The 72,089-nt window shown below is 36.0% G+C and overlaps 1 protein-coding gene and 3 long non-coding RNA genes across 6 annotated transcripts; 2 read left to right on the forward strand and 2 right to left on the reverse strand.

Annotated features, from left to right (window-relative positions):
- Positions 1-6,632: 6,632 nt before the first annotated feature.
- Positions 6,633-7,091, reverse strand: LOC145052050 (uncharacterized). Its single transcript, XR_013683951.1, has 3 exons — positions 7,009-7,091; positions 6,867-6,917; positions 6,633-6,707 (listed from the first exon to the last, which is right to left on the reverse strand). It is a non-coding gene; the product is annotated as an uncharacterized LOC145052050 (long non-coding RNA).
- Positions 7,092-28,828: 21,737 nt separating this feature from the next.
- On the forward strand, positions 28,829-30,193 carry LOC145052996 (uncharacterized). The gene is made up of 4 exons (XR_013684305.1): positions 28,829-29,126; positions 29,359-29,420; positions 29,509-29,580; positions 29,715-30,193. It is a non-coding gene; the product is annotated as an uncharacterized LOC145052996 (long non-coding RNA).
- A 21-nt stretch (positions 30,194-30,214) lies between these two features.
- LOC145052997 (uncharacterized) lies at positions 30,215-32,347 on the forward strand. Its single transcript, XR_013684306.1, has 3 exons — positions 30,215-30,484; positions 30,818-30,910; positions 31,910-32,347. It is a non-coding gene; the product is annotated as an uncharacterized LOC145052997 (long non-coding RNA).
- A 1,720-nt stretch (positions 32,348-34,067) lies between these two features.
- LOC145052998 (nucleoside hydrolase 3-like) lies at positions 34,068-49,010 on the reverse strand. 3 transcript variants are annotated; one of them, XM_079000952.1, is made up of 12 exons: positions 48,691-49,010; positions 48,403-48,582; positions 48,207-48,311; positions 47,794-48,081; positions 46,988-47,164; positions 46,627-46,911; positions 37,510-37,632; positions 37,031-37,228; positions 36,694-36,947; positions 35,268-35,472; positions 34,668-34,973; positions 34,068-34,513 (listed from the first exon to the last, which is right to left on the reverse strand). In XM_079000952.1, exons 1-12 carry the CDS (start codon positions 48,904-48,906, stop codon positions 34,226-34,228), a joined length of 2,625 nt encoding a protein of 874 aa, XP_078857078.1. In that variant the 5' UTR covers positions 48,907-49,010; the 3' UTR covers positions 34,068-34,225. The 3 variants fall into 3 exon arrangements, with proteins under 3 accessions (XP_078857078.1, XP_078857079.1, XP_078857080.1); XM_079000953.1 differs by having other exon boundaries at positions 48,403-48,602; XM_079000954.1 differs by lacking the exon at positions 48,691-49,010 and having other exon boundaries at positions 48,207-48,324; positions 48,403-48,536.
- Between the last annotated feature and the right edge of the window lie 23,079 nt (positions 49,011-72,089).

Consider the following 72,089-nt stretch of genomic DNA (forward strand, 5'->3'; position numbering starts at 1 on the left):
AAGCGGCAATGCTTAGTCTAAACACTGTTGAAATCAAAAGGCAATAAAATATAATATTTGTTCCTTTTGGTTAATACCATGATTTGTTTAAAAGAAAATATTTACGACTACAAGACGACTAGGAGAATTAAGATCAACTGATATTTCTTTTCTACTTCACATCGAAAAACTTGGTTGTTTCTTTATTCTAATAACAACTTTGAAGTTTCAAGAAATCTCATGGCCTTACAGGTATGTTTAGTTCAAAGATTAACCAAACCCAAACCAAAATAAAATTTCCAATAATAGATTCGAGAAGGCTCTGATACCAATTGTTGGTAATTTTCATAACCAGAACGTAAAATGCGGAAGCATAATATGAAGATCTTTAATCTCGAATCTGATTAAAAGAAAACTTAGACATGAAAGAAGGATTACATACCTGATTTCATTATGATCTTCGGATTTGAAGAACTACGGTTGGGTTTCCAGTTGATCTCAAGAGCTCTCTCTAAAGTCCCTTAGCAAACCGTAAACGAATTACATGTGTATTTTCATGCGTATTGATTTGCTCCTCATCACATATATTTATAGATGGAGATAAACCCTAATGTGAGAGATGGAAGGGATCTTGAGGATCTTGAGTCAAACCGGGAACTCAACCCACAAGGTAAGTAAATATTCTATAAATCGGTCCATCAACAATTTATACTCTTACCATAATAACTGGATTTAATAATATATCGTATATATTTATGAAGTGGTCCCATAATTATCCAACACAATATCCATCAATAATAATGTTAGATAAATATTTTTGAGGCTGTCAGAGTTTAATTTCACTTGATTGTTCATTTTCAAAATGTACAATTTTTATTTTTCATCCTCTCTAAAACATATATAGGTCCGCCCCATTTCAAGAAGGTGTCAGCCATATGTGTGGCGAAAACTGTTATATCTATCATTTGGAAGTCAAAAAAACAAAAGTTTCATAGTACGAAAAAGCATATTGGTATGTTCTTCCACTTCATTCATGGTCTGGACGCAAACAAAAAAGTAAGCCTAATATATTGCAACAAAAACCAACAAGAGTAGCTGACTTGTTTCTAATTCGGCAAGCAAGACATCAATTCTATAGGTTGCAACTAAGAAACAATATTTTTAATTTCGGGGAGTTTGAGCATCGATTTAAAATTGAATTGGTAGTATGGAAAATCACGGGTTATGCCTCTTATTAGGAGTGCATTAAAATTAACAAGCAGGTGTTGGTTATCTCGCCTATATTTCTGCCCTGTTTTGGCTCTCGTATGAAAACACAAGGACAAACATGCACTCTTTGATGATACTTTATATGTTACTTATCCCTAGCTATTTTGGTGGTCTACCTTGTTTATTTTTCTGGTTCAAGTAAGTAATAGATCACATGAAAGTATGCAATTCTTTATGTGATTTATTGGATGTGCCTTATATATATATATATATATATATATATATATATATATATATATATATATATATATATATAGGTAGCACATATAGCATACTCTTTACATTGATTCTTGTACAGCTTAGGTTGATCTACATGAGAAAAACATTATTATGTGTCAATTATATACACATATGAAGATCACAAATTAATATAAGCATGGAAATGAGGAGCGTAACCAGCATATATAAGAATCGTAAAGATTTCCAGTTTTATTAATGATTTCACATGTTGGCTACTATCTGATTTATATAAGTCATATAATCTGATAAAACTTAAGAACCCTGAACCCTGCTTGAGGCTAACAAGTGCATTGTTTGCTCTGTTAGGGCATCTTTTTGGTTCAAGTATGAACTGCTCCCTCATTCTTCATCAATATTTTTCTCCAATTTCTTCTTTCTAGCATCAACCTTCATTTTATTATGACTGTGTGCTTTCTTGAACATCTCAATAAAATACACCAGAGATTTTATAACTACAAAAACAAGCCAAATAAAACATAACATATCCTCATACAAGATAAGAAAGAACCAATTGATCACAAATTATCTAACTAAATAAAAACAAGACAAACTCAACTATTGTAAGTTAGAGACAAGATATTATGTTATATTTTCTCTTTGTGAATTTAGATTCCCACTACGCACTATCATTTTAGTTTCTTTCTTTGATGATCTTGGAAAACAGAAATTATGGATAGGTGATGACGAAACATGCAAGAGATAGCAATTTTATATATATATATATATATATATATATATATATATATATATATATATATATATATTCAGGTTTATTTAAAACCATTATAATTTTGTGAAACCGTGAGACCAAATCTAAAAATAATTTTAAAATGCAAAAGTAAAAGGAAAAATCCAAAATTTCTTTTTTTTTTAATTATTATTTTCGGAACTTTAATTACCTAAAAAAAATAAAAAAGTTACCGTTTTTTTTTAAATACATGAAATATTCTAAAAATGTTACACTATAAATATTGTAATGTGATTTTTTGACTGTTATAATATTATACTAAATTTCTCAGATATGTAGAATATTCTATTTATTCTACTAGAATATGTAAAAAAAATCTTTTTTTTTAATTTTTTTTTATATTCTTTTTGGTATTTTTTTATTTTCTTTTTGGAAAATATAAATTCTGAAAAAAATATTTGAATTCTTTTTTTTTGAAAATTTTCAATTATTTTGTATTTTAAAAATGTTTTTTACTTATCTACCAAATGAATGGCTAAGATTGCGTCTCACGGCCTCAAAAAATTAGGTCGTCTCACATGAACCTAACTATATATATATATATATATATATATATATATATATATATATATATATATATATATGTGTGTGTGTGTGTGTGTGTGTGTGTGTGTGTGTGAAGGGATATTTAGAAAACAAAACAGAAAGCCTATAAATCATAAAAATGCATAAAAAAAATAGTTCGAGATCGCAAAACTTTTTTTAAAATGTTTTTTTATAGAAAAATCGTAGCTTTTTTAATAAAATCGCTGAAAAAAATATAAAATCAATTATTTTTTTAAGAAATTTTTTTTTTCAAAAAACTTTTCAGAAAATTTGTTATAAAGCTGCGATTTTTTCATAAAAACATTCAAATTTTTTTTTTGTAATCTATAAGCATTTTTTTTTGTGTATTTTTATGATTTTGAGGGGTTTCTTAGGGTTTTCTGTTTTCTATAGAACTAAACCTATATATATATATATATATATATATATATATATATATATATATATATATATATATATATATATGGAAAAACGAATATATTGTTGTTAAGTATGTAATCTTAGGTATTAAACCCATTCATATACGATGTTATGTATGATAATCGACTTCCCTCATCAACATCATGTATCTTAAAACATCACATATGCTATAAATTCTCTAATATCTACATTCCTCTCTAAAATTTCTTCCTTTGTTTTTGAATCAGTTTATTCATTGTCTCTTCCAAGTGTTATCATTGTAAAAGTGACATTTGGTAAATTGAATGAAATGTGACATGTGACAAAAAAAACTTTCATTTATTAAAGTAGATTACGCTGATTTTAATACCTAAATATATATATATTTATCAACAAGATATTCACTTTTCCTTATTAATGGTATACGTGTAGCATGTTCTAATATTTATTCCACATAGTAAGATATCAACACAAAGTTACTGTTGGATAGACTTTTGTTGACATGATTAGTTTTAGTAAATACATAAATGCGAAAGGAATTCATCTCCAACAAAATCCCACTACACTTGAATCATTAGTCTTATAAGCCATTTTTCTAAATAAAACAGTCCATAAAAGTCTATCCGACATCCCTTACATATACCTATCCTTTTATTTTTGTGTTGATAGCAGTGTCACGTGACTATTCTTATTATGTTGTGATACAAATTAGATCTTGCTATCTATGTTTACACATATACCATTAAGAGCATCCATAATGGTGGGACAATGTGAGATTTGAATGAGGTGGCAAGTCTATGTGTCATTCAATGGATGAAACTCTACATTATGAGATGTCACCTTTGCATTCAATGGATTTGGAGTTTACTGGCCATCAAACTCTTCATTGGGAAAAAATAAAGTTTTTAATTCTTAAATATGTACTATAAATTATATTTTGTAACATTCTGTTGGACTTCATAGAGTTTAATTCATTGTAGGAAAAAATAATATAGTTGTATGGATTGTAAAAATATGATGTGATAATCTATTGAACTCTCGAGTTCAATGCATATATTGTGTTGCCTTAATAGATAATAAAAAATCTCTTTCTATTATGAGAATCACAATATTGTGATTAAAAACTACAACAAACCTTGTGTCCATGAATAATGATTGGGATCCCCTCCAAAGTATATGATAAGTGACTCTATGCATTGATCCTGCAAGACATGTAGGCTTGTTACAAAGTAAACTAATATTTTTCTTGTTCTAAATGTTGTTAGGCTATACATATATAATAATTAAAGGACTTTACCAAAAGACTCACCACTTCGTCAAACAGGGAGATTAGAGATGGGAGTTCCGCATCAGCACTATAAAGAAATGTCCTCAAGGCCTGGAGGGTCGATGTAAAGTTAATTTACCTTTTCGTAAGAAAAGATAGCCAATAATAATATTGACAACTACACATTACTAATTGTATGAATTATGTTCTTTCATGTGTTTTTGTATCACTAATATAATTTATAATATAGTATAAGATATGACTAATATATTTGATAATAGAGTATAATGTATATAAAGAACCTAATTCATACAATTACCTTCCGAAAGTTAGCAGACACACTCCCATCACTGACTGAAGCATTGAATTCCAGCTTAACCTTCTCAAAACTATGGATTATTGTAGACTTTTCCTCATACAAATCTTTAATTTGTATCTAATGTTTTTATGTGATTACCCATATGAAGGAAAAAAAAAGATTACAAGTTAGTCTTAGGCATCCTCATTGCCAGGAAGAAACTCAACTAATTTTAAGGTATTTAACTTACCCAATAGGCATCTTGCAAGTGAATCAGATCATTGTAAAACTACAATAACTCAGGCGTTTGCTCAGCAACCACCTGTTAATATGCAATAGTAGTATGCATGCACCCAAAGTCAAAACATGACAAAAATGACACGAAGTTTCATAAAAACATGTAGGGAATTCATTTTTGGGCAGTTCATTCCATGAGACTGAAAACATTATTTATTTTGTTGGTAAATGGTCTTTTTTCGCATGTTTTGTGTTGTAAAGTATTTTTATTTTGTGAATATGTGTCTCCAAACCCACTCCTATTATTAAATCAATACAACATTAAGGGACAAAAATGCACATTGTTTTCTGTTTGAGATGCCAGATATGGGATTTAATTGGGTAAATCGATAATGCTTGCTAGCTATTTATTGTTCAAAACTATTGAGTTGTATCTACCTTGACCTTATTGCTTCTATTGAGAATTAGCAATGGGAGCCCACTTCTAAAAGAGAATATGGGGAAAAGGGGAAGCCTCCCCATGCGGTGCACTTATGGTGCTCGACCCGATGTTTATGGTACTCGATTCTAATGTCTATGGTGCACGTGGTGGGACCACATGGAGAGAGTGTTGGAATATAATATCTAGAACAATAATTCAATCTCACACTCATGATAATATAAGTGAACATAAAGGATTGGGAAGCTTTTGTGTATTACTTTCTGTAAGTTCAAAGGGACTACATTTCTTAGAACTCTTGAAAAACATATCCTGCAAATCAAAATGCACCGAACTACTTTCTACCTAAAATGAAGGACACATGTATAGATTCAATCAACTATAACTCCATGAAACATAAATTACTATATGCAAGACACATGCTTAATTGACTAATTCTCAACTAAACTACCAAACAAATACATAATAAAACAAAGCAGATCAAAACAACCCGTGACCCAATTCTTGACTCATCAAGATTACCCAACACAGAGAAAATGGTGATGTTTTAGGCTTGTAGGCACTATCCCACAAGCAGTCCTTGGCTAGAGCAGATCTTATTGCACGTTACAAACGGTAAGTAGAAAGCATGTGTGACAACTACGATTCTAATAAAATATCTCTAGTTTGCATGTGGATATAAAATGATTACTTTGATAATCTAAATTCTGAACGGTGTTAAATCCTTGTGTTCTTAATTTTTCTTCGCATCTTTATTATGTGTTTTTATGTTTATCTCATTCATATCCTCAGCAAAACTAGGATAGACTTGTTAATTGGTTTATCTCTATGTGTATCTCTCCTAGGAAATATATGAACATGATTTCCGAACAAATGAAAGATTGTTTGGGTAACCAGAAGTTACTTTGTTTCAAAGGATTCATGTGTTGATGCTTGGTTAAGTGGATATCATAATCATATCTTTCTTTTTAGTATTTAACTGATATACGTCAAAAATCAAGTCAAGGATATACCTTGCATAGGAAATGCAACAGTGTGATGTTCTTGTCTGTTGCCCATGTATAACTCAATCTCTCAAGGCTACATAATTTGAATCCTTTGGCGGATCCTGCAAAATGGATGATATATGCCATTGCATGAAACACATAAAGGAAATATAACGTCCCAGATATGAATATATTTATGCAACGCTTCCTGTTATACCTTGAGTTATGCCTACATTTAATTTGTTCCCCAACGTGAGAATTATCCGCATTATCTTAGCCAGCTTTCTTGATTCCTTGATCTAAATTTTACAGAAAAAATCAATATTTTGCAAACTATATGTTAATAATCTGAGGGGTGCATTAGGGTAGCCTAAAATCCAACATGATATTTCCTCATCTAAAAAGGTATGAGCTTTACTTGCAAGTTAAATATTAAATTGGATCTAGATGAAATTTACCTCTTTAGTAGCATCTTTGATAATATTTAGGGTGTCTCTGAAATTGTTAACCTGCAATTTTTTTTAACTCAAGTAAACAAGCTAAGTCGGACATAAACCTTTAGTAAAACAAAAAATTGACAAATTATGTAAAAATATTCACCCGACGGCTAAAAGTAATTGCAAATGCAAATACTTGTAGTTTTGAGTCCATCCTTGGGATCTTCGCACACTCCAAGAAAAACTAAAAGGCCAAGTACCATAATGTTTTATGTAAGGTGCGATTATATCTTTCTGCAATGAAACTACCAATCTATGATTAAGAAATAAAAATACCTGTTCACATTCTCCAAGTGTTTCCTTGTCTTGAGTATGGTTCTGAGATATAGAAATACGATTTCGTATCAAGTATAAGTACTCGAGGTATTATTGTTTGGAGTAAGGGTTAATAAATAAAAAATCATGCATGATGAAGATGAAAAGAAAACAAAAACAAAAGGAATTAACGAGTTTCATCTTTCATGCAATCAGAGTTACCGTTAATTCACGAATGGAGTAGAAAGATATATTATTAATCGAATCGTCAAACATGCGCTTTCTAATTAAGGTAACACTCGTACAGGGAAATCTACTTCTAATGAAGAGTTACCTAAAAACGACTAGTGGGTCAAGTCCAAAACATCATCAACTTGAGCGGGACCCATGCATGCTTTACCCACGTAGGGGCACTTGGGTCAAACAGATGATTTGTCCCCACAACTCAGTTCATGTTGATTCTAAAATTTTGTTTTTGTGGGGCATGCATGCCATGTCAAGGGACAATTAAAAATGGAAAGAATGTGAGAAGGACGCTTGATCAATATTTTGCAACTCAAACAAGATTTTAAATTTTTAATCCCAAATGATTAATCAAAAAAGAAACAAGAAAAATGGCTTGAGTACTTTGATCTCGTTGAAGGTTTAGCAACCATCTAGATTGACTTATATGGATAAACCATAGATACAATCAAATTTGCTTGTGGTCTCCTATACACTTCAATGGTATGATCTCTAAACATTATATGGTTAGATATTAGTTGTTAACTTTGTCTAATTTGATCTAATTTGATCTACAAAATCAATCTTCTTTAATTGATCCAGATTACTCAAGTTGCCAACATTATGGCCAAGAGGTCCCAAGTTCAATTTCCTTATCACTATTCTTTCCATTGCCTTTTAAAAGACCCACATTAAGAAAAAGTGCTCAGTCGCCTTTAACCCAAGAAAAAAGATAAAAAAAAATTAACTAGTTTCATACAAATTAAAAAGTAAAAGTTAAAAGAAGCATACATACATAAATCATTAATATTTTCCAAACTTAACGGTTTTCTTGCGAGTTTAACTTTAAGGAAACGACAAAACTAGTGAAAAAATATTAAAAAAAGTCAAACTAGAAAGTTGAATGAAAAATATGGAATAAAATCGCCCCAAGGGGATAAAGGGTAAATCTAGAAATCCGCATAAACTAATGGTTTTTGTTGAGTGTTGACCATATGCAACAAACTAAATTGGGAATATGCATTGATCAAGATTGTACGAAATCTATCCAATAAGATACACAATAGTAAGGAAGGAATATGGGGAATAAAAGCTATAAAGTGGAGCTGCTAAGGTATTATATAATAAGGGATGAGAGTAAATGTAGGGTGTAAAAGGTACACAATTGAGTTTCTAAGATGTTATATACATATGGACCGGCATAATTTTCCATCTTCGTTATGTAGGGATATAATGGAAAGAATACAACTAACACAGGAAAGAAGTGAGCAGACTGTACCGTTATCATCTCCATTTCTTTATTTGTAGGACAAAGTTCATTGAGATCGTAAACTTGATCAACACTCAGAGCAAAAGGATCTAATGTAAGGATCGCATTCTGCAAATCAAACACAACTTCTTATATAATGTAGCAATGTTATATCTGAAAATAAAGTGTTCATTAACTTAATAAACCAATAGGACTTTTGATATTTCATGATTTATTTTCTAAATTTAGGTAATACATCTAACTGTTGCATGAATCGTGAATGATTAGTTTCGCATAGTGTTGCAATAAGACTTTGTGACATATACTTTAACACATACTATTTTTATTGAGGATAAGGGGGTGCAATGAACAATAAAGCAAAGAGGGACAATGTATGATGTAAAAACAGATTGGTCATATATAAAACCTTCATATGCAGGGTTGTTCCCATCTAACGATGATGCCGCTATTCTACAGAAGTTACAATATAAACATCATATAGTTGCAAAAAAAGTCACTTTGTTAAGTTGCTAACAAGTTCAAACTTTTATACCTATCATCCCAGAAAATCTTATTGTCGCTAACTAATGAGTAACTTGTTCTAATAGCATTTGATACAATTTTTTTCCAACAACACTTGATTTGCTATTGATTTTTCTCTTATATCATTTCAACAATGAAAGTCCGGCCAGAAGAGGGGGAGTTGGGCCACCTTCATAGGCTCTTCCATTGCTTGGTGCTTTAGTTGTGATTTATTTTCATTAATATATATTAGAAGTATGCTAGCACTCGGGTTGGTAACTGCATGAATATTATAAATATTTTATTTTCAATGTCGTTCATTTACTAATGAAAACTGAAGTTCACATGTTTCGCTCCAAGTAATTATATCTACTTCTTTTTTATTAAGCTCGTGTTTTTTAAATAGGGTTATTTAATTTATTTTTAAAAAGTTACCTATAGTTTTAAATTTACTAAAGTTAACTTTTAATATGTTTCAATCTAGCTTGAGAAGATCTTTTCATATCTGGGACTAAAATTGGAAATTTAGTGTAGGAATTTAAAGGTTTTATGTTAAAGAGTTATTAATGTTGAGTTGCAGATGGTTTGAGAGACGATATCATAGAATGTTAAGTTAAAGATATAGGTTACGGAAGTTGAACTCGGACCCTCAAGGGTGCAAAGTGGAAGTTATTCAAGTATATTCGATTGTTCTTCATGGTGCACACTTGGCAACATTATCTATCAGACAAGAGAAAACCGTATTTTCTCATGTTCAACCTTTGTTCATACTGATCCACTTGAAATACTTTCTCCATTATAATTTTTTATAACAATAGCTTTGTTGTTGTTGATTACATATTCTTAATTCTAGTATAGCTATAATCTTGAGTGTGAATAAAAATATTATGGTTAGATTAATGCATATGTTAGTGTAAAGTTTCATGTTGTAAAAGTATACAAAAGAACTCCTTGAAATAAAGATTTTGTCAATATATTTGTGCCTGTTTCATATATTTGTTCATCAAACATTGTTTGTTTCAACACCTCAACAAAAGGAGGTTGTTGAAAGCAAACACCAACATTAAATGAATGTTTCGCGTTCGTAACTTCTTCAATGGAACTTACTCTCATTTTATGATGAGAAACTATCTCGACTGCCACTTATCGAATAGAAAACATATGTTTTGGTTGGGAATTCTAATGTTAAAAAGGTTATAAGTTGTTTAGCCTTGACAATGAAAGCATCGTTTAACAAAGACGTAAGCTTCTACGTATTTGTGTTTGCTTTCGAGATAGGGTCGTTTGATCATGCTACTGGTTTTAAAGTTTAACTTTTAAACGATACAGATTTCTTTGATGAGATTCTTTATGTTAGCTTGTGTAAGGCAAGTCCCATTGATGACAATAATGTCGCTAATGACAAATTGTTAGCCCCTCTCCAAAATTGGTCAACGATTCTTGGCCAATCTAGTTACCAATATCAGTATGATGGAAGGAAATCGTTTTGTATAGTTGTCTCTAACATATGAGGGAAACTTTGTTGTTGAAAATGTCGATCTGTCTTTTACTAATTCTCTTGTTGAGTCCTCTAATGGTGAACTTAGAAGGTGTTCTAGAGATAGAAGATCTATAATGGCATGGTGACTTTGTTGAAGAAGGTAGACACAATTTTCGAATTGAAAAAGTTCTTTGATACTCTTCTCAACTCTAATGCTTTTCACTTTGCCTCGACTCTTAACAAATCTATTGAATTCGGTTGTTTTATAAGTAAAGAAATGGAAGCTTTAAATAGAAATGGAACATGAGTTGTAACCAATTTACTTAGTGAGTGAAAGCATGTTAGTTCTAAATGGATGTACAAAGTTAAGTATAAAGCAACGGTGAATTTGAAAGAAACAAGACTCATTTAGTTACAAAGGGTTACTATCATATGGAATGTGTTGATTTTGATGTAAGCCTTCTCTCTGTTCGTTGAACTTGTAATAGTAAGATCCTTAATTTGTTTTTCTCTTAACCTTGATGAGAATATGTATCAAGTAGATAATAATAATTTTTTTTTGTAGTGTTCTACTGAGGAGGATGTGTATATGACTTTACCTTGGGGTTATTTTCAAATAGTGACAATAAACTAGTTAAGTCATTATATGGATTAAAACATGCCTCTGGAAAATTAAATGTGAAATTAACTACATCCTTAATTGAGTTTGGGTTTTTTAGTGAAAAATGATTACTAATTGTTTTATAAGTATGGTTGTAATTTTAATTCTTTGTTGGTGTATTATGACGACATGATTTTAACAAAAAATTACAGAAATTTTACCAGTTGGCTTTTTTTTTTTTAAATTGAAATTTTTTATTAAGGATTTAGGCTTTTTGTGATATTTTCTAGAAATTGAAATCATAGATACACCAAAATGATGTCTTTTTTATCTTAAAAGGAAATACTTCTTTGAACTACTTTATGAGTTTTCGCTTTTATCAGGTAAACCCTATTAGGATGAAAACAAGATCCCATATCGATAAAAAGAGAAACCATAGGTTAGCACATAAGGAAATGGGTAATCATTTCTATCACCAATTGAAAATGGAACTTTATTCTTCTTTTATGTTGAATATGGTTGAGCTTGTAGCGATCCTAACAAGACCATTAATCAGACCCGAGTTCTGAGATGTTCTTCTAGTTGCCCTTCTACCTAAATCTATCACCATCCATTCTTTTAGAGTATAGAAGATGCTCGATTCCCGTTTTTCCTTCAATAAGTTTGGGCATTTTCTTTAATAATTGATAATTTTCTTTTCTAATTATGAATTCTCGTTTCCTTCTTTATTCCGTTTTATTATGGGATTATTCATACATTGATGATAACCTTGATTTTTTAAGTAACATAAATTATCTTTTTTGAATTTTAGATTTACGAGAAAATGGTGGTTGAATCGCTGAAGAACATTACCTGACTTGTGCCGCCATAGAATGTAGTAAGAGACGCACTCAGAGAGATTTGGTAAATTAGTGAATGACAGGGTATAATAATTGAGGTATTTAGGTGTAGATGAATAAGATTTTTGGAATTAATCGGTGGATTAAAGTTCTATAGCTTTTAATCATTTATATGCTTGTTCTTGTGTATGAACGTTGTTGCTAGACTAGTCTCCCTGTTCAGTTCTCCTTATGAAATAGTGATTGGAAAATTCAACGCAGCTTACTTTTACGTTTGTTGCAAAGTAACCATTGTGGCTGCTGGAGATGATGATAAGATGGAAAGTGGGAAGATGAGATGACAGTAGCAAATAGGGGTTGATGGCAGGACGAATTAAATAACGGTGCCTATGGTTTAGGGTAATTTGCATGTTTGGTTCCTAACCTATTTTTGTAACTCGGCGGGTTCCTATTGTTTGTTTTTGTTGCGTTTGGTCCATGTCTTACATAAAAGATTATTTTGCCTTTGTTTTTTTAATTTATTTAAATATACACATCCTCAACCCCACTTCCATCTAATTTTACTCTACCTACTCTATCTTATTTAAATAAATTAAAAAATCAAGAGCAAAGTAGTCTTTTTAGGTAAGACAGGGACCAAACGCGCAATAAAAACAAATTGTAGAGACTTTCGAATTAAAAAAATAAGTTAGGTACAAAATATGCAAATTAACCCACACCATAAAAATCATTCGGTTAATTTACTCTAAGATAATAAATAAAAAGATTAAAAGAAATGAGAAAAAAAATAAAAAATGTCATTATAGTCATTTTTGGTTGACTAAATTCAAAAGAAAACCAAATTTTGGGATGGTCCAATTTAAAAAAGATATTAAGGAGGAACCATAAATATTATTCTAAATCTTAGGGACCATTTGTGTAATTTACTCATAAATGAATAATGATAAAAAATAGGTTGTGTTTTGAATTAATTTAAGTTTGGATAGTTATATGAATTGCACTCTTGTTGAGGTTAAAAGTTAAAGGTATATATATAAAATGAATTAATGGAATGCTAGTGTAGCAAGCTATTAAACTTTGGAAAATTGAATGGATTAAAATAAATTTGCAAGCATAATAATCGAAGCTAGTATAGGGAAATGAACCAAGTTTGAAATGGGCATCACGTTGAGGACATATTTCTTATTTAAACGAGGTTGTTTTTTGGAAGAAAAGTTCATGCATGTTTTGGTTCGGACCATGTTGAGACCATATATTTTTTTTTCTATAACTAAATCTGAGCATACTAATTTTGACTTGGCTCGGTTTATCAGTTTTATGGTTTCATATAAGTTTTTCAAACTCCTAAAATGAACTTACAATAATATCAGCGACAGGAAGCTTTATGTCTTGAAGCATAATTTTACAATTACTTGCTCTGTCCGGATGAACCTATAAAGGAAATTTAAGAACATTGTCAAAATCACTTAAGAATGCTTATAAGTATCCGAAAGATTATATCACAAAGAATGAAGCAATGAGATGTTTCTTTTATTTTAGTATTTCGGAGGTAGTTAAAGTACATGCTGAATGAACTAACCGAACAAAGGTTTTCTGGTTTGGGCTTTAAGAAGTTGGGAGGGCTCTATCCTTGTATTTGCAAAACAAACTCTCGAGTTCAGTAGCATCGATTTTAGGATCCCTACAAAGTAAGAATTTTCACCAGTTTTAGTAATGAAGCTAAAGCGTAATATGATATCTTTTACTTATGCCTTGGATGCCATCCATGTTATAAGTAGTACTTGCAAGTTATATCCAACAAACCCACTTACCTTTATTGGTTTCCATGTTCATGAGACACATCCCATAAAGTTCCAAAAGTGGCACGGGTTGCCTCCCAAAGCAGGGGCTTTAAAGATCTTTGATACTCATTCCTTCTCTTTAAACTTGGAGTTGGTGATGGCGTAAGATATAGAGGTAAAACCTTAATAGAGGTGTAGATTTGGTTATATAATGCTCTATATGTGACACTAGGACATATAGTAAACATAGTCTAATGAAAGATCCAACCACCCATCATTTGGATCACATTCGTTGTTAGTGTAACAATATATATTAGTTCTAGTAAAATTAAAATGAAAAAAGACAAATTTAGATGACTATATATAAAGAAATGAGTATAGAAAGTAAAAGAGTGACATACTTGACGTTCGAGTGCAGTTTCAAGTGTTTTCAGGATCTCTTTCATTGTTGGACGTTCTTCACGATCTCTCCTCAGACATCGATAAGAAATTGTCACAAACGCTCTCAACGAACTAGGACTTATTTCATCTTTTATATTACCAAAGATAATTCCACTTAGTTCGTTCTTTTAGTAACATAGTCTTGTCAGTTCTGCTAAAGACCGATGCTCATATTTATTGGGAGTACTCAACCTCCCACACAAAAGTTCGAACAACACCACGCCAAAGGAATAAACGTCTGACTCCTTTGTTGGTGAGCCTGTCTCTCTATATATACCGAATCACAATACCCACGAGTCCCAACAACAACAGATATAGGAGATGTGCTTTCCTGGTTAGCAACAATAAACTTGGATAAACCAAAATTTGTGACCTCGGCATTCCAGTTTTCATCTAAAAGTATGTTGCCACTTTTAATATCAAGGTGCCATACACTTTCATGGTAAGCTTCAGGATTATGAAGGTACACTAGTCCGCTAGCTACCCCAATACATATCTTAAGGCGTTGAACCCATCTTAGATCGTTGTTGTTTATATAAAAGTCGAGACTTCTCTTTGCTACGTACTCGTACACAAGTATCTCCTCGTTGTCATCATTACAATATCCTAAGAGGTTGACAATATTACCATTCCTATATCAGGAAAGGTTACGCTCATTCTTAAACCCACGGTTTCCTACCTCATTTGTGAGATTTAAACGTTTTACAGCAACGGTCATGATATATCACTCCGAATGTACTAGTTCTCCTATGTAAACCTTTGCAAATCCTCCTTCCCCAATGCATCTTTCTTTAGAAAAGTTGTTGGTAGCTAATTTTATATCATGTAGTGATATTTTAGTCCCCTCGGTATATATCTAAAGCACAAGCCAAGAGATGAGCTACAATCAGTTCATGTCCATTTGTCTAATTTTCTTATAAAGTTATAAAATTAAACGAATAAACTTGCTTCAAAATGTAGAAGCTAAACAAATGAACTTGTGTCATATGGAAAGCTATTGATATATGTTGATTTTGATTAAATTTCATGTAAAATTATATTTTGACAAAATTGCAAAATTCATCCCACTAGATTGTCATTTACTTTGGGCATATATAGTCCAAACCTGTTCAAAAATTGTGATGATCCTTTTCTGCTAGTTTGGTGTGAATTTGGTACCTGTTAAACTTGGAATGATTACATTGCCCTTTTAATTTTAATTTTTTTTTATACTTATTTTAACATTCTTTTAGTATTTATTAATGTTTATTTAGTGTCATATCAATCTTGTTGCTGCCATACTCTCTTATCAAAGGAGAAAAAAGCTACACTTTTCTTTCAAAACTTAAAATGTGTAAAATCGGGAATCTTTTATAAGTAGGAAAGGTCTGGTAATCGAATGTAGACATAGACATTGTGGAAGGGGGTGGTGTAGGATGGGTAGGGCAGATGGGTGGGGATGTTCGGGTTGGGTGTGTGTATAAATATATTAGAAAGGTTTTGGAATGGAAAACCATGAAAAACAATAATTATCAGTTTTTCATTTTTTTGTAATTTTATAAAACATTAAATTTCCGTTTTCCGAAATATTTTTGAAAAAGTTATCAAACCAAAATCGTTTTCAAAATTTTGCTTTACTTAAGAAACGTTTCCGAAAAAGTAAAGAACTTACACAACCAACCGCAATGTCTTTTTCCAATTTAAAATGTGTCCACCCAAAAGTAAGGGCAAGAAAGCAACACAAATGATGATGATCTCCTAAACATAAAAAATCAAAAGAAAGAGATATCGCTTGCCCAAAGAAAATGAGAAAAAAGTCTAAACTCAAGCTTTCACATCTTTCTTTTTTATGTGAACTCACAACTAACTAATTAATCATTATGTTTTAATTGAATTTTATAACATTGAACTGAAACTCCAAAAAGAATATATATATATATATATATATATATATATATATATATATATATATATATATATATATATTTGAAAAGACAATCTCCAACTCTATACAATTTTTTTCACCAAAAAAATATTCTCTAGAATATTATTTTTGAAGTTATATAGATTTATCAAAAACACCCTTCAAATAATTAGTTCTTATTATATTTATTCAAATATTATTTTGTAATAACTCTATAAAATATATTTATTACAAAATTACAACCAAATTAATTAATTTATATTATTAATTTGAACTACATGTTATTTTATTAAAATGTCATTTGTTAATTCTAAAGTTACATAAAATCAAAACATTATGATGAAAATTTATATTTATGACTAATTAATATCACTTTAATATATAATATAACTTCAGATTAACTTTTATAATTATAATTAATTAGTATCAAGTAAATATATAATTAACACTTAATAAAGGGGAACTAAAAGTAACGCATAAAAGTTTAGAAATTGTTTTGGTATAAAAAATAGTATAACACCAAATTTAGTGTTATACTATTCCGTTCTACCAAAATAAGGTGGGAAATGGATTGAGGTTAGTGCCTAAAGGCTTAAATTTAAGCATAGAATGTATTAGTTGGTCATATGGTCGTGTTCTTACAAGTGACAACATTCTTCAATGGGTTTGTTAATTGACATGAAAGCTTTGATGTTCCAAGAAGGTGATAGAAAATATAAGAAGTTCTTAAATTCAAGTCCAGCTCATGGGTCTGGGTAAGCTGGACTACCTATACCTTTTATATTAGCGACATCCATTAAATTTAAGCCTAATGGAATAGTTGTGGCCCAATCTACCCTGATAAATAAAAATGACTTTGCCACATGTCATTTTGTCATAATTTGAGATATATTTATTTTCCACTTGTCATTACTTTAATTTTCATTTTCAGTATATCATTAATTTAGTTTCCATAAATTAAACCTACCATAATGACTATTAATTTCAAATTTTAAATTTCAAATTCAATTTCAAATAAATTTACAGTTTAAACCTTTATGTTTAACATTTTGTTATAATTAACCCGTTTAGTACACACTAAACACATAATTTTAATTTATTTATTTTTTGCATGTTTTTTTTCTGATAATTTTCACTTATTTCAATTTCAAATTCAAATAAAATTTCTATTTAATCATTCGTACTTAACATTTTGTTTTAATCAACCCGTATGATATACGGGTCTCACAACTAGCATTATAATACGTAATCAGGTGCCAAGGCATATAATCTCTTCAATAGAAAATCCAAAAGACACTTCTGTCCTTCTATTTCTAGTTCAAGTTAATTGATTCTTCTTCTCTTCTTTTATTTTTGGAATTTACCCAACACAAATGACAACAAAATACTTGGTTCTTCTCTTTCTCTTCTTATTTCTGATTGAGAAATTAAATTATCTCCTATCTTTTATTCCTACAATCATTCCTACCTACTAAAATTATAACAAATTACCATTCAATTTAATTTTATTTGATATATTCCTAATGTAGCCTTATTGGGTAGGAACATTTGTAAGTAAAAAATGTAGGAATTAATTAAATTTCTCCTTTTGATTTCATTTTTTTGAAATAGCAGCAATCGAAAGTTAGATTATTTTCTTTCTGAATCAAACTTTTCAGAGTTAGACTCGAGACACTACTAGAAACCAAACATTCTGCGAAGGAATTAGCGACGGAAGCCTTCTGTAGCTAATTAGCGTATGTTTTCCGAGCGATCAGCTACGGATTTCACAAAATCCTTCAACTCAATTAATTTTAGAAATTTAGTGATGGGTCATCGAGGGCTTAGAGACGGATTGATCTAACTTTTTCGACAAAAAGAAATCCCTTTGCTAATCTGTTGCAAGTTAAAGATTTTTAGCTAGGGAACTGTGAGGGATTTTAAAAAAACATGGGATTTTTTTCTTGGTCCTCGTCAATCGATCGCTGCAAGCCCCATGCCTTTTTTTTCTCATTTCGCACTCTTTTCTCTTTACGTTCATTCGTTTTAATTTCATTCCGTCTGAAAGCCCTAAGCACGATTTCCTCCCAAAGCCCTAAGTCGCACTTCATAGACTCAATTGCATCCTCCACCATGGAAAACACCTCCACCACTGTCCACTTACATCGCCTCACTTACCTGTATTGCCTCTCATTGAAGTTTACTTGAAGCGATGCCAAAGAACATCCGCGTGGCTTTCCTCTCGGTCTGTCTCCCTTCCTTGTTGACTCGTGATTTCGTGCCAACGCCGTTTGATCTGTTGATTGCTAGAAAACTGTGGTGGTCATCCCATTCAAGCTCTTATTCTTACAAATTTGAATGACTTTGAGGTAATTTTGAACTTTTGTGGATGAATTGCATAATTTTAGGCCATTGTTATGTGTTATATGTGTTAGATGATAGTACTTGATGTGAATTGATGTTACAATTGATGGAATTTGATTAAATTTGAGGTAATTTTGGTTGAAATTGCTATGAGTATAATTTGGGTGCCGCAGAAGAAGGTGCCACTTCCTGAAAGGCAGCACAAAACCTATTTTAGTGACTTTCTTTTGATTTTCCGTTTAATTTTTTGGTGAATCAAAAAAAGCCATAGCTGATTACTTATTTTTCAACCATCACACATAAAGAGTTCTTTACGGATGATTTTGGTTTAGTTGATTGATGATATTCACCAAAGTACTAATGGGGGGTGATTCTTCCACAGACAAATTTTTATTCATCCACTTATAATTATACGTATTGACAATTATACCCTCGTTAAATAATTCCTTCATTATAATTGTACCTTTTTTTGTTACCAAACCTGCATCCACTCACCTCTCTCTGTGTCTCTTCCCTGACTGTATTGAGGCTCTAAACTCATGGCTTGGTCAGACCCTGTTGCAGTGTTGCTCAGTGTTGTTGGGTAATTTAGGTGGTTGTTAGGGCGAATTTGGGTTAGTTGGACAATATTACCCTCAAGAAATAAATCTATGATTTGCAAAGGTTGATATAGCACTAGTGCTGTTTGGATCTTAGAAGCTTGGTTTTACTTGAAGGTATTTCACAGAAATCAATTATCTTTACAAAACAAATATCTTTCTTTCATTCCAATGGAATGGAGTCAATGAACCATTCCATTCCTTCTCCAATTCCATCCTATAAAACAGTAAAAAGGACAAATTTTCACCTACCTTCTTATCAACACATTACACAAGAGTACAACTCTTTGATCCGAAAAAAGAGACGAAAGTACCCCTGCAACAGCTCCAGAAATGTTTTTCTTTCTTTGCTCAAGGGTTACTACTTTCTCATTTACCACACATCCAGTCATGATTGGTTTGTATTCCTTGCATTCAAGAACAATTTTTGCCATTGACATGCAATGAATAAGAAACTGATCAAATGACATTATCTCTGGTTCAGGATCTGTTATTTTATTTAAGCAGAAATCCATGACTAGTGGGAGGACATTTTAGTCACCAAAAGAATACGGATGCCTTGTCTGAATTGCAGTTAAAATCTTCATCACTTTCATGCAAGCCCTTTTTATAAATTCAAAAAGTTTCAAATGGTTTTCCCCAAAAGATGAATCTGTGAAATAAGATTATAGGATCAAAAGTTATGGAATTTCGTTTCCTAAATGGAACTAGTGGGAGGGCATTTTGGTCAATAATGATAGTGATTGATACTCATAGTACGGAAGGAGAGATTGGATTGGTTTTTTCTCTGTGTGATCTTGTGGCTTAGAATTTTTTAAAGTTGCAACTTTTGAAAAGCTTTTGCTGTTCTTTATGAGTTTTGGACATTTACTGTAACACCACAAAGTTTGGAAAGTAAAGAAAGGAAAGGACACCTTAATTTTAAGGGGAGACTCGGTGAGTCCATGGAAGGACTCAGCGAGTCCGAGCGGCATCCGGGTCGAGGTGTAAGCGACCGACTCGGCGAGTCGGCCAAGGAGACTCGACGAGTTGGGTCTGAACGAGGAAAACCCTAAATCCGGGACTTGGAGCCTATTTAAGCGTCTCATTCTCCTTCCTAGGGTTCCTTTACTGCCTCTCTACCCCAGAACACCAAACCCTAGCCGCCATATCCATTTTAGAGCTAGATCCTGCCTTGAAGAGTGCATTATAGCTTGGAAGAGGAAGAAAGGCTTTGGAGGTGCAAGAAGCGACTTTAGATCCGGGATTGAGAAGACATTTCAGACCAATTAGAGGTAATAAGCTATTGCTTGGAATCCCTTTGCACCTAGATCTATTCTCATGTGTGAGTTTTGGGACATTTTGGCATGATAAGTAACCATTTCGAGTTAGAGATCCAGATCTGAGGTTGCTACCTCAGATCCATGTTTGTTTTGGTCTAGAATCCCCTAAAGTATCAGCCCTTGGTATGTTGAAGAAGTATGTTGCCATAAACCCTAGTTTGAATGTGTTTTAAGCCTAGATCTCTTGATCTACACGTAAAGTTTGCCACTTTACGTGGGGGATAGGCCTTAGAAGTACGGATCTATGAGTTGGAAGCCCTGCTTGGCTCGAAAAGCCACTGCATGGATTAAGGACTGAATAGACTCGGCGAGTCCTTCGAGTGGACTCGACGAGTATCTTGAAGATGAGGAGGAACTCGACGAGTGGGATGAACAGCTCGTCAAGTCGGATGAAGTTAGGCATCAACTCGGCGAGTTGGAAGAACAACTCGACGAGTTGGTTAAAGATTGCCTTGGACTCGGCGATTCTATTAGTGGACTCGGCGAGTCAGGTCGCGAAACCTCAAACCCTTCGAGTTGAGACTCGAATCAGTGAGTCGGGTGGTGACTCAGCGAGTTGGACAGGACAGGACTTGGAACTAGTTGGACTCGGCGAGTCATAGAATGACTCGGCGAGTCGAGTCGCGAATAGAAAGACCCTGAGCTTATGAACTAGGCGAGTCATTAGGAGGACTCGGCGAGTAGGGTTGACCTGGAAGGTTGACTTTGACCAGAGTTGACATAGTTGACTGTCAGACTAAGTGTTATATGTATATTGATAGCTCGGAGAGCTAGAGGAGCAGCGGTTCAGGGGATTGTCGAGTAGCAGCCAAAGGTTTATCAGCAGAGCTCAGCAGTTCAAGTGAGTTTCCCTTCAGTAGGAACGGGTCTAAGGCCACAATGCCGGCCCGTTTAGCTAGCAGTCAGCTTCGGATTTCGATCCGATGTAGTAGTTAGCATGTTTGATGCCTTCGTGGCTCAGACCTGATTTATGTGTTATGTGTTCCGGGCTACGGCCCGATATAGTATGCAGTATATGTGTGTTCATGCTAGTTGATATGTTTATGCTATGTTCTATTCAGTTAGTCCGAACTTCGGTCCGATGCAGGGGACAAGGTCCCAGTCAGCTTCCGGACTTCGGTCCGATGTAGGGGGCAAGGCCCCAGTTAGTCCGGACTTCGGTCCGATGCAGGGGACAAGGTCCCAGTCAGCTTCCGGACTTCGGTCCGATGTAGGGGGCAAGGCCCCAGTTAGTCGGGACTTCGGTCCGATGCAGGGGACAAGGTCCCAGTCAGCTTCCGGACTTCGGTCCGATGTAGGGGGCAAGGCCTCAGATAGTCCGGACTTCGGTCCGATGCAGTGGGCAAGGCCCAGTATGTGCTTTATATGTTATTGCATGGTATGTGGTAGATTGGGGGAGCTCACTAAGCTTCGTGCTTATGGTTTTCAGTTTTGGTTTCAGGTACTCGGTTTTCAAAAGAGGAGCTCGGGAAGATTGCGGAGCACACACCATAGTCAGTTAGCCTGGGAATGTTTGACTCTGATAATGATATTATGTTTTGAATTTAATACTCGAAAGTTATGTTTAACTTATGATACGTTTTTATAAATCTAGTTTTAGTAATGTTTTAAAAGAAATTTTTAGTCGTGATTTTTGGGTCGTTACAAGTTGGTATCAAAGCCTTGGTTTGAGGGATTCGGGCGCACTTCCGAGTGTGCCTGAATTCAAACTAAGGAAGTGGTATAGAGTTTTCAAAAGAAAAATCGTAGTTACAAAAGAATTTTGAGAAAAGAAAACAATTTTAGAAAAAGTGTAAAGAAAAGAGTTTTAGAAAAAGCAAAAAGAGTTTTAGAAAAAGCAAAAAGAGTTTTGAAAAGAGAAAAGGGTGTGGTGCATGCAATCAGCCGAGCTCAAGTAAGTACTCCCAATTTACCCATACAAGTTATGTTATGATTATCAGTATTAGTTTCAGTATCAGTTTCAGTTTCAGCTTCAGTAGAACAGCATGCTAGAATAGGACGAAGGATCTAGGATGATGCCTTATGTGCCTGCTTTATGTGTTCCAGCTTGATGAGAATCGCATGCTAGTATTGAGTAGACAGTAGTAGGATCGCCTGTGTAGGTGATGCCTGATAGTGTGAGCTTAGCATTGTGTGCTAGTGCAGTTTCTTGTTATGAGAATAGTTTTGCTTGAGTATGTTTCCTTTATCCAAATGTTGCTTGCTTTGTGCTTTGTGGGAATCTGAGTGATGGGAGTTAGCCATTAGGTGAATACGTCACAATACATGTGATCAGGGTTGAATAATCTCAGAGTGCTGGATTTGGCCCTACTGCGCAGCTCTCGTTTAAGTCTAACCGTTGTAGGGACGAGACTTTTACTCGAAGGATTATCCGAGCCTCATTGCATGTGATGGTATTCAGGTGGTGGCTAATTGGCATTACAAGGAGGCCTTCAGCAGCTGAGGACTGGATTAGGTGGAGTCAGAAGTTCCCTAGGGCAAGCCTAGGAAGGTAGTAGCAGAGATCAGTAGCAGTAAAGCGACTTGGTGGAGTCGAGGCAGTTCTTGAGGAAAGTACGGATAGATGTGGAAGGTAGTAGGGGCCCATACTACTGAAAGCAGAGGATCCGTACTCGATTCAAGAGGGGCAAAGATGAAACCAGGGAATGGTGTAGTGAGTGAGAAGTCCCTCAGCAGTAGTGTGTAAATTGATCAGGAAATTTTTATATTTTCAGCATGGTGACATTGCGCGAGCTACCAGTTAGCAGTTCAAACGTCGAGGAGGGATCTGGCTCGGGCTTTAGATCCGGGCAGCTTGATGATCAGATGAGGGATTTCATTTCCGTAGAGATCACGCGCAACATCATGGATTAGACTCCAGTAATTTTCGGTTCGGTTAGGGAGGCCATTGTGGAGCTCATGGACAGTCACCTTGAGGCCTTTAAGGCCGGGATAGTTTCAGGACAGATTGGGGCTCGTCTAGGTCCCGAATCTTATGGAGTTCAGGGATCCATCAGGGAGGGAGATCCCATTTCTAGTTTCTGCCATCAGGGGACAGGAGTGAGTGGGGCATCCTGTCTCCAAGAGAGACCTCTGTATGATTGGATAGTTGAGGAAGTTTCGCGAGCCATTCGCGAGGATCTGCCCAACATGGTTGTGAGGATCACTGATAGATTGATCGAGAGGCTCCAGGATCAGACAGCTGTTGTTTAGTCGGCAGGCAGGGAGTCGGAAAGGAAGAGGAAAGCGGATGAGACTCAGGTAGCCTCAGGTTCGGGTAAGAGGCCCAAGGGTTCGGATTTGAGGGCGAGGAACTATCAGAACCGCAGTCGATGCGGGGAGTGCGGAAGGACGCACATGGGTGTGTGCAGGCGTAGAAAAGGTGATGATTTGGGCTGTTTCAGATGCGGTCGAATGGGTCATATCAGCAGGGATTGTACTACTACCATTGCCCAAGGACTTGACCCGATATGTTTCCATTGCGGTCAGAGAGGCCACAAGAAGGCCCACTGTCCGAGTTTGTTTACAGCAGGGCAGGTGTCAGCTCCTGCCCCTGGGACTTCGAGAGTCACCAGCGGACATCAGGGCCGGGCAAGGGGCGCCTACGGCTCAGAGCCGAGTCTTCCGGTATATTTAAGTAGGGATTCGAGCAGCACTGGGTGATGGAGGTATGTATCTTTTGCTTTTCTGTCATCTATTATTGTGATATTATTGTTTTGTTGCTGCATTGTTATCAGTACGTTTGAGTGTGGAGGTATTATATTACCTGCTTGTGGTCGAGTTTTATGCCATCTGCATACCTTGGAATTCGAATAGTGAATTGGAGGTCGTTCCCTCTAGATCAGGTTACTTTGGATTCAGTATCTATAGCATGTATGTGTAAGATGCAGTAGTGCCTTACTACTTGCGGAAGGCGTTAGTTGGGGAATGATCAGTTATATTCTCAGGAGTGATAGTCCAGAGTTTTAGTGGAGTAGCTAGCGGTCAGTAAGGAAGTGGTTGGGGATGTGCACCCCAAACACAGATTCTCGGGATGTAGTCCCTAAAGCAATTACAGTTAAGGATCGAAGGGTGCGCAGTCAGATAGCAGGAAGGGTGCGGACCTGGCAGGAGTTAGTTGGAGCGCTGGCAGGGGTAAACATCGGCGGTCAACATATCGCCCTTCTAATGAAAGGAATGTTGGAGATCCTTTCGACCAGTGAGCAGTAAGGATCTAGTCGAATCCAAGTGGGGGAGAACCCTTCCAAGTATACAAGAATAAGAGCCACGTAGACTCAAAATGATTGCGCGGCCTCTGAAGTGGTTGTAGCACGGTGATCGATGGATTGAGGAGTTCAGATTTGGGAGTTCGAGGACCTTCCCAGCAATTAGTTCGTGTAATCGAGATGATTAGAAGCTGGTTAGGAATCCAGGATGGAGGACCACCTATAGAGGCTCAAGTGAGTCGGAATGGGGATCCTGAGAACGGATAGCAGGAGATGTTTTCGTATTAGTAGCCAGTGGCAGAGTCATCATGCAGGATTGCGTGGATTCAGGAGTTGGGAGTTTGGAAACTTCCCAACGAAAGCTTCTTGTATCCGGATTAGTAGACGGTTGGTTTGGGAACCAAGCCGAAGAGTTCCTCGACGAAGCGCTAAGTATATCAAGGATATAAGATGTCAAGAATGATGCAGTATTCAGAGACTAGGGGCTCTTTTTGGGAAATCGGGATGAGGAATCACTAGCGGGACTAGGGATAGTCAGGATGTCCTCGAGATAGTAGTAGTGTTGTAAGTCTGCGGGTGTAGCCGTAGCATTCACTAGCAGTCAGATAGTAGTAGTAGTGTTGTAAGTCTGCGGGGGTAGTCGTAGCATTCACTAGCAGTCAGATAGTAGTAGTAGTGTTGTAAGTCTGCGGGGGTAGTCGTAGCATTCGCTAGCAGTTAGATAGTAGTACTGGTGTTATAAGTCTGCGGGGGTAGCCGTAGCATTCACTAGCAGCCAGATAGTATTAGAGAGCTGTAAGTCCGCGAGCGTTGTCGCAGCCTTTATCAGATTGGTAGGAAGCATGAGCGCATGTTGGACGCGGGAAAGCAGTAGTACCCACCAGTTCAGGTGCAGGAGTGAGGATATGGGAATCCACGGGTTAGATTTCGGATTTCCCAAATGGTTCAGTTATGGCTAAGTCAACAATTTTTGCTATAGATCGTCACATCAGTTATGAGATCAGAGTAGTAGTGGACCGTTGGGGTTCGGGTATGTTAAGGGCTACCGTCAGTCTGGGAGCCATCATGTTGTTAGTCGTGGAATTGATGATGTCAGGATGTGACGTATGGATCCGATCGGTTGGATCGGAAGGTTGCTAGAGCCACAGTGACAGGATAACTAGTGGAAACTAGTCCCAGAGGAAGATTTCGTTCAGAAGTCGTGGAAGCGACTAAGTGAGGAGTCCTTAGACTCCACAGTTGGGTTGGAGTTCAGTGTTTCAGCCAGTTCAGTGTTTCAGGCAGCCTAGTGTTTCAGCCAGTTCAGTGTTTCAGGCAGCTCAGTGTTTCAGCCAGTTCAGTGTTTCAGGCAGCTCAGAGTTTCAGCCAGTTCAGTGTTTCAGGCAGTTCAGTGTTTCAGCCAGTTTAGTGTTTCAGGCAGCTCAGTGTTTCAGTCAGTTCAGTGTTTCAGGCCGTTCAGCGTTTCAGTCGGTTCAGCGTTTCAGGCAGTTTAGAGTTTCAGGCATGTTCAGTATTGCAGGCAGCTCAGTGTTTGGAAAGTTTCAGAATTTTGGACAGTATTAGTATTTGTGTTGGAATGCAAGTGCTGACCGTATAGTCGGTGGATTTGGAAATGGCAAGTCTCTCTTAGCAGGATCAGTTGAGCCTTTTGTCAAGTGTAAGTGATCTGTAAGGATAGCTAGGCAGGTAGCTTTTCTTTCAGGAGGGAAGGCTCGAGTTAGTAGGAGTTGAGTAATCAGATGGGATATAAGCAAGCTGATTCCAGCAGTATCGTTTCAGTATGAGCGGCAGAATGGATAGAGCAGTTATAGATAGTCGAAGTATCTTCAGGAGTCGCTGGAAGCGACTAGGAGATTGCGATGGAGTGTAGTGACCGGTGGGAGTCCGGTTACTCAGATATCGGTAGATTAGTTGGAACAGAGAGGTCTCAGTGCATCCAGTAGGCGGATGAGGGGTACAAAATTCTCAGTCGGAGGAAGTAACATTGAGGAAATTAGGGAAAGGAGAAGAATTCAGTATGTACCAACAGTAGTGACCAGCACTGTGAGTGGCTGGAGTGATGGACAGAAGGGTGTTAGTTTTCCAGATAGAGAGTTGAAGGCAGTTCGCAGGACAGTTGGTCATAGCAAACTTCGAGGACGAAGTTTAGTTTAAGTGGGGGAGAGTTGTAACAACCCAAAGTTTGGAAAGTCAAGAAAGGAAAGGAGACCTCAATTTTAAGGGGAGACTCGGCGAGTCCATGGAAGGACTCGGCGAGTCCGAGCGGGATCCGGGTCGAGGTGTAAGCGACCGACTCGGCGAGTCGGCCAAGGAGACTCGACGAGTTGGGTCTGAACGAGGAAAACCCTAAATCCGGGACTTGGAGCCTATTTAAGCGTCTCATTCTCCTTCCTAGGGTTCCTTTACTGCCTCTCTACCCCAGAACACCAAACCCTAGCCGCCATATCCATTTTAGAGCTAGATCTTGCCTTGAAGAGTGCACTATAGCTTGGAAGAGGAAGAAAGGCTTTGGAGGTGCAAGAAGCGACTTTAGATCCGGGATTGAGAAGACATTTCAGACCAATTAGCGGTAATAAGCTATTGCTTGGAATCCCTTTGCACCTAGATCTATTCTCATGTGTGAGTTTTGGGACATTTTGGCATGATAAGTAACCATTTCGAGTTAGAGATCCAGATCTGAGGTTGCTACCTCAGATCCATGTTTGTTTTGGTCTAGAATCCCCTAAAGTATCAGCCCTTGGTATGTTGAAGAAGTATGTTGCCATAAACCCTAGTTTGAATGTGTTTTAAGCCTAGATCTCTTGATCTACACGTAAAGTTTGCCACTTTACGTGGGGGATAGGCCTTAGAAGTACGGATCTATGAGTTGGAAGCCCTGCTTGGCTCGAAAAGCCACTGCATGGATTAAGGACTGAATAGACTCGGCGAGTCCTTCGAGTGGACTCGACGAGTATCTTGAAGATGAGGAGGAACTCGACGAGTGGGATGAACAGCTCGTCAAGTCGGATGAAGTTAGGCATCAACTCGGCGAGTTGGAAGAACAACTCGACGAGTTGGTTAAAGATTGCCTTGGACTCGGCGATTCTATTAGTGGACTCGGCGAGTCAGGTCGCGAAACCTCAAACCCTTCGAGTTGAGACTCGAATCAGTGAGTCGGGTGGTGACTCAGCGAGTTGGACAGGACAGGACTTGGAACTAGTTGGACTCGGCGAGTCATAGAATGACTCGGCGAGTCGAGTCGCGAATAGAAAGACCCTGAGCTTATGAACTCGGCGAGTCATTAGGAGGACTCGGCGAGTAGGGTTGACCTGGAAGGTTGACTTTGACCAGAGTTGACATAGTTGACTGTCAGACTAAGTGTTATATGTATATTGATAGCTCGGAGAGCTAGAGGAGCAGCGGTTCAGGGGATTGTCGAGTAGCAGCCAAAGGTTTATCAGCAGAGCTCAGCAGTTCAAGTGAGTTTCCCTTCAGTAGGAACGGGTCTAAGGCCACAATGCCGGCCCGTTTAGCTAGCAGTCAGCTTCGGATTTCGATCCGATGTAGTAGTTAGCATGTTTGATGCCTTCGTGGCTCAGACCTGATTTATGTGTTATGTGTTCCGGGCTACGGCCCGATATAGTATGCAGTATATGTGTGTTCATGCTAGTTGATATGTTTATGCTATGTTCTATTCAGTTAGTCCGAACTTCGGTCCGATGCAGGGGACAAGGTCCCAGTCAGCTTCCGGACTTCGGTCCGATGTAGGGGGCAAGGCCCCAGTTAGTCCGGACTTCGGTCCGATGCAGGGGACAAGGTCCCAGTCAGCTTCCGGACTTCGGTCCGATGTAGGGGGCAAGGCCCCAGTTAGTCGGGACTTCGGTCCGATGCAGTGGGCAAGGCCCATTATGTGCTTTATATGTTATTGCATGGTATGTGGTAGATTGGGGGAGCTCACTAAGCTTCGTGCTTACGGTTTTCAGTTTTGGTTCCAGGTACTCGGTTTTCAAAAGAGGAGCTCGGGAAGATTGCAGAGCACACACCATAGTCAGTTAGCCTGGGAATGTTTGACTCTGATAATGATATTATGTTTTGAATTTAATACTCGAAAGTTATGTTTAACTTATGATACATTTTTATAAATCTAGTTTTAGTAATGTTTTAAAAGAAATTTTTAGTCGTGATTTTTGGGTCGTTACATTTACAGCCTTTTTTCCTGGAGAAAGTGGTGTAGATTAGCTGGTAGAGATTATCAAGGTATGTTCTGCTCTGTTATGATTTTTTTTATATCTTTTGGTGCCTTCATATAAGAATAGACACTATTTTTGTATATCTTTTGGTGAATAGACACTGTTTTTATGCTAGTTGAATTTAACAGGTTAATTGAGAATTAGATGATAGTTAGAGAATTAGAAGAAAAGAAGGATGCAACAATAAACAAATAAATACAACAAAAGATAAAGACCTGAAGATCTGACTTTGCTAGATTCACATTTATGGGGTGAGAGAGTGGAAGATAAATAGGATGATCTTCTTCTACATCTGTATAACTAGGCAACAAAAAGAATGATTCTTATTTGACTTTCTATGACAATATATATATATATATATATATATATATATATATATATATATATATTAAAAAACGATCAAGCACTTGTCCAATAACATATAAAAATCTAGATTTTTTTAAGATGTTAACATCTAAAAATAAAGATGTTCAAATGATGCAGAATAATTACTTAAGTGGGTTTATTCCTGTTGAAATAGGAAATCTTTCGAATCTTCAAACATTGTAAGTTACTTAAATATTGTCCATAGTAAATAATTTTTTTTTCTTCTTCTTAAAAGTTAAAACTAGGGTTTGTTTGTGTATGTTGCAGGGATGTTTCTAGCAACTCTTTGAGTGGAAGTATTCCCACATCACTTGGGAATATGAGGAGCCTTTTGAATTTGTAAGTATATGCTTATCTTCATTCTTCATTTTCAGTCCCTTTTGACTTTTTCTAAAACTTTATTGTATGTTGACTTTTGTGTTGACTCTGTTATATCATGAAGAAAATTGTAATTATTTGTTGCTTATTTGCAGTTTTCTTAGAAACCGTGGCTTGTGTGGGAAGCATATTAATCAGTTATGTAAAGATGATGATGGAGGTTCAATATGCTCACAGCCTACAGGTTTTCTTTATAACTTTTTAATTTCAGTCAAACTATTTTTAGTTGACTTTATTTAACCCAACTACCCTTTACCTTAAATTCCAAATTTATAAACAGTCTTGTATCTTTCTTCTAATCTGCTGCATAAAAGTTTCATCCAAATATTGAAGATAACATTTTCTGTGCATTTTCATAAAAACTCTACTAAAATTAATTCTTAATCTACAAAATATTACATAAAAGTTTCTTATTGCGTAAACTAATATCTCTATGTTATCTACTACACTATCACATTCATTTTCCTTGTTTAAATCAATAGATTACTTACCATTTTATGTTTTAGAATTAATAAATGTAGATTTTATAACAACAGGAAGCCATAATGTAAAGAAAAACTATGGGAGGCATTGCTTCTTGTTGCACTTAAAAAACTCTGGGAGGCATTGCTTCTTGTTGCACTTATGTGTTTCTGGGGTTGTTTTCTTTACAAAAAACTCGGTAAAACTGATGCCAAGGTCTTGCAGTAGATGTTGGTTGAGGTGAATTTCATTTCTATTTCTATTTCTAATAACAATTAAAGATCATATCATATACTTCCATTTCTTGAATCCACCCTTAAATTTCTATCTTTTTTTTATTTGTTCTTCAGGTGCATCGATTGTGATGTTTCATGGAGACTTACTGTAACAGCCCGGAATCAAGGTTAGCTTTATAACCCTTCTATTTTGGAGAATTGGCTAGTTAGTCCCTTAAAGTAAAAGATGTAATGAGTGAGTACGCTGAGCGTACTGGGGGTACGCCGCGCGTACTCGCATGCTTAATTTGTACGCAGGTCATTCGGGTACGCTGGGCGTACCTAAGGTTACACAGGGCGTAACGCTCAGATGCAAAACCCTAATTTGTGGCCTTGCACTATAAAAGGAACATGTAGTCCGTTGCCCTAGCCACCATACACCCTTGAGAGAGCCCTTGAAGAGCTGAAATTCGTGCTTTAGCTTGTGTGTGAGTTTTTGAGCTTAAAGTTGTCTTTTCAAGGTGAAGAAGGAGAAGAAGGAGCCATTGTTGGAGCTAGAAGTTGAAGAACAAGTGTAGATCCGAGTTCTATAGTGGTTGGAGATCCTTTCTGAGGTAAAAACCTCAAATCTTTCCTTGTTCTTCATTAGTTTTGCTTTTTGGACCATTTTTAGGGTTTTTGGTTCAAAGTTGGAGAATTTTTGTGCAAAGAGTCTCCATAAGCTTAGATCTGACCTTTTCTAGTGTAATATGTGTTGAGGAGTCATAAAAATTGAGTCTTGGACGTGGATCTTGTGGCATGCATGAGTTATAGTCTCATTATGGAAAGAGGAAAGGTGTTTTGAGCACAAAGTGACCTTTTACAGCCATGCAAAGGCTTAAAGGCTTCAACTTTATGGATTAAATCATGTTAGAAGGGTCAGATCTGAATTTTGGATGAAAGTCTTAACCGTTTAAGACCTTAATGAGTTGGATGAGGAAGTTGGGCATTACGCTGGGCGTAATCTCAATACGCGCGGCATAAGGGGCCGCGTACCCCGATTCTGTGAAGGCTCCGGGTATGCCCAACGTACATGTTTGGTACACGCAGCGTAACCCGGAGGGTTGACTTTTGTTGACTTTTAGGGTTTGGTCAACTTTAGTGTATTTGAGTCAAGTAAGGGGTAAAATGGTCTTTTACCTCTCTTGAGAATGATTAGAGGAAATGTTCTAGCCTAGGGAATTATGTTGATGACAAATGATTATTTCATATGATTAGGCGGAGGTTAGGTCTTATTTCTCTGAGTTTGAGGTTCCGAGTTACACGAGGTGAGTCTTCTCACTATACGTTACCTAGAGTGGTATTATGTGTTGACCAGAGGGTCTTATGTGTTATGTATGAGATTATGTGTCATGTGTCATATGTATGTTGCATGATGATAAAGACCTGGCCGGAGGGTCCAACGAGCTATGACCGGACCAGAGGGTCCAACGAGCTACGGGATTGGAGGGTCCCGCTGAGACACACCGACCGGAGGGTCGTATTACAGCGTCGAGTGGCGTATGTGTTGTATGCGGTATTTTGGGGAAGTCACTAAGCGTTTATGCTTACAGTTGTTGTGTTATGTGTTTTAGGTACTAGCGAGGACCGTGGAAAGGCGCCGACGTGACCCGTACACACTAGAGAGAGGATTTGATTTTGTGATCTTGATATATGTTATGTTTCGAGAACTACTATTGGATATTTTTGAGAATATTTTTATGGAAACTTGGTTGATGAAAAATGAAAAATTTGTTTTGAAAATTTTGTTGTTACACTTACCATACTCTTCAAAAGATATTATAAAAAAGCTGGAAACTTTAAATGAAGAACATGTAACTGGAGCTGGAGGATTTGGAACTATCAATGGATGATGGAATTGGAAACGTATTTGCATTAAAAGAATAGTAAAATTAAACGAAGGATTTGATCGATTCTTTGAAAGATAGCTTGAAATTCTTGGAAGCATTAAACATAGATATCTAGTAAATCTAAGAGGCTATTGCAACTCTCCAACTTCAAAATTGTTAATATATGATTACTACTTTTGGATTTTTTTTTTTTTTTTTGCAGAAAAATCTGAGCTTTTAGGTTGGGATGCTTGACTTAATGTTGTGATTATGGGAGCTACAAAAGCCTTTCTGATTTTGGTCTTGCAAAACTCTTGGAAGATGAAGAATCTCATATCACAACAATTGTAGCGGGAACTTTTGGCTATCTTGCTCCAGATATTACTTTCTTTTTCTTACTAAGTAAAGAAATAAATGAATGAAATTACTATTTTGTTTTTTTTTTTTTGTTTTGTAGAGTATATGCAGAGTGGTAGAGCAACAGAGAAGATAGTTTATCGAGAAAGGCCTTAATATTGTCGGATGGGTAAATGACCTTTTTACCCTTGTAGTTTCAAATTGTCGGTTTTTTTGTCTGAATACATGTGAAATGACAGTTTTACCCTTGCAGTTGAATTATATAATAACAAAAGATCGACAACGAGAAATCATCAACAAATGCGTGAGGAAATGGATGCCAAAGCTGCAACAATAGATGTATGCAACCTTGCAAAATATGATGGGAAATTGAAAATTAGAGGTAATATCATGTTAACCATTGGTATTTGATGTTTTTGAATGACTTGTTAATGTTTTGTATTGATGTTTTTGATTGTTTTGAATAATGTTTTATAGGAATGAGAACTAAAGATGATTGGATGAACATGAAATGAAGATAGCAACGAAAATGTTATTTTGAAGTTATGTTATGTGAAAACTCATTTCCCGATGCTTATTTTGAAGGTTAAACTTTTTTTTTTTTCTATTTGTACCTCTTTTGCATACTTTGGATTTCTTGGTGTTAAAATGTTCTCAACTATTGGAGTTTGATGTTATGTGGACAATTTTGTTTTTGGATGTTTTTTGAATGATACTTTGGTAAACTTTGATAGTTTTGGTATTGTAATGTTTGGTTGTATCATTATTTGATGTTTTTTTAGCATAATAATTTGATGATTGTAGTATTTTTTCTTTTTGAATCATAATAAAAAAATGATATTACAAGTTCGCGACGGATTAGTGACAAAAAAAAAAAGTTAATGCATGAGTTTTGCGAGGGATTAACTACGGAAAAAAAATCATGTCTAAAGTTTGTGACAGATCAGCGACGGAAAAAAAAAATTAATGTATGAATTTTGCAAGGGATTAGCTATGGATAAAAAATCATGTCTAACGTTTGCGACATATCAACGACGGGAAAAAAAAATTAGTATATGAAATTTGCAAGGGATTAGCTACGGAAAAAAAACTGATCACTGAACTTTGCGACAAAATAGCGACGGAATGACATTAACAAATTTTGTCACTAATGCCCTGAGTAAATGTAGTGAGTGACATTTAGCGACGGATATTTTGTCGCTAAATTTGTCGCCAAGAAACACAGATATGTCGCTAAAACCCTCGCCGAGTTATTTGCCACGTTTTAATTACCTATGGAGTCAATCCGTCGCTGATCCATCGCAAACAACATTTAGTGACGGAATAGCGACGGATTCTTCCGTCTCTAAAAGCCATGTATATATATATATATATATATATATATATATATATATATATATATATATATATATATATATATATATATATATATATCCGGTTTTTTGGATCGGTCCAACCGGTGGGACCAATTGAACCATCGAACCGATAAGACAACCGGTTCGATGTCCGGTCCGGTTTTCAAAATATGGGATATGACTTCGCAAGGGAACAAAGAAAGAGTCATGTTTAGATATTTGCACAACAAAACATATACAGGTAGCACATCATGCATCAATGTTATTTTATTTCACAATTATTTTTCATCCCATTGATATGATCAACAACATTGTAATATATGCAATGTTTACAACTGCCTCAAGATCATCAATCCGGAGTGCTCCAAATTCTCTTTTGCTCGCTGAAGCTTCCAACGACACTCGATTGTGTGTAATCAGAAAGACGGCCTGCAAAAACATCATAAAATGATACGTGGTCAAACGTCTCCAATACTTTGAATGATTTCCTTTTTTCAGTGTCTTCTGTAATTTCTCCATCTTTAGATATTTGTCCTGTTGCATGAACCTTAAGATGTCTGACTTGAAAGGTTGCATTTAAAGTTTGTTGATCACCAGCCAAGATAACTGCACCCAAGATCTCCCCCAAGAACGTGTCCTATAAAATTTTCAAATGAGTGCTCAAGTCATACATGCCTAATTATGTGAATATGTGGTAGTTATACATAAAACTATAGTTTCGAGTTGTTCTACATCTAAGCATGGATACTAACTATGTATTTACGTATAGAAAAATAATTTGAAAGAAATACCATATGTCGATATCTATGATTCCTTTGTTGCAAGTGATACAGTCTTGTCAACAAATGTTCGCTGAAATGAGCTTCAGGTGTCTTTTTCTTCATATCCAACTTTTTTATGATGTGTGGAAATGAACAAACCTTTCGTTGCATGGAAAGAGGGATGAGTGTGACATCAAGTGATGAATCAAAAACTACCTTTGCGGCTAAAGGGTCAAGAAACATGTTCAGTTCAGTGTACTTGTTTGAAGGAACATTGATAACATTTCCGTTGTCTTTGTTCTTGTAGTTGATATGCCCTCCTACTATAAATACATCCTGCAGTTAAATATGTGATTTGTACATGACTCTTCAAGGACAGTATAAGGGGCAAATGCAAGGAATAGCAACCTACCTTAATTAATTTATGTATTTTACTTCGAAGAATATTCCATGTTATGTGGTAGTTTTTTTTAAAGTGCGAAGTTCTATTAGAAATAAATGAGAATAGATGCAATGATAAACAACAGATCACGAGAGTATATTGTTATCTCTTGCATTTAACGCATATTATAATTATGAAGTTTATTTTAATCTGAAAAGATATGAGAAATGAATCGATGAACCTGTTACCTGTATGATAGAACTAGCATTTGTTACTGCAAGTATAATTTTTGCTATAGTTGTCAACGGCCCATTGGTTAAAATGGTAATTTTAGATTCAAGATCAGCAGATTTCGCTATTGAGTTCCAAACTTCGAGTGCTAATGGTTGTCTAAGTTGAGGGAAATCAGTAGTCCTAGGAGCTCCAAACTCCACAGAATTTTCTGCTGTATATCTGCCAAAAATAACATAATTTCAAATCTGTCTAAGACAGAGAAAACATATATTGAAAACCCATATTTGCAAAGACAAAGTTGATCTGGACATTCCTAATGTTTTGCTTTTACTTAGTTGAATTTAAATTACCAGATAAGTTTCTGAAGAATCTATTTAGTTAGTTCATATTTGTTTTATATTTATTTAAATTACTAGATAAGTTTCTGGACAATCTATTTAGTCGATCTGGACATTCCTAATGAGTTAAGCACTAAATCTGGACTGTTTCTTTTTTACTTAATATGCATAAAATGACTTAATGGATTAAGCCAAAAAACTAGTTTAAATATTTTAAGACACTAAACTTTTAGATATTTTCCCTTCCTTTTCCTCCCAACTCCTATCAAGTTAAAGTTGATGAATATTGTTAAAATAAACAAATATTGTGAAATTTGTTTTTTGGATTGTGAGGCTAAAATAGTCATTAGTCTCATTCAGACTGATTATTGAGTCCAAATTAGAAACAAACTTTATGTATACAACACTTTATCCAGTCACACATCATTACCCATCCAACTACTTTACCCATACAAGGGTCTGTTTCTTTTTTTTTCTTCTTTCTTTTTTATATATAATAAGACCTGAACGGATAAATTGACTGAGTATACAGAGATGCCTAGTCGGATATATTAGGGGACATTTCTTTTCTGGAATTAATAATGTGTCTTAATAGGAATAAATGTTATACCCTCTTTTATCAAATATATTTTAAAATAAAATGACTATCAATTTAATAATAGGCATATATATGATTCTAATTTTTTTTAAAGCAAACATATATTTGATTGTTAAAATAATGAAGTATGTTTTCCCGGTTCTATTTTAAAGTATTTAAACAATAAATGGCTTCATATTTAAAATAATACAAAAAGGGTATAATCTCAAGTCTATCATTGTTATCACTTCATCGAAAGTAAATTAAATTGATATCCAGAAAAGAAATTGGAAAATAGAGATCTGAATCTGTAAAGTGTCCATATCTTCACCAAGCATATTAAGTCATGATTTATATATTAAGTAAAAAAGAAACATTCATATATATGAATCTATTAAGTTTGGTTCTGTTAAGTCCATTAAGTCCAAAATAAACGGCACGTTAATGATGAAAAGGAAACACCCTCTTAATGACATATTTCTCCTCTTGGTAAATTCTTTGACATATAGGGTTTGTTGAACATACCTTCTTGGGCTTCTTGGTAGATCACGAGCAAGTCCAAAGAGGGTGTCGGAGTCCAACAAACCACCACTTCCATTTGGGATAGCCTTCGAGTACTTGCAGTTGCCAGTGTTTGGATCATTCGGGTAAGACTGGTTCAAACCAAATGAATCCCCTAAACCAACAAGAATATCATCACGACCCATCATATGTAGTAAATCATAGATCACATCTATTGTTGCTGCATTTGCCCAGCCGGTTGGAGTTACTAGTATTGCCTGAAATAAATAAAAAAAACAATATAAGTATTCATTAAATCAAAACGAATATTAGGGCACTGAAACAATGAATATTAGAGTACCTTAAGATATATTGTCTCTATGGGTACTTTGAGAAGATAAAAGAGGGCCAAAAAGTCACCTGCACTCATATCCATGTCAAAAACAATCATCTTTCCTAGTTTTTTCCCTTCAAAATCTGGTTTGTAGAGAACTTCCTTGTAGTTGGGAAATTGAGATGTAAAATTGAATCTGCCTTTATTTTTTTGTCGGTTTAACACCTGGTATGATATATGTATAGAAAATTGTTAAACCATAGTCGCATATGTTTATATAATGAGACAACGTATAAATATTTTTGGCACACATTTGAACATAGCAAATTTAAAAATATCATTAAGTTAAAAAGGAATGAAATCAGACAAACGTATACTTGCATATGTTTATATAATGAGACAACGTATAAATATTTTTGGCACTCATTTGAACATAGCAAATTTAAAAATATCATTAAGTTAAAAAGGAAGGAAATCAGATAAACATATATCTAAAATCAACTTACATCCAGAAAACTGACGAAAAATTCTCTTTCGAGGGAGCTAGTCTTGTTGCGATTTGGCTTTGCCCTTGTAGCAATCAGTACACCCGCTGAATCCCTTCCAGTGACTCTCTCTGTTAAACCATCCTGATTCTATAGTTTCAGTATCTTGATAGGTAGTTGAAGAAAATGTTACAACAATAGGCATTGTTATTAACCATCAGATGAAATTAACATACCGTTTTAATATAGTATACTTTGTGCACAAACTACTATAAGATACTAAAAATGTGTTGTTGAGCATTACTCTTTATATGGAAAACAACAATACATTTATTAAGACTACTTGAGTAGAACTTACACTTTAGAGAGATTAGTTTACTTTACTTTACTTTGTTTTCTTTGAGTGTTTCTTGGATGGTGGATAGTTTGGAACCAATGAGCTCCACACCTATTTATAGGTTTTATCATATCCCCTAAGGAAGGTTCTAGACTTTTATACTAAATAGATATATCTACAACATTCTAGAATCATCTACCATACTCTATATCTATTTACTAGCTTCGAGAATGTTCTACCATGTCCTAAGTGTAGGATACTCCAGTGTCTTCTAGAATGATCCATAAAATTTCTAGGGTCTTTCATGTCCATAGTCACATAGATCGCCACCAGAGTAGCCATGATCTTCGTTCCAGATCATGCGAACTGGATAGGCGTATGTTTTTGTACCGATTGCACGTGGAACGCGACCCAAATCGGAAAAGGTACCGATTGCAAAATTGTATTGACCATGCCTCAATTCATGATTTTGAAAGACACGAACAATGATTTGGATTGTGGATTGTGGCTTTGGGAACGTTGATTTTGGGTATGGGATCGACGACCGGTAAAAAAAATTATATTTTATGCAATTAATTGTGTATATCCCCTAATTATAATGCAACGATTCACTAGATATGTTCCATATATACCATTAATTTTAATCAATTTCATTGATTTAAGTGGGTCTAGAATTCTTTACAAATTAATTGATTTCATAGTATATTTCATAGTGCATAGACGATTTCATATCAACAGTAGATTACAAACACCTGATTTCACTAGGTAATCAACACTATATATATATATATATATATATATATATATATATATATATATATATATATATACATGGACGAATTTGTTTTATTTACCACACATTAAACAGAAACAAAAGCAATTAGAGGCACATTACTTATCAGTTATCATAGAAAAATGGTATTTGGTAAATGGGTATCTGATCATAGAGAGCCTATTGAACTACATGAAGATGAAGATATCAACCAGGAAAACACATTTGTAAAGGAGAATCAAGAAGTTCAAGGTAAAGAAGTGAAGGATGACAACCCCTGTTGCACAGAAAGTAACCATTCTTTCTGGTACAACTAGCAAGAATCCGGGTCGGGGTTCAAAGAAGTTGGTTTGTAAACATTGCAAACAACAATTTACTAGTTCATACACAAGGATACATGTACACTTTTTTGGTGATATGCTGTGCAAGAAACCATAAATTAAAAGGTGTCCGGTTGTACTTAATGAACACAAGAAGTATGAAAGGCTGATGAACAAAGTAAGAGATGCTAAAAAAATGGGAGTGTCTCGTGCTTTAAAGAACTCTATATTCACTAATGGGCACAATCGACTTACTTTTTGTTCCAGAGTTTAACAAAAGAAAAGAAAAGAAGAGAAAAGAATGTCACGAGAGAAAAGAAGAGAAAGGAAAAGAAAACAAAATTTTCTTTCGTGTTCCCGAGTTGGAGAGAAGTGCAAGAAAAATGAATCATTTTGTTCTTTTTTTTCCAAATCCTCCCAAATCGGAAGGAAAATTAGGAGGAAAAATGATCCTCCCATTTCCCTCCACTTCCTTCCACTTCCCTCTTTTAATGAAACTTGAGAACACCAATCTCTTTTAGTTTCTTCTCATTTTCACTCATTTCCTTTCCTTTCTCTCGTTAGGTTGAACTCGGAAACGGGGTGTTAAAGATCATGAGAAGGATTTGTGCAAATGGAATTCCATTTAATGGGCTACATAATCCCCAATTTCTGGAGATGGTTAGTGCTATCAACAAAGCACCTGCAGGTTATAAGCCTCCCTCTAGCGAGAAAGCAAGGACGGGTCTACTTGATGAATGTCATAGAGATGAAGAAAAGGATTTAAATCCTATAAAAGATATATGGTATACACAAGGTGTTTTAATTGTTTCTAATGGGTGGACAACTGTACAGCACAAGCCACTCATTAATATCATATTTTTTAACAGTCGTGGGGCGATGTTCATGTATGCAGAAGACTTTTCTGTTGTGCAGAAAACTAGAGTTGCAATAGCAAACTATTTGGTTGGAGCCATCGAAACAATAGGACCAAGCAATGTCCTACAAGTCGTTACAACAATGCTACAAATAGCAAGGCTGCCGGGAAGGAAATATAAAACGTACACAAACACATTTTATGGTCTCCTTGTTGTGTGTATACGCTGAATTTGGTTTTCAAAGATCTTGCAAATTTGTTTTATTGGTTGGTGACAACATATAAAAGAGGGAAAGTGGTTGTAAAATATTTTCATAATCACATAAATGTTTTGACCATGTTTAGAGATAATTCAACAATCGAGTAATGAAAGATGGCAAAGACGAGATTTGCATCTCATTATGTATTATCGAGAAGGTTAATGGATTGTAGAGAAGCTTTGTCTACAACCGTCACCCTTAATTCTTGGAGAGTTTAGGTAAAACAGGGAGATCAAAATATTAGGGTTATTGGATAAAAGGTTGTTGAAATTATTAGAAGTGAAGAGTTTTGGGAGGATGTGGAGAGCATTTTAGCCATAAACAAACCTATATTTGCTAATAAGATTTTGTGATGACGAGGAAGCAAAAATGGGAGAAATATACGAAAAAATACACATGTTGGGTGAAATTAAAGATGTGATGTCGAATAACAAATATGTTTCCTATTATCATTAAGTTAAAAAAATATTGCTTGCTCGGTGGCAAAAGATGACTATTTTGTTACATTATTTGGGATTTGCTTTACGTCCACGATTCTATGATGTCACACTCCCAAACCGGAACGACGGAAATGTTCGGGAGCGGAAGACGTTATGTACAGTATCACAACAACTGCATTATAGTAATCAAAGCAAACACAACCATTACATTAATAAATTAAAGTATTTACATCTGTTCATAACATTGTTTATGGCATAAAAAAGGTATAAAAAAATATGAAAGACACGACTTTAGAAAGCTCCGTCTCCTTAAAATCTTGCAGGTGTAACTATCTTATTGGTTCCCTGAGAATACAAGTGATTTTAAAAGTGTATCAACATTTGAATTGATGAGTTCATAAGTATGTTTTAGTGACGGAAAAGCTGTCTATGAATTTAGAAAATACTAGTGTGTTCCTCCACAAAATCCAATATTTTCTATAGTGAATGTAATGTAGTCATGTATGTTCCTTGAAAAGTGTATACTATAGTGGCACACATATTTCTAGAAAATAGTGTATTGTATATGTATTTGTATGAAAACCCTTGTATGAATTCCTGCATACCCCAACTGGAAGGAGTGTATCATATTTCTAGAAAATAGTGTATTGCATCTGTATTGCATCTGTATTTGTATGAAAACCCTTGTAAAGTAGTGTATCATAGAGTACCATAGTTTTATTTAAGTAATATAAAACCATTGAAGTTGTGTTAATCCCGTAAACATGTGTGTTAGTTATGCTGTTGTGAGTTTCATATAACCATGATTGATATGACCTAGTGACCTCTACGACGTTCTTCAGGCGTCCGAATTAAATGACATTTATTACCCCAGAACTTCTGTTCCAACTGTAGCTAGCAGTCGGGGCATAAGATTGTCAATCACGTATAGATCTATAGACAAATCTCATGCTCTCCTTCCAGGAGACTCTGGTTATATTGTATAGGATTTAGAAACCATACCATGATAGGTACAACAAAGTAGTGCCCTACAACCCTATATTAACTAGTTTACGTGTAGTGTAGTGTAGTGGCGTTTTGCGATATTGAATATGTATGTATAACTTGGTAGTAATGTACTTGTAATATAAAATAATTATATTTAAATAATTATTAAGTAGTTTGTACTTGTACCAATATATTAGAGTAGTGTTTGCCAAACTATACCTATAATTATAGTTTGAATAAATATTTTGATTCTGTGTATTGTACTTAGCAAAATAGTGTAGAGATTCCCAACTATACCAATTATAGTTTATTCGTAATGTTCTGTAATGTAGTCAAAACATTTGTAATCTAATCGTATGAAAGTAAAATACTCTTATGCTCGACATATTACAAAAGGGTTAAAATACATAAAATATTTTTAGAAAGTGTAGCGAATGCTCATTTTGAAACAATTGTAAGGTTTTAAAAAGATAGTTGTATAAACACAAAAGTCTTGCGTTTTACTTCTATGCCCCCAATATATATATATATATATATATATATATATATATATATATATATATATATATATATTAAAAAGATTGAAAATGTAGGGATATGAACTCACCTCGAATGTGCATTAACTGGAAGTAACGAGTTGTAGAGACGATCCTCGGGTAGCGTACGCACTAATAACATTACCCTAAAATAATTATATTTGTCGTTGTATTTAAATAAAAAATAAATTAATTTAAATAATTTGTAAATAATTAATTAAGTAAATAATACTTACAAAATTAATTTGGATTGTTTGGAAATGTTGAAGGGGTGATTTCAGTGGGAAATAGAGTTTTCAGTGGGCGATGGGGTGAATCCGGTGTGTTCTTATGTTCTTGAGCGGATGCTTGAAGATTTGAAGAATGTTATGAAGATTTGAAGATGGGTGAATGTTCTTGAGGAATTCGGTTGAAGATATGATGATTCTAGGTAAATTTCGTATGACTTTTGAGAGGAAATTCGGCAAGAGTTCGATGGCAAAAGTGAGAAATGAATTGGGAAATCGGTTATAAACATATATATAGGAATGGGAAATCAGTCATAATGGATTTGGGCCTTGGAGAATTTGGTCCTTAATGGGCCATTTTGGCGAGAATATGGTCATCCCAAGACCAAATTCCTTCTTTGTTGGATGATAAGACCGAAAACACATTAGGGAAAAGATTCCCAATACCGATTTCATGATTTACTTCATTTTCATGACCAAAAACACTAATTTAAGGTGTATATTTACGTTTTAAACCTTTACCTTTTGCCAATGCTTGATTTATACTACCCTATATTAACTTAGGTTTCAACCCACACGTAGTTACTAGGTTACAAACAAGCCCTTAAGGCTATAGAGGCTCAAATGCAAAAAGGATAACAATGTGAGTTTTCACTCGTGCCAGGTTAGGGTGTTCAGTATTGGCTTTCATTTAAAATCCCTTGGAATAAAAACCAAAAATATATTAAGATATATTATGAATTAAGCTATGTAGTAGACTTAGGTATGAATAAGTGCAACTCCTTGTTTGATCTAATGTAAGCTTTGATTGAACTAGTGTGAATTTCATTGACTTTTACTGACTTGAAAGAACGGGTTGTTACATATGATAAAAATTATCTTTCAATATTTGGAACTGATTCGTACACAACAAAATTTCTTCATATACAACAGTTTGTGCTTTAAAATGTTGTATTTTACAACTCCATTAAGCAAAAATTGTTGTGTATGGATAAAAACTGTTGTGTACGAATCACTTCCCTCCAATATTAGTACCTGGTGGAAAGGATAGAAAAGCACCCAACTTAGATAAATAAGTGGTGCTTAGAGTCATGGAAGCGTTTAAAACAATATCTAAAATTCAAGAAGAATATCGGATGTTGCGAGAGCAATTTGCAACATTTACATGAAAAAATGACTTTATTCGATGGCATCATCACAGATGGATGCGATAACCATGGATGTGATTGATTGGTGGTCAAGTTACGGTTTAGAAATTCCAGAATTGTTTGATGTTGCCAAAAGAGTTCTCTCACACCCCATTAGTAATTCCTCAACAGAAAGAAACTGGAGTACCTACTCTATTCACAATGTGAAAAGAAATTGTTTAAATTGTAAAATGGCAAACAAGTTGGTTTTTATCCACTCAAACATTCGAATCCAGTCATGTTTTTCTGAAAAATACAAAGCATGCCCAACCAAAAAATGGGATATAAATCTAGAAAATGCAAATTTGGAAGGGCGAGCTACAAGATACGAAGACTTGCATTGGGAGAACATAAAGGGAGATGATGTTGATGCAGATGGAAATGGAAAATGCAAATGATGGATTAGTTTCAAGTCTTTAGGTGTTAATGTTCATGTTTTTTGTTTTTTAAACCATTACTATTTCTGTTTTTATTCCTGGTAGTTAGTTTCAATTTCTATGTTTTGAATTTTGAAGGGCTAGTTGTTGCAATATTACATCTTGTTTGAAGTGTTTATGTTATAATCTATGTTATCCATCCTTGAAATTATGTTCTAAACATGGTATAATGTATTGGATACAATGGTACACTATATCAGATACTATGATACACCGTATCGTGATGTACCGGGTGTACCGAAATGAACCTACCCTCTCGTACCCTATACATCCAAGCTAGTGAACCACGTTCCGATACTGGGATTCATGTGACTATGTTCATGTCATTCTAGAATATTCTAGAGTCACTTGGTATGTTCTAGAATATTACATAGACATCCACGATGTTTTAGAATCTTCCGGGTCATTCTAGAACATTATAACATTTTTTTGGTATAGGGATAGGCTTCATTAGGCTAAGCTCCATTGGGCTAGTGATGACCTTCAACACTCCACCTCAGCACTAGCACATATTCTTTGTACCATGTTGAGATGATAACTTAAGGTCTCATATATTCCGGTACTTAGCCCTTTTGTGAACCCATATGCTACTTAGTTATCAGTCTTGATATGTTGCATCTCTGCTACATGCTTTGTTTTTCCAAAGTTGATGCAACTGTTGCTTTGTACTTTTTTTCTATAGTTAACAAAGATACTATTGGTTATCTTTTTCTGCACCATAATATTGTTCCTGAACCCTTTGAACTATCTTGTATAGTAATTTATGCCCCCTATTGGCAAACTTGTAACCACATGAGATGTTTCTTTTGTCATCCTTGACTAATACCCGTAATATTAACGAGTTATGTTGTGATCCCTTCTTGACCCAATTATCATGATTAGATGTTGCTCGGGTGAGGGAGGCTACGTCTCTATTACAAATAATTTGTTTTTGTTTGTATTTGCCTTATCTAAATGTTGCATCATGGGATCCACTTTTTGTCTCACAAGAAACATTTTCTGCAACTCTGGTGACCTTATGTTCTTGATCTCCTTTGGAACGTCCATCTTCGAGGGAATGTCTTCTTCCTTCAAGGTTGTCATGAAATTCATCTTAATCTTCTTGAGACCTTTGTTGAGTTGCATAGTTGATAGGATTCGGGACCTTGTCCTATTTCTATCTAAGGGTAAAATGTAAATTATTGAACCCTTAGTGATATGTATAGTATCATCTCTTTCAAATCATCAGGGTCATATCTTGTTAGGAAATCCATTGCTAAAACCATGCGATAGCCATCCATATTCACCACCATCAAGTCTATGGTGCCTTCCGATTCTACTATCTTAAGGGGTACCCCATATGCAACACTATGGATAGACTTGGATAAAGTGTCGAGGATCTTCAACGAGCCTAGAATTTTGTTATATTGAATGCCCAACTTCCTAGCTTCATCCTCATCAAGGAAATTATGAGATACATAGTATCTCAACATCCTTCAACTTTTAGTTGCATTCTCTTTTATTGCACGTAGTGCCTCAACAACCCAATTAACTTCTAATTCTTTTTTAGAAGTTACTGTAATAGTTTCGATAGACTTTTTCTTTGACCAACAATCCATGGACATGTAGCCTAACTTTTCATAGTGGTCATCAAGGTTCTACATGGCGTGAGGCGTGGCGTGGCAGGAAGGGCAAGTCTCAAACTTAATGAGTCACGGCTTTTTTTCAAGGCGTGATGTAAACCGACGATTTTGTATTAATTTATAATTATATTACCATATAAATATAAACTTATATCAAATATAACTAGTTTTTAGAAGTGATATATCAATAAAAAATAACAAAAAGTTAACAAAAAAACAATACTTGTATCCCCAATTAGAAAAGACCTAACAAAGAGCAAAAAAAATGTGCCTCAAACGAAAAAGCACACGCCATGGCATGCCATATCATGCCTTGCCACGCGTTACGCCTAACAACAATGTTATGAGGATTTTCATAACGGTGAAGCCATGCCTCCCACCTTGGCGCGCCTTTTAGAACACTGGTTGTCATTGTTGCCTTCGGACATCCTCCCTCGAGAACTCTTATTGTCGGTCTTTTGAGATCTTCATGGTTTTGAGGTTCCTTGACTCCTTCCTTGGTCAGTATTCTCCTATCCTCCTTTAATAGACGACTTGAAATTCCTGACTTTTACTTGTGTAGAGTGCTTCATCTTCACTCATCAGCGTGATGCATCCCATTTGCTTAGCCGTAGCTTCTTGGCTTGTTAGCAAATTCTCAAATTCTACAATTGATAGATGAATGGGCCATCCTTATACAGCAATAACAAAGTTTATATATTTTGTCTCGATCTTTATCATTCAATACCAGATTGTTGAGCAGAACTCATTATATGGAAACAACAATACTTTTATTAAGACCACTTAAGAAGAACTTACACTTTCGACAGATTAGTCTAATCGAAGGTCTCCACAAATTAAACACACATAGTCTAATCTTCAACGAGTCTCCATTTCACGATATGTGTTAAGAGTCCCAAATTGGCCTTTGAATCTTTTTGGGAGAAAATATAGGACCACAAATATGGGGGATGGATAATGAAGATAAGGAGGGTATTTATGTCTTTGGTACAAATGATAGATAGAGAACGAGTTTATGTCCAACTTCTTCCACCTTTTTGGGTGGTATAACAAAATTGCACTATTTGTGTCAGTGACATCAGTCGTAGTCCTAGTGCTACGGCGTCTTGCATAACAAATTGGATAACATTACCGAATATCTTTCTGAAAGGACTTACCTTACATCTCCCTGTCCCATTTTTTTGGAGGCAAAAAGGATCTTGAATTCCGGTTTGAACATGACCACTATGAACTCCATTTCTCTTTAAGTTGAATTTTGGAATTTTACGACCATCAAAGAATTTATTTGAGCCATCAGATATCCCGTAAGGTTTATTGGAAGTAACCACGGTAATATCCATATAATGCATTTCTGAAAATTCGTTTTCTCCATGTTGTTTGTGTAGATTACGCATAATTGAAGTGGAAACACCTGACATAAATGAGTCCCACATAAAACAACTCTGCAAAATTGAAACCAACGTAGAAAAAGGTTATCTTTGTTAAACTTGATATTTAAAATGTCTTAAATTCTAGTACCTCATAGAAACGATTGTCAGACCATATATCTCTGACCATCTTAAGTGACTTGAAAACATATTGTGCCTCGTATGTATGTTGATTACGCTCAAATGCCTCGAAGAAGTTTTTTGAAACGGGAATTGTGTTTGTTGCATCTAGGGGAACAAGGGTGACTGGAATACCAGAATGAATAACCTGTAAAAGTGAGTATATTCTCCATTCATTTATTTTATATTTTGATCACAAAATGCTAGATTATATACTCCCTTAGGCTGTGTTTTTACATTTGGACGGGACAGAACTAGACAAACTTTCTACTGCAGTTTTAATGATGAAGATAAGGAGGGCAATCACGTCTTTTGTGAAAATGAAACATCAAGAGCTAGTACAAGACCAAATTGTCATGTTCTTGCATTAATGAATATCTTAAAGGAACAATAAAAGACATGAATTGTATCTCCTTTGTTTTTCTAGATTTTCTAGCAACCCTTGAGCTGGCCCACAGAAAGTAGGCACATAGTGGCCAAATTTGTGATATTTCAACTACTTCGACTCTACCAACTCAATCAACAATCCATTACCATTACAAACACCAAATATCATATGTGGTTAGCATAATAGCATAATGCCTACAGTGAGCCCAATCCACATTGAAATTGAAACTCCAACCCTCTTCTATTTTTGCAAAGATGCCACCCTAGAGCCAAACTATGCCCAAGGGGCACACTAGAAGTATTTTAGATGACTCAAGAAGGAGAAAGTATTTAGTTACGATGGACAAAAGCACAACAATAATAGTAATGTCAAAGAGGGACCATAATTACCTGATATGCCGCAAAAGGATCTCCAAAGAAGTTGAATTCCACATACGGATTACTTTTGAAGCTTGTAAATACATTACCAGGATGACCGGTTGGGTTCTTTGACCTCACACCACCCCCCATAATATAAATGCGCTCAACATTTTTCTTTAAATGTGGATTAGTCATAAGAAAAATGGCAATATTTGTGTGTGCCCCAATTACAAACAAACTAATGGGACCCTCAGATATCTTGTCGATTAGTACTTTCTGAGCACTTGGTTGTTGAAGAGGTGAATATCTCCTGCTTCCCTAGTTCATAATTCAAAATTAAAATATGATATTAACAACCCATTTTTGGATTCCATCCTACCTAACACTGACTAATAGTCAATCTAGAGTTGGAGGTTGATCAACAGAAGCATTTGAATATATACCTGTGGAAGAAAGCTTTTTCGATAGCCATAGTTTGTATCTTTATACAATCTTTTTCCAACAGGAATAGCCTGTCTATATCTACAAGGTCCAGCTGTACCACTCCCCTGATTGTAAGTTCTAACTTAGCATTAGACTGATAATAATCACAGAATATTAACCAAACTCGGTTTAAGATTTACAAAAATAATTAGATACCTGGTCAATTATAGGAATATATCCACCAACATTCGGCTGTATTTTACCATCATCGAGTATTCCACCCTCACCCCCCATACCGACAGCAATGTCATCCCGCCCCATCATGTAAAGAATATCATATATTTGATTCACTGCATGCCCAGCGTCTGACCATGCATTTGTGTTAATCGTTATTGCCTACAGTAACATAATCGCGACTGAAATCACACAGAAAATTGCAACAAATGCAGCATGATGTACAAGTCGAGAAAGCATGTATCGAGAATAGGTGAAGAGGAAAAGAACCTGCAAATCAAATTCGGATCTATTAAGCTTCAGGAGGTACAAAATAGCAAAGAGATCGTCTGTTTCAACATCGGTATCCAAAAGAATCCGGTGAGGACTGCGGCTGCCTTTGTGGGCAGAGCAGGCTACTACAAGCGCAGCCATGATTATAACAAATAACGATAGCAGCTTCATTGTTCCCAATCGGCAAAATTTAGCGGGAGTCTTGAATATCATCAAAATTTCGGAAATTCTTGTAAGTGATTTAGAGAATTTGGGTATTTCCTCTGGAGGATTGACTAAAAATCGGGATATAACTGTTGGACCATAAGATTCCACTTTTGAATAATGATCACGGGTGGAGCATAATGTCAGAAATCAAAATAATTTTACACGGGATATCTTAACTTAATCCCCTCAAGTTACGATATTGTTTCAGAAATAACCCTATACTTTGGATAACTTAATATCAATCTCTAAACTTACATCTAGTACATATAATTTTACTCTTAATCTCCGAGTGGATTTTTTGGCCAATTGGAATTTTAGGTCTCACTTGTAAAAGAAAACACATGGAAGATAACATTCCCTTACCTCATGCGCATTCACAAGGAAAATTTCAATCATATTATTTCGGAAAATCAAGGGACACTCACGTGCAACTGTCGCATAACCTTTATGTTTTTTAACACTTACTATTTAGGAACTATGGAACTCATGTGTGTTTATTACCTTTATGTTCTGTAACACTTACTATTTAGGAACTATGGAACTCATGTGTGTTTATTGACATGTCCTTGATGCTTTATTGTGAATATTGGTAACATTTTGTGTGTGTGGGATTTAAAAGGGTGTAATATGTTAATTTATATGTGTCAAATTTCAGCACAATTTGGATTAGATAGCAGATAACGTTTAGAGGGGGTGGTGATACCTTCTGCATTTAAAGAGATTTTGGTTATTTGATGATTATTCGTATATGAGATATTCATGTCCACGTTATATGTAACACTTGAATTTGGTATGTTCCCTATCAACCCTTCTATTTCTAAGTAATTCACTTTTGGTCCTTGTGGTTAGTACGCAAGGCGTACCATAGGGTATGCTTAGTGTACTAGCTGAGATGTTGGATCGCGCCTTTGGACCACGTACATGGGGTGTACGCTTGTGTACGCATGGCGTACATGTGATTTAATGAAATCCTAATTTTAGGGTGTTGCACCTTATGTAATCCATGTGATCGCCGCTTTTGGACATGTTTTCTCAGCCTCCTTACTCTTGAAAACCCTAGTTCATCCATTTGCTTTGTGAGGTGCTCTTGAGCCTTGGTTTTGATCTTTGGTGAGTTTTGTGCTCTTTAAAGTGATAGAATAAGAAGTTGGAAGAGTCATTCCTCGGAGGGGGGCTTAGAGATCCATATTTAGCTCCATCTTTTGTTGACTTTTGAGGTATAAAGTCCATACCTTTGCTACTCTTTGCTTTGATCTACTCTTTAGCTTGTTATGGTCCCTTTTGGTTGGTCTTGATAAGTTAAGGCCATTTAAACCTTAAACCATGTAGATTTGGACATTTTGAGGGTTCCTTTGGCATGAAAATGCAAACATTATGGTATTGGTAGTCTCATGCATACATTAAGTCACTTGTTAAGCTCTTTTGAGTTCTAAGAGACTCATTAAGCCATGCATGCACGTAAAGTTGGCAACTTTACGTGATAAACCCCCTCAAGAGCCTCAATGAGGGTTCATAACCGTTTTGTATGTTATATATCTTTGTGATTATTGCATGTGTTATGTGTTTATATGTTTATATGTTTATATGTATGTCGAGCGGGGCCCGATGACTGACATATTTGTATACCGAGCGGGGATCGATGTCAGGCGGGGCCCGTTATGTGTTTATTTATGTATGTATGAGATGCGGTATTTTGGGGAACTCACTAAACTTTGTGCTTACTGTTTTCAGTTTATGTTTCAAGTACATCTGGTTCCAAAGGGAAGAGCTCAGGATGATTGGAGAGCACCCACCACTCGATTCTGCATTCTGTGATTTACTTTGATGATTGTTGATGCATTGTTACAATTTTTTTACCTTGGTTTTATGAAAATGATATGGTTTACTATTTGATTAATCTAAAAATGAAAAAAAAGGGTCTTTTTTTTGGGACGTTTCAAGTTGGTATCAGAGCCTTAGTTTGAGGGATTTGGACATACAGTGGGGTGTGTATGAACTCAAACTGAGGATTTGGTAAAGTTTTTCAAAAAAGAAATGTATTTTTTCAAGAAAATAGTTTTATATGACAATAAAGGGTGTGGTGCATGCAATTAAAAGAGCTCAAGTAAGTTTACCAAAAATACCCATACATGTTATCTGATATGATTTGATCTAAGAATATGTGAATCGCATGCTAGTTAGGGCGAAGAATATGCTCAATATATCCATGATAGAATGCTAGGAGAGATGACTTTGTATGCCTATTGCATGAGATTGTAGACTTGCATGCTAGTATTGATCAATCAGGAGTCCATTATGCAGCTGTATGCCTATTGCATGAGAGGAAGTTAGCAGGAGTCCATTATGCAGCTGATGGTGTAGAGTGGTGTGGAGTTTGCCCTAGGAAAAGCTAGGATGAGATCTAGTGTTGGGATCCTTATTTTGATGAGGGTTAATTTTATGGATTTAGGGTGAGTTGGCGGATTCAAGGCAATCCTTCAGGAAAGTACGGATAGATGTGGAAAGTAGTATGGGCCCATACTATTGGAAACAGAGGATCCGTACTCAAGTCAAGGAGAGTTCTGATGAATCCAGGAAGCTTGTAGAATTTGTGATCCCTCGATATATTTTGATGCTTACTCAGATGGTTTATATGGTCTACTTTCAGTATGGTGACTATGCGCGGGAAACCTGTTGGCAGTTCTAGTGTTGTGGAGGGCACGGGCTTAGGTTCTGGAGTCGGGCAGCTGGATGATCGACCTAGGGAGTTCATCTCGTCTGAGATTACACATCGCATTCTTGAGCAGACTCTTGTTAGTCCTATCCTATCATTAACGTGGATAATTTCGATAAGTGTGTAAATAAGGAAAATGAGGTTTATGTCATGACGAAGTTTAAAAATGAGGCTTTATACTAATGGGGAGGGTAAAATCAATTAGGGTGTCAGATACAATCAATAGGATGTCATAGGATTAGTGCTCAAGAATCTTTAGAGAGATGTTTTGTTCTCGAACGACGATCAAGCTATTGGAGGAGGAATTCTTGAGGTTGAAACAAGGAAATGTTATAGTGAGAAAGTACACCAACAAGGATGAAAGATTTTAATAGCAGTTGCAAGATCTGCTTGATAAGGTTTTTATTCGACATAGTACATCACCATGGGGTGCACTAGTAGTGTTCGTCACGAAAAAAGAGGGGACGATATATATATATATATATATATATATATATATATATATATATATATATATATATATATATGCACATGGATTACCAAGAGTCAAAGAAGGTGTAAGATCGTTACTAATTATGGAAGGTTAACATTGTCACTTATTCACTAAGTTGTATGTAAGGAAGGAACAAAGTAAGATTTATTTGATGACGATTGATGTAACCTTCGGTTTATTGGGTGGACTGAAGAAGAGTCGGAAAGAATCCTTGGTAGAGAAGAAGTGGAAAGTTTTTAGAATTGTTTGCCTAATATATGATGACACATTTAATGGGGACATGGGTGTATGATAGTCGGGAACATACCGAGTGTGTTGTGACCGACAGAGATAGGATTTGAGATGTTACTCATTTCCTTGGATATTCAAATGCTTGAGCATAATGGATGTGTTGTGCCAAGTGGGAAGGGAAGTGGACCATTGGTTCTTTCTCTGGATATCTAAAATGTTCCTTTAAATTGTGTCATTGTGTGAAATATACTTGTGGGAAAATTTATTAATGAGATCGTTCGCTTGTCTATTTATGATCAGAACCTTAGTTTCATGTCATCATTTTGGAAGAGATTACAATGAGAAATGGATTAGCTGGTCAAGAAGTTAAGGAAAGTGGAGATACAACTGATGAAAGCTCACCAAAAGTAACATACAGGGTCAAATGCGACATGGGAAAATTGTCACACCCCAAAACCGGAACGATGGAAATGTTCTGGGGTGGGTGACGTCATGTCAAGTATCACAACATATGCAGTATAGTAATCAAAGTACAACAACCATTGCATTAATAGTAATAGTTTTACATAAGTTACATTTCATAGCAACATCAAAGTAATACAAGTAATAATATAGCTGCAACTTGGTACTAGGTTGTCTCCACAAAAGCTCCTGGGATGTACCTGTCTATTTGATGACCTGAGAATACAAGTTATTTGAAAGCGAGTATCAACATTTTTATAAATGCTGGTGAGTTCATAAGTATGTAGTGTCATTTTATTCAAATAACTTTATAAAAGTAGTAGCTTCGAATCAACGGTGTATTAGAGTCCTTTCCAGAAAATCCTATATTTTCTAAATAAAAGTAGTCTTCTACCAAGACTCGACAGAGTTATATTTTAAAGAGTAATTTTCCCTGAAATACTATCATTACCAAAATACGGTATTTGATTTTAAAGTAAGTAAGAGGATAAACAATAGGGAAAAATAACATACGCCTCAGCAGAAAAATACTGCTGACTAAGGCAAAAGAAATCATAGACTCCAGGAGAGTATCGAATGAACGACACACCTGGCTCAGTCTAACAAAAGGAGACACAGGCCCTAGACGGTATCAAATGTACGACATGGCTAGCAAGTTCTAAAACAAAGAGTAATTCCAAGAGTGTGTTTCCAGCATACAATGTTAAAAATCGTTACCTTAAGGCCATGAATTATAAGGTAAACAGGGAGATACTCGTAACCATACTAATCGACACTAGAGTACTTGACGCCCTGCAAGCGCCGGTGTAAATATGACATTTGTCACCCCTTGGCTTGGTAGGCCGTGGACTGTAGCTAGCAGTTAGGGTGCGGGGGTGTCAATCCCGTATAGATCTATACACACAATGTCCGCTCTCCCTACAGGAGAATCTGGTTACCAACTCGACGACGGGGAGATCCGTGTCTTGAGGATGCATCTCGAACAATGAATTCTGATGTAAGTGCTGGACTAACGGTAGAGACTCATAACTGAACTGATCGATGTAAACCTATATGTGTATAGATGTATACATAATATATAATTAATGATCAAATGACCTTCGGACGGATATCCGATCCCACCAGACCACATCCAAACGAGGAAAAGGAAATAGGGCGAACTAGCCTTCCTAAGTCCTTTAAACATTATTTATATAACTATACAAGCACAGACATACATTTAACTAAGTAGAAACATTTAATGAAGTAGAAGCGCTAATAAGGTAGAAGCGTTAACAAAGTAGGAGCATTTAACGAAGTAGAAGCGTTAACAAAGTAGAAGCGTTAACAAAGTAGAAGCGTTAACAAAGTAGAAGCGTTTACTTAACAAAGTAGAAGCGTTTATAAGTAGAAGCCTTAACAAGTAGAAGCGTTTATAAGTAGAAGCGTTAACAAGTAGAAGCGTTTAACTAAGTAGGAGCATTAACTAAGTAGAAGCATAACGAAGCAGTAATATCTAATGAAGTAGGAGTATATTAACATGGGAGAAAACTTTGATGAAAACTTTGGAAAACCTTTACACTAAAGAAAATCATGACTTGGTATTCTTTTGTAAAATAAGTTTGAAAACCTTTAGAAACCCTTGAAAATCTTTCATAAACAAGTTTTGATCCTAACTTTGATAAACAATATACGTAAAGAAAACCTTTGTTAAAATACTGCTGTAACTGAATTTGAAGTAAAACATACAGCACGAGAGACAATTTGAGAAAAGATTTGAGCGAGTAAAGACGTTTTGGAAAACCATTTAGAGTATTATACTTGGTAAAACAGTTGACAGTGTAATAAATCCTTGTGCATGCGGGTTATCAATCACATGTGATTGATATGATAACTGGCATGTTTTAACTTGTATCCCCCCCATAAAAGTATGTAAAAACATTTAAAAAGGTTAATTCAGGGGTATGAACTCACCTGTTGTAAGTGGATCGAACGAAAGTGCCGGTTGGGTGCTCGGTGTCAAGTAAGGACTTGAACACACTTAGTGACCTATTAACATATGATGACATATGTTTACACACAGTTAATAAATATAATACTAATTAAACACGTATACGCATCCTAAAATGCATAAACCACTTTGGTCAAGTGCTAGGAGTGTCCCAAGTAACATCTAAGGGTCTGTATGTCCTAGATAGGGAGTTTACTCTTCAAGAGTAAACTCTTTATAGATTTTACGGCCCTAAGACCTTATCCCCATGAGTTTATGGCCGTAAACTCATGGATGGTGTGTTCTTTGATGCATTAAGGTCTTATAACACTTGTGGAATTAGGCTAGGTTCAATTCTAGGGATTATGAAGGGTTTAAGGCTTCAAAATGGATCATTTAAGGAGTTTACGGCCCATGCCTACTCCTTGAGGAGTTTACGGCCGTAAAAACATGATTTTACGGTAGTAAAATCATGTTGGTCCATTTCTTTTGTTGTTTGGTGGTTCTAACTTATGCATGTAATGTTCTAGTCACTTTTAGGAGCTTAGGAAGGTGTTTAGGGAACTTAAACACCTTGGAAAGGTGTTTACGGTCTAAGAAGATGTTCTTGGGGAGTTTACTACCTTAAACACATGCGTTTATGGTACTAAACTCATTTTTTCCATGAATCCTATGTATTGGTGCATCAAACGAAGGATTACAAGGCTCTAGGCACTCGTGGAAGCTTTTGGAGGTGTTTGAGGGGTAGTTTAACACCTTAAAAGGTGTTTATGGTCCATCCATATGGGTTTACTGTCTAAGTATGTACTTAGATCGTAAACTCATGTTTAATCCTCAAAATGCATGTTTTTGGTGTTCTAAGTCCTTTTGGGTAAGCCTCTAAGTCATTGCTAAGCACTAGAAGTGGTTTGGAATGGTTTTGAGCATTAAAACCCTCTTCAAAGGGGTTTACGGTTTTGGGAGGCTCCCAAGACCGTAAACTCATGTTCTTGGGGTTTTTGGATGATTAAGTCACGAATTTGCAAGCTAGATATGTTAGATAACAAGCTAGGAAAGTTTACTTACCGATTTGAAGCTCGAAGGGGCGATTTTTGACCAAAACCCGTTTTGTAGAGAGAGAGAGTCTAAGGTGGGAAAAAGGTGGGAATGAAACCCACTCCACCCTTATATAGGGTGGGGTTTATGGCCTGGTTGGGTTCACCTGACACCAACCGCGAACGGGGTTTTTCACTAATATCGTTAATCACGACAAATTTTAAAATTATACCGCCTTAATTTTGGTTCGCTTAACGAATATTATTTAAAATATTCCAACGGGTTTAATTCCGGTCAAAAATATTTTCGGGATAAATTTGGTTAATTTTTTTGACGTAATAAATTTCGATGTTAAAACTAACGGAAATTTTTGGGTTGTCACAAAAATGTATGAGATATGAAGACCAAATACCCTTATTTGGTTATTAGTTCAAATTCCGAGGACGGAATTTTTCGAAGGGGAGAAGTTTGTGATAACTCAAATTAAAATAAATATATACATATATGATATAAATATATTATTATAATTATGATCAAGGAATTTAGTAGGAGTACATAGAGAAATTATGGAGTTTTAATTCCAAAACCCATCACTTTGATTAGAGTCATAAATTTGGACTTTTTGGTTAACTAGAATGATTACAGAGTCGGGCATTATAAAAGACATGAGAAATATAGTGGAATGCCCACAAAAATTGCAAGAAAGATTGGAGAAACAAAATAGAAATCGGGGTTTGAAGTTCGTGAAGGTTTTAAGATATATTTTAGAAATTAAGGTATGTCTCTTGGATTTAAGCTAGAATTGGTTGTTTGAGTAGGATTGCATTCATGCTTTGGTTCGACCTATTGACTCTGTTCTGGCCAGGTCGTGAAATTGATTGATAATTTCGAAGAGTTATGTTAAAAACTAAAACTGTTTGAAATCTTTTTGGTTGGGTTTATTTTTAACAATGGGTTACAAGTATATGTTGGTAAAGAGTGAAAATGGTTAATGGTGATTTTATAGATTTATTTACATTATATTTTGCGTAAAATTGAAGTTTGGTATTTATAAAAATGGCAGAATTTTTCGGGTAAAAATGGTGGGTTTTCGGAGCTCCTTTTTGTTTATGGGTTAAAGAGAAAAAAGGAAAATATGTTTTTTTTTTCTAAAGAAAAAAAGGGCCACACATAAATGGTGGCTAATTGTATGGAGTTACACAATATCACTTTTTGAATTGGTAATTGAAATATCATAAATGGCCCCTGAAGAGTCAATAATTTGACGATTCCTTATATATCTAAAAAGATAAGTTATTTTCTAGTAGAATTTGAAGGTACCAAAACTGATCCCTAATTTTTATGTTTACCAATTTTCACCTTTTTTAAACCAATGCTTTAATGTGGAAACAACATGTTTATCTCATTTTAACAACTTGTTGAGTAATATTATTTAATTATTACTTAAGCCATATATTATTTAGAGATTTAGTTGTTTTGATATTTGAAAATTTTAATTTTTAAGAATAAACCTTATTAATATGTAATAATCACATAATTGAATAATTATTGGCTGGTCGAACGAGTCATGTAGAATGTGGTGGAACCAAAATGAATGCATATGATAATTTTAGATTTGTGGCCTTCGAAAAACGCATTGGTGGAATGTAGGGTGCGTGTAACGTAACAAGATTCAGTTAAGACATAACAACAACGAGGTGAGTTTTTTGTGTTTTGTGGTTGCTCGCACATAAATGTTTATCATGTGGTTTATATGCGGTTTTTCAATTATTTATTCATAGTATATCTTGTGACAAGTATAGTTGTGTGCAAATGTTATTTTGAATTGTTTAGTTATTGTGCGTTTTTTTATTGGGTGACATGTTTAGTGGGAATGGGTAGGGTGTTTAATCGCCGTGAGCATGACGGATGTGTGTGATCGGCAGGGATGTGAATTGAGAGTCATACTCATTTCCTTGGACATTTAAAATACTTGAGTACAATGGATGATAAGTTGTCTCAAGGAGAAGGGAAATGAATCTTTGGTTCTTTCTCTGGATCATTAACCGTTCCCCAAAATTATGTCATCGGGTGATATGTTTGTTGTATGATTTATTGAACATATATGATAAAACTATTTTTTTTAGTGATGGACATGAATGTGCAACACGAACTAAATAGGCCCTAGGCTTACCCTTTTAGAAACTTTAAATGTGCGCAACCCAGGAAACTATTTAACAAATGATAGTAAGCAGGCTAGGGAGAAGGACTAGTCAACAAGATGACAAAGGAGTTTCGCAAAGACGTAACACCCGAAGCTCTTCGGTTGAAGACTATATTTTATTTTAATTTATTTTGATTCCGTTGTACTTTAGTCTATAATTAAGCTTCAGAATGATCTTGGGAGATGTTGGAACAATTATTTTTCATTTAAACAATATTTAAAAATTGGGGTGTTACAATTATGGGTATGGATTGGTTGACCCTAATGGGGTGGTGATCAATTGTGATCAGCAGGTAGTTCGGGCTCGAACCCCAAGTGGGGGAGAGTTAGTGGTTCATGGAGAAAGAGCTCAACGTGGGGTGATTTTGTGTTCAACAGTGAGGGGAAGATGCTATATTCAGCAGGGTTGTTTTGGATTTGTTGCCTATGTTATGGATACCCAGGTTAAGGGTAAGGCGCTCGTGGATAATGTGCATATTGTGCCGAATTACCCGGATGTGTTTCCGGAGGATTTTCCTGGGGTGCCTCTGGAGAAGCATGTTGAGTTCATGATTGATCTGGTTCCTGGTGTGTCTTCGATAGCCAAACCACTGTATTGGTTGGCTCCTCCTGAGATTTAGGAGTTGTCTACAGAGCTGCATGAGATATTAGATAAGGGATTCATTCGACCGAGTAATTCGCCTTGGGGAGCACCGATCTTGTTTGTGAAGAAGAAGGATAGGTTTCATCGTATGTGCATTGACTACCAGGAGCTGAATAAGGTAACGATGAAGAACCGTTATCCACTCCCGAGGATTGATGATATTTTTAACCATCTTCAGGGTGCATCTTTGTCACAACTAGCATTTTAGGGCTAGGTTTCCTATCCATGTGCAAGATAGTTTCTTTGTGTAACTATGTAACACTACATGTAGTATAAATTAACTTCAACACTATGCAAGTTTATACATCGAAAATTTTGTTTCGAGTCGAAACTTCCTCGTATAGCCCAAAAGCATAACCTAGTAAGCTATGATCACTCAACTTTGGGCCTTAACCCAAGTTTTCCCGATCAAACCTCCTATTGGATCAAGATCTTCTTATTGGGCCCTAGTGGGCCGACAACCCTTCCAATTGATCTTATAGGATGTAAAACCGCTATTGGGCTCCTTCTTGGGCTAAAAGCCCTAGTTAACCTATATATGGGCCGAGAACCCATATTTGGGCCATAGTTGGGCCGAAAATCTTTATTTAACAGCGTTTGGGCCATAAGACCCTTATTGGGCCTTATTAGGCCATGTAGAATTATTTTAAGGCTTATTGGGCCTTCCAAGACCGAAAACCTTTCCATTTAAACTCATTGGCCAAATCTATTTCTTTGGGTCTAATATTGGACTGAAATCGTCCTTGGACCCGATCCAAGCCCAAAAACGCATAAAACAGAAATGGGCCAAGGTGTTCTCGGCTATCCTTCAAGCCCAAAACCTTTTTTCCTCCCCTCTCCAATTTGGCCGATCAGTTATTGAAAAAAAACGAAAAAGGAAAATAAATGGTGGGTGACAGACACCTCCATATTATTCACCATATAACAAGGTAATTATTTCTCATACTTCCATCTAAAACTGTATTACCCAACATGCTTCAAGATTAATCTCTCTCCTCTCTCCCCCTTCCATCAGCCGACCCCCCTTAACCCTACTCCATCCTCTCTCCATTTCTAACTTTCAAAGATACATTCTTACCTCATTCTCTCTCAAGCTCAAGAAACTTTCCCATTTTTCGACATCAAAAATCATGGGTTTTGGGTGGGTTTTCTCAAGAAGTTCTCCTCAAGTATTACATTCTTGGTAAGTTCTTGTTATGCTCTATTGTTTTAATCCAAGTTTACACTAAAACTCTTTCCTCAAACCACTCTATTTTTGTGTATGTCTCCTCTAGAGACCGAAAACTTCATAAATTTCGTCAAGAAGCAAGCTACGGATGAGAACCACCTCCATCTTTCTCTTCAAACCGAAAAAGCCCCCAAGGTGAGATTTATACCCTTTGTTTTTGAGTTTTGCCTTCTTTGGGAGGGGGGGGGGGGTTATACAAGTCAAAGTCTTGTGTAAATCTTTGTATATTTGTTTGCATGTGCATGTGTTGCATCATATGTATGTTAAATGTTGTGAAATCCATGATAAGAGTCCAAGAACTCGATATTTTTGGTTAAATCTCAAGATATTGGACTTAGTTAACATAATATGTTGTTAAAAATGAAATCTAGCTTCTAAATGAAATTGTTTCACTTGATGCACGGTAAATATCACAAACATTAGTCCAATAATATGCTTTTAACAAACTATTGGCATGAAAAGATGAAAATGATAAAATATGGAAGCTTCACTAAAAATGGACAATTTTCGGCCTTAAAGGTAAGAATGGACCATTTTTGAACATTTTGATAAACTTGGGCCTTACTGAACATTTTAGTATAAATGGGCCAAAAATAGGCTTTTAATAAACACGTGCCATTTTTGATAACTTTAGTACAAATGGGCCGAAAATGGGCTTATTAGTAACTTTGGGCTATTTTTAAATACTTTTGTAAAAATGGGCCTTAAATGAATATTTTTGTAAAATAGGGCTATTCTTGTCAACTTTTCTAATAATGGGACATTTTTGACAATCTCGACATTATTGGGCCATTTTCAACATTTTTGGTAAAATGGGCCGTTATTGAGATTTTATATAATATTGGGCCACTTTTGACATTTTAGTAGAATTTGGGCCTTTATTGAGAATTTTGGTAATATTAGATTATTTTTTACTGAAATAATAGAAATGAGTTATTTTTGACACTTATTGTAAAAAGGAGTCTTTTTGTCACTTATAACTTATAGGTCAAAAATACACTCTAGTAACATTATTTATAACGTTAAATAATGAAACACAATATTTGCGTAAATCCCGTTAAGGCTCTTGTGGGACACTCCTTCACCGGTACCCACATTAGTGTACACTGTATGCCCTGTAGTCATAACCAGAGTCTTCTGGAAGGAGAGTGGGAGTTTATATATCGATCTATATGGGGTTGACACCCCACACCTGCTTTGCTCGCTACAGCAAGACAGGCTAGTCTAGTGTGGCAAATATCTTCTCAGAAAGCGACGCCTGAAGAACATCAAGACAGGCACTCCATCATATTAGTATGGTTATGACGATTCACATAAAGAATAACAATACTATTATAATATTTACGCTGAATATACATAACACTCATTTTTTTTACAAAGTACAAACATTGTAACGACTATTTTGTAACTAGCCACATCACTCTGGTCTTAGGGTTTAAGGCCACAATTCCTCATAAAACAGAAAATACATGATTTTCTAGGAATCACTCTCTACACATTTTCAAATAAGATAAACAAACAATACACATACAATTATACATGATTTCAAACGAGACTCACAAACTACTTTTAGAAGAAAATATTGGATTTTATGGAGGTTTACAAACTATTACAAAGTTTTCATACAAACATACTTATGAACTCACCAACATTCTATGTTGAGTCTTTTCAAAATGACTTGTATTCTCAGGAACACACTAAGTAGTTTGGTAGCTACAGACTTTTGGATATTTGATGTGTTTTTGTTGATTTATCATACATTACGTATTTGGATGTAATTCATAAACAACACACAATGATGTAAAGTATGTATGTTGATAGCGTAATGTATGATGGTGATAGTTTCTATATTTCATTCATATTCAATTGTTATGATATTTCAACATGAAGCCGGCCACCCGCCCCTGGATGTTTTCGCCGTCCCGGTTCGGTGGTGTGACTGATTCGTATCAGAGCATTTTTTATAGTGAAATAGTATATCAAACCATACAAGATATACACATATAATACAATGGGACTAAAACATTCTGACTATAAGTATACCTTAAAAGTATAAGTATTTCTATAACAGTATACACACATGCTAAGACAGTGTCATAATAAGAACAAAACCAAAGTAATTTAAAGTTGGACACTACAGTCAAACCTAGACAGTCATGTAATCATATCTAGGCTAAATATAGTCTGATCAACTATATTTATTCAAGATACGACCAACATGTGTTTAGGAGTAATATTAGTCTTGCAACGAGACTAAAACTTACCCACTTCGCATGCAAAGGAACATTAGAATCAACCATGAAGTTCAAAATACTATAGGAGTATTTTAGGATGCTATATAACCCTTACACTCAAACCTTCTACATGTTTCCTACACCTCTATTCTTGTACAGACAACATGGTTGATTTCTACCATGAAGACCCCTACCACCCTGCCATAATAGCCAATGGATGGATCGGGGAGGTGCCAGAAGAGGTTCAAGAGGAAATCCCAGTAGTGGGTCCTAAAGAATAGCAAGAAATGGACTACGAATGGGAAAATTCTGATGAGGAGTCAGAAGAGGATAAAGGAATCAAAGGGATCCTTAGCAAGCTTTACCCATCAGAAGCAATACCAAACCAGCATACAAAACAAGAGGGCCCTACCAACCGTCTACGCTCTTTAGAGGACGAAGTGGCCACCCTATAGCAGCAACTCTTTGCAGCCGAAGCTAAGGCAGTTCAAGTAGAGCAGAGGGTAGATGATATCACACATGAAATGAGTGAAATGGCCAAGATCCTTGTGCGTTATTTCGACATATGAGTGCCATTACACTACTCGCACTATGTCTTAGGTTTATTATGTACTTCGTTATGACTAGTAGTAGTAAATCAAGAGAGGTACGCTCTCCAAGAACCCATGTAATCGGAACCAACTAATTGAAATAATATATGTATTCTCTTCTGTTGAACTTAACAATTGTCCGATACCGACAACTATTTATTAAACATAAATACCACGAAGGGATGTAGATCGAAACATTTAGACTTATATCACAAAGCATGTGTTTTGTATCGGTGCATACATAAATGTGTATCTATAAATATAGAAAAGATACAACTGGAAACAACCATAGTCACTTACGATCTCGCTTCTCGTCATGCAACAGAATCACGTTTCACACCCTAAAACCAAGAATTGCTGAAACGTTCTGGGGTGGAGGACATCATGTAAAGTATCACAACAGTGTAAAGTAGTAAACAAGCAACAACATCATCCATTGCATTAATAGTAAAATTTTAATACAAGTGTGTTCTTTCATAGAATAAGACATAAAACTAAGTAATCAAAATAAAAGACGAGTCTTGACTGCTTAGTCTTCTCAAAACTTGGTCATCTTACCTGTCTACTGGTGACCTGAGAATACAAGTTATTTTGAAAGAGTTTATCAACATAAAGCTGGTAAGTTCATAAGTATTTTAGTGTCATTGCTTTGTAAAAACTTGTAACGAAAGACTTATAATTGTTTGAGGAAAAGTTTGTAAGAGTAAGAAAACCCTAGAAAATCTCATATTTCCTACTAGTATAAAAGGTAGTCTTCTACTAAGACCCGACTGTTTTGAATATATGCTTCTTTGTAAGAATGATGGTTTTTCCCATGTCTAAGTATTATTATAAAAATATAGTCAACCTCATCGTTTAAGTGAATGAATCACAAAATAAAGGTAATATGGAAAATAATATATTCATTTGACATCGTATCAAAATATATTCTACCTCATCGTTTATGTGAATGTGTGAAAAAATAAAGTTAACAAGGAAAATTGTATAATCCTTGAGAATGTATCGATTTGTCTAGGATAAACAGCATGGTAACTCACCGAACAGTACAACCGAGAACATCCGTACATGAACACACCTTCTGTTGCGAGCAACCAAGTGTAGGATGGTCAGTCCACGAGTGTGTAGTAGTATTTCATCATATAGTATGTATTAGTGTCTCTTCCTACAGTATGTATTAGTGTCTCTTCCTATAGTATGTATTAGTGTCTCCTCATTTAGTGTGTATTAGTATCTCTTCATTTAGTGTGTATTAGAGTAGTGTATATTTTAGTGTAATGTATGTATCAGTGTAATGTATGTATTAGTGTAATGCATGTATTGACTCATGTATGAACTGAATCTTAGTGTGATTCATTGTACTAGGAATAGAAATTAGTGTCTCATAACTATACCTATTATAGTTACTAGTAATGTACATGTATAACTGAAAGTATGCCTTTGCTACCCAAAGGTACTAAATTGACTGATAGGACCTTTATGTCTATATATGTATACAATATATATATATATATATATATATACATATATATATATATATATATATATATAGCTAATATTTAGACGACATTCGGAAAATTATCCGATACCCTAAGGCCACATCCAAACAAGGAAAAGGACTTAAAGCGAGCTAGCAGTCCTAAGTCCAATAAACATTACTTATATAACTATACATATATAGACATGCATTTGACAATATAACAGTTTAAAATAAGTTTTGTAAAACATTTGAACAAGTTAATAATAAGAATTGATGACTTGATGTAAAATCATAAATTTGTTTAAAAGCAGTTTCATTGATAATAATCGTTTAAAGTATAAAAAATCTTTTGCCTGTCACACAGTTTGAAATGCATGAAAACCTTTGTTTGAAACACAGTTGTAACAGAGTTTGAAAGAAAAGCTACAGTATGTAAGACATTTCGATAAAGATTTTAATATGTAAAACATTTTGAGATATCATTTTGAAGTAGTATACTAAGTCAAACAGCTAAAAGTGTAGTAAATCCATTTGTATGTTAGTTACTAATCACATGTGATTGATATACTAACTAGTATGATTCAACTTGTATCCCCCCATAAAAGCATTTAAAAACATTTAAACGGTTAATTAAGGGGGTAAGAACTCACCTGTAGTATGTAAGACAGTTTGATAAAGAGTTTAATATGTAAAATGTTTTGAGAAATCATTTTGAAGTAGTATACTAAGTCAAACAACTAAAAGTGTAGTAAATCCATTTGTATGCTTGTTATTAATCACATGTGATTGATATAGTAAATAGTATAATTCAACTTGTATCCCCTTCATCAAAGCATTTAAAAACATTTAAAAGGTTAATTAAGGGGGTAAGAACTCACCTGTAGTGAGTAACTCGAATGAAAGATCGATATAGGTTGTTGGGTGTGAATTGGAGTCTTGAGCACAAACGAATCCTATTTAACATATAATTACACATATATGAATACATTTAATGTATATAACCACTAATGGTGGTAAGGACATGCCTTAGGGACATAAAAACACTTAGAACTCAGTGTTGCCAACACATATGGTTGCACATAAGAGGTGTATGGTACTATATTGAAGTGTAAGGCCACCAAACCAAAGGTTTAGTGTGTGTGCGGCCAGAGTGTGTGGCCAGGGTGTGTGTGCAGCCGCAGACTCCCTATGAAGTGTGCCAAAACGTATTTCCAAGCCTTAGGAATTTTCTAGGGAAAGTGTTTTGACCATTGTTTAGTCGGAATGGAAGTTTGTTGCTATTTTGGGCCCTTAAAAGCGTGTGTGCGGTTACATTTGGTGTGTGCGGCCGTACACAGTTGAAGATCATGTTAAAATGGCGTTTTCATGCATAACTTCAAGGATCCTTAGCTTATATCAAGCTATTTCAAGTGTATACCTGATTTAGGGGCTAAAAAGTACAATTATAGTCCAAAAAGGTAGTGTGTGTTCCTGGTGTTCTTGGTGTTCTTAAAGATTTAACACCAAGTAGGCGTTTTCATGGATCAAAGTAGACGAGAAGGCTAGTTATGGTCGTGTATTAGCTAATCCAATGATGAATCACTTACTTGTTTGAAGATTGGAGTGAAAAGTTGGATGATACTTGAGAGGATTTCGAGTTCTAGCTTTGAAGGAGTGGTAAAAGTGTTCAAAAATGACTAATGGCTATATTTATAGGTGGGAGTGTGTGGCTGGAGTGGGTGTGCGGCTGCACACACCTGTGTGTGGCCGTACACTCAAGTGTGCGGCCGCACACTCCATGTGTTGGAGTGTTTGGCCTGATTTCGTTTGATATGCATCGCGCTATCCCATTTCTAGGGTCCTACCTTAATTGTACTAGGTTTAGAACACTCAAATAGACCCCCAACAGTGCTAAAAGTTAGCAAAACGAAGATAGCTTTGATAGATTTGAACAAGTGTACAGGATAGAAAATTTAAGGTTGTCACATCATCCCCCCGTTAGAGGGAATTTCGTCCTAAAATTAGAGTTTAAGCAAGGAAGTAGTAACAAATAAATTAAGCAAAGGGATGAGGATATTTAATTTTTGACTGATCCTCGCGCTCCCAAGTTTATTCAGGCTCTCGCTTGGCGTTCCAACGAACCTTCACTAATGGGAAGTGGATTTGCTTCGTCTGCTTGACTTCTCGGTCCATGGTCACTACGGTTCTTCCACGAAGTTAAGGGTCTTGTTGATCTCGATCTTGTCGAGTGGGATTACAAAAGTCTCGTCGGACAGACACTTTTTCAACTTAGAGACGTGAAAGGTAGAATGTATGTAACTGGGTTCGCGGGGTAGGTTGAGTAAGTAAGTTATAGGGTCGATTCTAGCAAGAATCTTGAAAGGCTCTATGTACCTCGGATTTAGCTTTCCACGCTTTCTGAAGCGTATCAAGCCCTTCCAGGGTGAGACTTCCAAAAGAATACGGTCTGTCACTTGGAATTCTAATGGTGTCTTTCCCTTTCTTCTCTTCCCAGTCAAGGGCCACTCCTTTCTGGGTCAAAGTCGTAAGAGGTTTTGTAATTTCAGAGAAGTTCTGAATGAACCTATGACAGTAGTCAGCGAGGCCTAGAAATTGGCGAATTCCCGTAGGCGTCTTTGGTGCTGACCAGTTCTCAATGGTTTTGATTTTGGAAGGGTCCACATGAATTCCTACTTTACTAACAATGTGCCTTAGGAATTCAACTCTTCGAATCCAAAACTCGCATTTAGAGAACTTCACGTAGAGCTTTTATGATCGTAACGTTTCCACCGCCTGACGTAGATGCTTTCTATGCCCTTTCTTACTATAAGAGTAGATAAGTATGTCATTTATATGGATAAAGACTAACTGATCCAAGTAAGAGCGGCATATTCTATTCATTAAGTTCATGAATATTGCAGGCACATTGGTCTTATCCGAGAGGTATCACTACGGGCTTGTAGAGTCCTTATCGAGTTCGGAAGGCTTTCCTCGGGACATCTTCCTCTGACACTCGTAACTGGCGATGCTCGGATCTTAGATCTATCTTTGAAAGGTAATTTGTTCCATGCGGTTGTTCACACAACCTCCATCTATGCGAGGCAGAGGGTAATGATCCCTAATGGAAATCTTGTCGAGGTCTCCATTAGTCGATGCACATACGAAAGAATCCGTCTTTCTTCTTGAAGGACAAGACCGAAGCTCCCCAGGGTGAGGAGCTTGGTCCTACAGAGCTCTTGTTGAGCAGTTCACTAAGTTGACCGGACAATTCTTGCATCTCTGTAAGTGCTAGACTATAGGGCGATTTGGTTACAGGGGTAGAATTAGAGTGTATTCTAAGTTTATTCGCATGGCAACACGATCACTCGTAGTCTTGAGCAGTCTCCGTCCTGAAGTTGATATTAGAAGTCATATTTGGTTCATCAATCGCTGCTTTGTGTATACGAGTCGTATATAATTAAGATTGGAAAGGCAGTCGAATAAATGATTCTTCTTTAGGCTCAAATCCAAACAAGGAAAATAAGTTAAAGCGGAATCATCAATTTTAAGCCCGTAGAACCTTGATTATATATCACCCTTGTGTATACATTCCTCAACGATAGATCAATCATAAGGGTCTTTGGATTGAACTTGACGTACTGTACGAGTGGTATTCCGGGGAGGTTTGTTGAGGTATCTTCGCGAAGGACACGTAACATAAGGTACTCTATGGATGAGTACCTCGGTGTCCTGGAATGACGGCTTCGCTAGAAAGGCGATTATGGCGAAAGAGATATACACACGAAAATGGTATTGTGAGGATCGAGTTGACTCAAGTCGTATGATAACATTGGTCTACTCGGAATAAGCGGCATTAGACTTAGATCATAAAGGCGTTACAGACAAAACACAACAATGCAACTTTAATAGAGTTTCAGTACTTTAGATTAACTAGTAGACTACTACTGCGAATAAGATATACTACAAAAAGTAAGTATATGCAGCACAAGAGCCCCTTGGCTGGCGGAATCTCGCAAAAGATAAGACTCTAGTTGCACTAGTGTTTAACAGTTTGTAAGTCAAATAAAACGAAACGCCCTAGAATTTCAATTGTGGGTTCGGAGTAGTCTCTTCTGTGGCAGTGATCCTTAGTATCTTCCCGTCTATGCTAGAGTTCTTTGTTATTGGACAATCCTTCTCGAGGTGTCCTATCTCACCAACAACGGCGGCGGAAGTGATGTGTCTAGTCATAGTTATGTGGACACGATTGCTTTCTTTGTTTCTCCTTTTCGAACAATTCCTTTTAAATGTCCGATTTCAGCGCAACAATAGCGAGCCTGGTTGACTGCGATGTCAGGGACTTGAGTGAACGGTTGTGCCGGTACTCCACAAATATGAGCATGGTGCCCTATTTTGTGGCAATTACAACATTGAATTTCATGGCAAGCCCCCTTATGATGAAAGCTACACTTGTTACACTTCGTGAGTTTTCATTTGTATGGCCTGATCGGTGCTGAAATGGCAGGGGTTGCCACTTGTTGTTGTTGCATGGCAAGTCTTTGGGATCGCTTGCGCTACTTTTGGGCTTGACGCTTTCGTTTCCTTTTCTCGGTATTATGGCTTTGCAAGTCTGTGACTGTTATCATTTGTTGGCTTCCTGGATTGATACAACGATCGGAGTTTTCGACCCCTTTGTCAGTTTTGTTTGCCTTGCCAGAGTTGAGGTTTGCAAGGACAACTGTCACGGCAGCTGTTACCGCGGCTTGGAATGTAGCGGCGTCGATATGAAGGATAGGGATTTCGTTGCTCGGTTGACTATTTCTGGATGCCAACATGATTCTATTATACAAAAAAAAAGGAGTTCATGAGAGATTATGATTAAACCTTGATGCATTTCGATTATTTATGTAAGGAGTGGAAGTAAGTTCTCGAGGGTTTGACCTACATCCCTATGATGCAGTCCTAGTAAAGAGCGGGAGTGAGTTCATAGAATGGTCACAAGACGTTTGTTGTTCAAACTTGGGTATCATTGGTTGGTGGATAACACGATCCATCTTTTGAAAGAGAATTGGAAATGATCCATGAGCTAAATTTGCCATAGCTCAATAACTTGACTAGAGTGAGTTTCAGATAGAATTCCAACGATAGTAGGATGAAAGTATTTGAACAAAGATTGACACAAGAGTTAGCCAACTCTTAATATCATTGATATTTAAGATGTAATAGGTTTAGGAAAATTGACCTTGTAGAGGGTCTTACATCATATCCGGAGTAGAAAAGTTTTGACAGTGTAAAGGACTAAATAAAAGTTCTTACGATATTGGGGTAGTTACATAAAAAAGTGCTACATAGGGCATAGATAGGAAAATGATTCCTTATAACAAGGAAGGAAAGATAAAGCATCTCCTACTGGTGACGGTCATCCCTCTGGTGAACCCTTAGTTCAGCCAGTTGGCGCTCGATATCAAGCATGTGTCTTTCGTACACCCTCTGGCGTACTCGGAGCTCTATGACTTCAACTCGTGTTTTAGCTAGTGCTTGTATCAGGGCCTCGTGGTCTCTCTCAGACCTCTCACGAGCATTTCCAAGGCGATTCGTGCAGATCGTATGCATTCCTGCATTGGCATCAACCTCTGCGATACGCTGGAGAGCTGTCGTGCCCTGAATTTCATTTCGGGCAACTCTACGGATCAGGATTGGCAGAACTCTGTCTGCCGAGCCTCCTTCACTTATTTTATAGAAAGTTCGGTCTCTATTGAATGGAATGGGCTGATTCTTCTCTTCGCTCCATGTCTACAAGCATTCTACCCAAGGAGGCATTGGGCCTTGAGTCTTATCTTTTGCGAGCCACCGGGGGTAGGTTCTCAACCTCGGGCTCGGAGTTAGCACCATCCGAAAAGCCTTCAACATGGTGATCATCCAAAGGGATTAGATGATCATCTTCTGGATCTTCTTCAAACCATCCATCGTTATCTTCGTTTAGGAAGTATGGGTCGCCATGGGATGGGGTCCAACCATGTTATCTACGTGAGAAATGGGGATAAAGAAATAATTACTAGACATACTAACTTGATAATTATAAGATAATCTTCATCAGTTACTTCGATACTTGTAAAGTGCATACCAGTTATATGTAATCAAAACATGATAGGCCTTCGAATAAGTGACCTTAACTCCAAGTTCACAAGGAACAGAGGGTAAAGCAAAATTTCACAGATTCTAAGTCTATGTCATCCTAGTTACATATAACCTCGGTGTATCCACTTTAACATATAATTACACATATATGAATACATTTAACATATAATTACACATATATGAATACATTTAATGTATATAACCACTAATGGTGGTAAGGACATGCCTTAGGGACATAAAAACACTTAGAACTAAGTGTTACCAACACATATGGTTGCACATAAGAGGTGTATGGTCCTATATTGAAGTGTAAGGCCACAAAACCATAGGTTTAGTGTGTGTGCGGGCAGAGTGTGTGGCCAGGGTGTGTGTGCAGCCGCAGACTCCCTATGAAGTGTGCCAAAACGTATTTCCAAGCCTTAGGAATGTTCTAGGGAAAGTGTTTTGACCATTGTTTTGTCAGAATGGAAGTTTGTTGCTATTTTGGGCCCTTAAAAGCGTGTGTGCAGTTACACTTGGTGTGTGCGGCCGTACACATGGTGTGTGCGGCCATACACACTTGAAGATCATGTGAAAATGGCGTTTTCATAAATAACTTCAAGGATCCTAAGCTTATATCAAGCTATTTCAAGTGTATACCCGATTTAGGGGCTAAAAAGTACAGTTATAGTCCAAAAAGGTAGTGTGTGTTCCTGGTGTTCTTGGTGTTCTTGAAGATTTAACACCATGTAGGTGTTTTCATGGATCAAAGTAGACGGGAAGGCTAGTTATGGTCGTGTATTAGCTAATCCAATGATGAATCACTTACTTGTTTGAAGATTGGAGTGAAAAGTTGGATGATACTTGAGAGGATTTCGAGTTCCAGCTTTGAAGGAGTGGTAAAAGTGTTCAAAAATTAGTAAAGGTTATATTTATAGATGCGAGTGTGTGGCTGGAGTGGGTGTGCGGCCGCACACACCTGTGTGTGGCCGTACACTCAAGTGTGTGGCCGCACACTCCATGTGTTGGAGTGTTTGGCCTGATTTCGCTTGATATGCATCGTGCTATCCCATTTCTAGGCTCCTACCTAAATTGTACTAGGATTAGAACACTCAAATAGACCCCAAACAGTGCTAAAAGTTAGCAAAACGAGGCTATCTTTGATAGATTTGAACAAGTGTACAAGATAGAAAATTTCGGGTTGTCACATCACGTCTTCCCATGGAAACAACCAGTTAACCGGTGAAACATCGATCCTACGAATAGACTTCGGTACCTTCCAAGCCACACTGACAGCTACTGTGACAACTATCACGGTACAACTCAACAACATAAATGGAAATGGAAACAATGTCGACAATCCTACCCCCAACAAGGACCAAATGCACCAACAAGTGTCTACCTACAGGAACACACCGAACCACAAATCCAAGAAAATAAGCGAAAGTCTTGTAACCAGAGAGGGAGTAGTTCCACTCTAGGACCTATCAAAATGCAACAAGTTGTAGCAGCCCCTACCCCCACCTCAATGCCGAGAACCCGATACGTTGGGATTCGCCCAAAATGCAGCAAGTGCAATTTCCATCACTATGGAGCCTGCTGAAACTTACATTGCAAGAACTGTAACAGGAAGGGGCACACTACCCATTTCTGCAGGGCATTGGCACACCCCATCTCCCAGACCCCTAACATCAGTATAAAATCGACCTGTTACGAGTGTGATGAATCTGGACACATCAAAAGGGCCTGTCCAATGACAAGGAACTCTAGCAAAGAGGGAAGGGTGCTGGCAATCTCTACAAGAGAGACCCTCCCGAAATCACCTGTGAGCAGCGG

The sequence above is a fragment of the Lactuca serriola genome, chromosome 5 (assembly GCF_051521515.1).
Source record: "Lactuca serriola cultivar US96UC23 chromosome 5, Lser_US96UC23_V15, whole genome shotgun sequence".
NCBI classification, from domain to species: Eukaryota; Viridiplantae; Streptophyta; class Magnoliopsida; order Asterales; family Asteraceae; genus Lactuca; species Lactuca serriola.

Coding starts and splice junctions, on each gene's coding strand:
- LOC145052998 (XM_079000952.1), bottom strand. CDS start 48,906: ATGATATTCAAGACTCCCGCTAAATTTTGCCGATTGGGAACAATGAAG. Junction 46,912..46,987: donor CTGACAATCGTTTCTATGAG/GTACTAGAATTT, acceptor TCAATTTTGCAG/AGTTGTTTTATGTGGGACTC. Junction 34,514..34,667: donor ATCATAGATATCGACATATG/GTATTTCTTTCA, acceptor AAAATTTTATAG/GACACGTTCTTGGGGGAGAT.